Raw genomic sequence first — 72,089 nt, 5'->3', positions numbered from 1 at the left:
ATCGCTGCTCATGTTCTCACTTTGGTACTGCCAAAATTACTTTCCCCCTATTCTCTCTTAATGTCTTCCAATTTACCATGTAACTTGAAGTATAATTATCGAGAAAATGACAAGATGGTTTCAAAGTTTGGGAGTAGGTTCAAAATAATCCCTAAAGTATGCTTTAAACAGTTTTTGTCCTTTAAGTTTGACAAAAGTTAACACTATTGGTCTCCATCAAATATTTACCAAACTCTGTCTTCCAGATTTGATAGCAACTATGAAAACAAACTATTTAATAAAAATATAAGGAAAGTGTTATAAACACGAAAAATTACTAAAAATAGCAAAACTTACACATAAAAAACTACACTAAACTCTAAAAAGAGACAATAAATAGCACAAACAACGAGAAATGTACCTCCAAAAGTGAGTTCATATTAAATCTTTTCTTCCTTCATAGTTTTCGACAAATCTAACAGATGACTAAAACTGTTCGGAGTGTACTTTGGGGACTACTTTAAACCTATTCCCAAACATAAGAGACCATTTTAGTCATTTTCTCTATAATTAGCAAATCAGTTTAACTTCTTAAATATCATCTTAAAAATAAAAAAACATAGAAGTAGAATAAAACCTTGTGATCCTCTTCTCAAAAAATACAAAATCTTGAAAATGGCGAATTAACAACAAGAATCAAGTAGGCCATGGATTCTCGAAGCGTTACCTCTTCTAGTTACTACTATATATAAACATGAGTTAGTCAAATTATAATTGTAATTGACATTTTCTTAAAAGATCATGCAAAAGACAACATGACAAGTAAAATGAGCTAAACTGAGAATATTTACCAAAAATTAAAAAATAGTAGTTCTTCGTTTAAATAGAAAATCAAATTTCTACTTTGTTTCGTCTTAAACATGTAAAATTAATTTAACAATTTGAATTAGAATTATCCAAATAAAAATTTGATAAAAAATAATAAGTATTTTACACCTTTAAATTAATCGAGTTAAAATTGAAAGTATCAACTGATGCTTAAATATTGCTATTATTTTATCTTAAAGAGAGGAAAAAAATTCCTTTTAAACAAGTCTTCTTTTTTAAAAAGTATTAATAAATTTTTGCAGACTTTGTATTCGTAGCAAATACTAATGTAATCAAGTTTTGGATACGGAGTACAAAGTACAATGTTATATTAATCGTGTTTATCAAATTTCTACTTTGTTTCGTTTTAAACATGTAAAATTAATTTAACAATTTGAATTAGAATTATCCAAATCAAAATTTGATAAAAAATAATAAGTATTTTACACCTTTAAATTAATCGAATTAAAATTGAAAGTATCAACTGATGCTTAAATATTGCTATTGTTTTATCTCAAAGAGAGGAAAATAATTTCCTTTTAAACAAGTCTTCTCTTTTAAAAAGTATTAATAAATTTTTGCAGACTTTGTATTCGTAGCAAACACTAATATAATAAATTTTTGGATACGGAGCACAAACTACAATATTATATTAATCGTGTTTTGAATATAGTATATATATACATAATATACATATACATACATATATATATATATATATGCATAAAAACAATGCAAACTAATAATGTAAAAAAAAAAGTGCACCCCATATTAAAAAATCAAAAAATATTTGTGTAATTTCTAAAGTATCCCATTAAGTCAATAATGATGGATTCATTGTCACATGCGTATCAACCCATTAGTGAGAACACATGAAATTATTGTACAACAAAAAACATGGACCCCATATTATTGCTTTTCTTCAAAAGGTTAAGTAGCCAAACCATACAATTTTTTTTTATATTAACCTGAGATCTAATATAGATATTAAATTATTGTATTTGCTATTCCTCCATGTCATTTATTTGCTACGTTTATTAAAATAAATATACTTAAAATATTTATATTTTAAAATAAGGTAGAATTTAATTACTTTTTCATTTTTATTCTTACTCTAATAAATGTGAAAAGAGATTAATGTCGTAAAAGAAAAAATAATACCAAATGAAGATCAAATAATGAATAAGGTAAATTAGTCAAATTATAATTTTAATTGACGTTTCCTTAAAAACCATGCAAAAGACAACATGAAAAGTAAAATGAGCTAAACCGAGAATATTTACCAAAAATTAAAAAATAGTATTTCTTCGGTTAAATAGAAAATCAAATTTTTACGTTGTTTCGTTTTAAACATGTAAAATTAATTTAACAATTTGAATTAGAATTATCCAAATCAAAATTTGATAAAAAATAATAAGTATTTTACACCTTTAAATTAATCAAATTAAAATTTAAAGTATCAACTGATGCTTAAATATTGTTATTGTTTTATCTCAAAGAGAGGAAAATAGTTTCCTTTTAAACAAGTCTTCTTTTTTAAAAAGTATTAATAAATTTTTGCTAACTTTGTATTTATAGCAAACACTAATATAATAAAGTTTTAGATACGGAGCACAAACTAAAATGTTATATTAATCGTATTTTAAGCATAGTATATATATATCCAAACACAACTATATACACATAGATACAGCATAATGCAAAGTGTCGCACGGACATAAGCCATCTAGTTATCATACTAATCGTTGCTCATATCCTCGCTTTGGTATTCTCAAAATTACTTTCTCCCTGCTCTCTTTTTGTGTCTTTGAATTTACCATATAACTTGAAGTATAATTATAGACAAAATGTCAAAAATGGTCCCTTAAGTTTGTAAGTAGGTTCAAAATAATCCCTAAAGTATGCTCTAAACAGCTTTAATCATTTAATTTTGACAAAAGTTAAAATAGTCGGTTCGGTCAAATATTTAACAAATCCTTCTAGATTTGACAGCAATTGTTGAAACAAAAGATTTAATTAAAAAATTAGGAAAGTTCTATCAACAATTGTACTAGACACACACACACACAAAAAAAAAAAGATCAAAATTAGCTGAAATTACACGTAAAAAAAACTACACCAAACTCTATAAAGAGGCAAAAAATAACAGAAACTACGAGAAAATGTACTCCAAATATGAGTTCCTGCTGAATCTTTTTCCTTCCACATTTTCCGTCAAATCTAGCTGATGGAATTTGTTAAAATTTTTACAAAAAACAAAACTGTTCAGCGCATACTTTAGGGACCATTTTAAACCTACTCCTAAACATAAGCGGCCTCTATAATTAGCAAATCAGTTTAACTTCTTAAATATCATCTTATAAACATAAAAAAAAAAAAGTATAGAAGTGGAGAATAAAACCTTGTGCATAAACCTTGTGATCTATCATTTAAAAAAAATACAAAAAACTTGAAAATGGCAAATCAACAACAAGAATCAAATAGGCCATGGATTCTCGAAGCATTGCCTCTTCTAGTAGTCATACTAATCGCTGCTCATGTCCTTGCTTTGGTATTTCCAAAATTACTTTTCCCTACTCTGTGTGTGTGTGTTTTTTTGTGTAGTGATGTTGAGTTATTTTACTGAACTTGTTGTGTAGGTGTATTGGATTTACAGGCTAGCTACTGAGAAACAGTCACAGAGAAGTAAAAAGCACTAACAATGTAGATAGATTGGATTTAATTTTGGTTCAGTTTGTAGGAAAAATGCAAGGTACAAACCCTAGTATTTCTTTTGTCTTTTTATCTTGTATTTTAAGTTTATGCAACTTACAATTTGTTCTATGAAATTCTTGAAATTATAAAAGGGTAATTTCTTGTTGAATCTGTGTTCTATCAGTTGGAATTTTGTGCATGAGAGACCACAGAGTGAGCTGTTAATTTGTTGGGATAAATGGTGCTTGTATTTTTTTGGGCTGATCATATGATTCTTGATGGCCCAATTTTATTAGGGGTTTCTTTTTCCTTTTTCTTTTCACTTTTGTTTTTTCCATTTCGCTTCAGCTTGTAGGAAAATGCAAGGTGCAAAACCCTAGTATTTCTTGTTTTTTTTTTTGTTCTTTTTTATTTTTTTTCGTCGTTAAGTTTATGAAAGTTGCAATTTGTTTATTTGGAATTGGAATTTCTCAAGAATTTGAGTTCTTGAGAGTATGAGAGGGTAATTCTTGTTCAGTGTGTGTCGTATCAGTCGGAAGTTGTACATGAGAGATCACACAGTGAACTGTGAATTTTGCTGTTAATTTGTTGGGATAAGTGGTGCTTGTTTTTTATTTTCAGTGTTCTTTTTTCTTTTTTATATGTTTCGTTATGGCCCAATATTAGGGGTTTTGTGGGTGTTGCTTTCTTTGAGTTGGAGTTGCCATATTGATTGTGCTTCAGCTTGTAGGAAAAATGCAAGGTATAAACCTTAGTATTTCTTGTTTTTGTTCTCTTTTCTTTTTCGCTGTTAACTTTATGAAACTTATGATTTGTTCTTTAGAATTTGAATTACTCAAGAATTTGACTTCTTGAGAGTATAAGAGGGTAATTTCTTGTTGAATCTGTGTCCTGTTCACACCATTATTAGTCGAAACTTTGGGTGTGTTCGGTACAAAGGTGTTTTCTAGGAAAATATGGGGTTCTTATTTTCTTGTGTTTGGAACGTAAGCAAAAAATATTATCTTAAAAGCATTTGTATACAATTTAGACAAATTATATGGGAGGTGGGGGTGGAGGTGTGGGTGAAGATGAGGTGAGTTGGAGGGTGGGGTGGACACAATCATGTGGAATGCCATTTGTGCAACTTGTTTTCCCTACTAACACTAAGGAAGTCATTTTTCTTGTTGTTTTCCATTTTTTTTTTTTTTTTTTTTTTTTTTTTTGTGCGTGTGTTTTTGTTTGGCTGATCATATGATTCTTGATGGCTCAACTTTATTGACCCCTCACCCATATTAGGGGTTTTTCTTTCTTTGAATTGGAGTGCCCATATTGCTTAATGTCTAAGATGGCTGCAAATGTGAATGGATTTTTATAGCAGTCATGGGTAGATTCAATTCATCTTTTCTTTTGCCATTGAGCTTCTTCAAGAGGCACATTTGTTCAAAGTAAAAAATAGACTAAGCATTGCGGAAATTTTAAGAATAGGTAGTATGCACAAAGTTGCCATTCACTTTTGTTCTAGTTTTTTTGTTTTGTTTTGGTTTTTTTTTTTTTTTTTGTGTTTTTTGTGTTTTTTGGTAAGGTTCAGTTTTGTTCTAGTAAATTCACTATCATTATGGTTGATACATACAAATAACAAGTGAGCCGACTTTACAGTAGGAAATACAATTTTAGTAAAGAAGCTTGAATCTATTCCACCGCAAACAACCGAATATACCACTCCAGGATCTTCCGTTGTTTTTGTTGTTATTGCTCTCACCTCTCACTACGCCACCTCAGTAGCTGGAACTCCCTAACGTTTCCTATCTATCTTTAGAAGCAGGGCGAATGTGTGACGAATGAATAAAGAGTTATCACAGGCACTGGCACAGAATCCCTTTAGAGCACAATATATAGATGATTGGGTGAACTTAAATCAAAATACTTTCGCTTCTCCTGTCAGTTATATCCTATAAAGAAATAGAAGGATTTTATTCATTAAAGGAATAGCAATACTGAACTGGGCTACAAGGTAGCAACTTCCTATTAAAAAAACAAAGAAGCAGTTGAAGGGAACCAACTCTAGGGGGGAGCTTATTTTGGTGAACTTACATATCAAAATCTTTTGAAGTGATAATTTAGTTAAATAAGGTAATTGGATTCAATTTTTCTTAAGGAAATGAGGTTGGGGGACAGTCCGTTACATCTTCTTAGGAGCTAAGGGCGAAAAGCTTCTCTAAGAGTGAAAGCCTTTTTCTCTTTTGATGCGGCTTCATACTGAGCTAGGAAGCCACGGAATTGTATGAAGACTGTTGTTGAACTTACTGGAAAGTGAATGCTTCATTGCTTAAAGCTCTGGCGTGATGGACAGCATGAGCTTATCACTTATCATGAGTGGAGTGATGTGACTTAGAGTGGCGCAAAACAATTTTTGAGCAAGAATTACTCGCTTTATGTTTTTCTTTTCTTTGGGAATTTGATTTGTAAAATGGAAATAATTGATGGTTCTTTAGAGGTGGTAGATATTCTTATAATTGATGGTGTTAAGAAGTGCAACCATCTGTGTAAGAATCTTGAACTCTAAATACCAGTATTGATGTAGCATCAAAAGGAAGGAGGTAGAACGAGGAGAAGGAATCAACTCATAAAATCAATTTATCAAATAATGCGTATTCATCAAAGTGCAAGGAGGGTCCTCTTTATATGCAGGGAACCTTGCACAAGGTAAAATTCTAAAACAATAGGAACTTTATCTCTAAATAAAAGATGAAAATAAAATCAAAGATAAGATAAAGATAGATAGTATCAATCTTATATTTATTTTGCTAATGATAAATAGAAGATCTACTCTAAAAAGATAATAACCTCAACTAATAAGATAAATACTAAAATCCTACAAATCATTTGTGATGTACATCAGTTGATTTCAACTGTTCTTTTGTAAGGGGTTCTGGTGATTAGTGGTACATATATGGTATCATGTGTCCGAAGTTATGATCTTCTGCCAAACTCAATGATTCATTTCCTTTCTTTGTAATAATTTCTCAGAGACTTACCCGCAAATGATAAAAGAATCTTAAAAGCTTTGCACTGGTGGATTTCTGGTGCATTTGGTAGGGACAAAACAACATACCCAGTGTAATCCCATGGGTGCATTTGGTAGGGAATGTAGAGCAAAAATTTCTTTAGAGCATTTCATTCCTCCAGTAGTGTTTAAGATGGGGTAGTTCTAAAAGTTAGGTGTTCTGGTGATTTAGTGTTGAACAATCTCCAGTGAGATTGCTGAGCACTCTATACTTGAGAACATCATGTCTTAGTGTCTGTTTTTTCCCTTTACTAAGTACGTCTCTCAGAAATCCTTCTGACTGTTAGCAGAACTAGTAGCGGGCTTAGATGGTTTGATAGAATTATCCGGGATTAAGTGAAGAAGACAATACATTTATATATTGTGGTTTGAAATTTCATGCTTATATAATAGAAAGATGGACAGTTTTGTATTTATCTAGGAATTATTGGTGAATTCCTCTGAAGGTGGTTTTGCTTAAGAAAAGTCGTGATCTAGGATTTGCTGGGATGTCATTTGAATTCCCAGCTAAAGAGCCAAAAGCTAGTGGTCATATTTTTCCTTCTTATTTTTGTGGGGTGGGGGTTGAAATTTGTATGATTGTTATAGCGATGATTGTTAGAAAAACTTGACGTAAGGACTGAACCGTCCAAGAGTATCAACTATCAGCATGTTAGTGAAACTTCTGAACATGAGATAATGAAGAATGGAGATTAAAAGATATATAACATCGTACTCCCTCTGTTCCAGTTTATGCAATCCTATTTCCTTTTTAATAATAGTCTGTTCCAAAAATATAACGGCCCTTCTAAAGTAGAAACCAATTTAATGTAAACTTCGCATTTTTCCCTCAATGACAAGCTTTTATATCCACACAATGTGATAAGACATGTTTAAGACACACGTTTCAAAAGTCTTACAGCCACAAAAATATTATGGATTTCTTAAACCTCAAGTTTCAAAAGTCTTCCCTTCTTTCTTAATTTCGTGCCCAATCAAACATGTTTACATAAAATGAAATGGAGGGAGCAATAAACAAAGACTAACTTAATCCAACATCAAATAAATACTACTACTTCTGATTGTGGAACTATTTGTATCCCATATTGGGTACATAAGCAACCAAGGAGTTTTATCAAGGTGTTTGGATTCCACCTATTCCCTAAATATTGGGGATTGGATGCTCAAATTCTTTCACCTGATGTCAACACTAACTCCACTCGTAAATCCACATACATGTGCGAACCCCATGTAGATAAGGGTGTTGAACTACATAATGTCTCACATCAGGAATAAGAGCATTCAGAAGAGGTTACAAAGGTTTTGAGCTACTCAACTCATTGTCTTAAGGTTTTGAGTTAAATGTTCAAATTCTTCCCTTTTTGTAGGGAAAAAAACAAAGAAATAAATGAATCCCCTCTCCAGTTGTTTTAGCGGAAGTGTCCTGAATTCAATCCTTGTTGTCACCTAGTGAAAAAATATTTACATGCGCTTGGCCCAAGAGAAAAGAATTAGACTCATGTGAGGGAGGGTGTTGCAGACATAAAGTAAATCCCTCCTCCGTCAATTTAAGCTTTTAAATAATACAGTTCACACATTTCAACAACTCTCAGATGGAATAATCACATTTCTGGATAATCTCCACTAATCCAAAAAGTAAAGCGAGTTTGTTACGACATGTGCAAGTTTTTATGGCATACCCTACTATTATTTATCTGTGTCATTGATACTCTACTCTTATTTATCGTTGTCATTGATAATAAATAACAAATCAAATTTGTTATTTTTAGGGGGGTGGGGGCATGCAACAGTATTGCTTTGTTAGAAAATTTAAATTGAAAAAATAGAAAAGATTGGGAGAAGAGAAACAAGAAAGAAAGCTGTTTTACTTTCTCTTGTTATGAGAAGAAACCAACAACACCTCACCCACCCCGAGCAGCATGAGCGTCCATCACCATTATGTCGTATGAAAGTTGTTGAGTAGCATAGAAAGGAATGACGGTGTGGATTTGGTTGAGGATGAGAGGCTGAAGCCTGAAGGTAGGACGAAGGTTGGCTGATTACTTTTTCTTTTGATCAAGTAAACGTATTTCATTCATAAACATGGCCAAAAATCTGGCCTTATACAAGGGGTGTGCCAAAAACTGGAGAATCTACGAAAGGAAATAATTCTCGACGAACTCCACCCAATCTTCCATACAACTGGGAACTCCAAGGGTGCACCAAAAGAAAATAAGTGATTGGAGGATACTCAATTAAGAAAAACTCGACTCTACCCCCTCAAAAACTTTGGCTGATTACTGAACATTGATTCTTTAGAATTTTATGCAAAAGGCAACTAAAGGTGATAGGGTGTATTGATAACCAAAACTAGGGGCTTGTGCCCACCAATAGAAAGTACTAGTTATAAGTAGGGCTTGAAAGTTATAACTCTAATTTACCCTATTGTGGGTCTATCATTTTCCATTTTCACAGAAAGTTTTAATCTTTTAATTGTAACCAGTTCTTTCTGACATGCTTTGCATCTACACCATCTATTGTTTGATGATAACTGATTATGTTCTTTTATTCAGTGATGTTATCAAATAATGAATGGTCATATTTATGGTTGTTCAGGTTGATTTTTTATTTCTTTGAGGAGCTATATCTTTATTCTTGACTTAGATGCATTTCTATTCTATATCATGTTCCCTATCTGTCAAGATCAAAGTTATCAGCTGACCGCATATCTATTACCAATTCTATCGTGTATTGCATCATTGCGGTAGAATATTTATCTGAATGTTCGGGTATTCAGTGTCAAATACATGTCATTCATGCATTATGCATATATTCCTCTTTTACTTCTCAGCTTTTTGTTTTTTCATTTTCACCTTCTGATGACTGAGAATTTCTTTTTCTTTGTTAGGGATTCATACTAAACATTTCAGACGCAAGCTTTACACTCAAGGCTTTGGTGATTAGTCAGCCCTCTTTGCCTAAGCATACTTGTGTCCCTTTTTCTCCGTGAACTTGTGTGCGATTATGCTGGAAAAGTCTGGCATTTGTTACATGTTAATGGATTTTAATTGCTTGCCATTGTTGATAAACTTCTTCATTCTTCTGTTACGCCAGTGCTGTGAATTTCTACCCCAAGTTTGTAATTCTTCTGCAGGATCTGCATCAATTATCCCCTTTCGATGTGTTCTGTTTGTCACAAGTTTAGCTAGAGCCTCTAATACAGTTGTAGTTTCTTATGCATAGTAAACTCTGAGTCATACTTATAAATATGGTCTAGTATGAAAATTGCTACAGATATTTTGGGGTGTAATTGGCTGTTTGATTAGTTAAAGTGGCTGATGTGGCAGAAATGGTTTTCTTCAAAGACGGTCAATCAAAACTTACAAAATGTAGGTCATATTTTAGTCCATTTTAATCTGTGAAATGTATGTTTTTTCCTTTCCCCCCTTCATATAAATACTAATAAGGTAATACGAGAGACTTGTGCTACTAATAACGAAGATACTACAGTTCATACTTGTGATGCTGTTGTTTGTATTTTGAGTCTTGGTTATTGAGAGGTCCTATTGGGACCAAAATACATTTTTATGTGTTCCGGAATAGCATTTTAGGCTTTTTTTTTTTTCCACAAAGGAGAGAGGCAGACTACAAGAATACCAAAGTTTTTTGAAAAAATGATTTTCTCTTGACAGACAATTTTTTTGTTAATGACTTGCTTTTTGTAACATGGAAAGACTTATTTCATTGATGGGTTCAGTAGTCCATCTTTTTGAATCCTTTGATAAGAAAATGGATTTGGGGCTTAACTCAATTTCAAATTATTTCTCAAGAATATGTGACGACCATTCTAATGCTCATGTGGGATCCCCTCCCCCGCAACCCCCATATGCCTAGGCTTACCATAATAAGAACATGGATAGTTTTGACCAAAAGGTAGCACCATGAAACCCAAACTACCCTTGATGAAACTTGACTTCTATAACCCTCCCTTAATAATTGGATTGAAACCACATCATGCTTAGCATCTTATCAGTCGTCAAAATAAACAATATCGCATCAAGAGATAGACTACTCAAATAAAGACACAAGGAGCAGAGATATAAACAAATAAAACCAATAATATAATTGGTAAAAGTTTTTGACATAATACATTAACAGCCCCTTAAACTTGCTAGCAAATTTTATTTAGAAACTTAAATTACAACTCGTTCTAATTGAGCACCTAAACACATGATAAAATATTTCTATTAGACACTTTCATTTCAAATTATGGAAAAACTTTTGCGCGTGTTCTCAAGTGGCTATTACATAGATAAATTAATCACTTAAAATATGTCAAATCCTTAATTATATGCGCTAGCCTCAATAAATCGTAAAACCTCACATCTGTCGCACAATTTCTTTTTCCAGAATTTGAACCGAAAGCGTCTAACAAGAACACCTTATTATGTGTTTAAGTGCTCAATTAATTAGAACAAATCGTAGTTCGAGTGTCTAAATGTCACACCCCTATTAGGAGTATGACGGGCTCCGACCCGTAGGCCGGGAACCACCTGACTTATCCGTTACTTTGAACATTATAAACCATAACTCAAAGAACACCTGCACGCAGAAAAGGCCCAACATAGAAATATCCGATCATTCAGCACATATGTTCATATATGGACCGACAAGGTCGCCACAACATAACGTATATCATAAAGCCGACAAGGCTAACAGTAAAGTATCACGAGCTCAAAATAAGGCCGACAAGGCCACCAAAATATTATACAACAATATGAACCGATGGAGCTATGAAACATCTAACTGTACACACACGTCTACGTGCCTCTACATAGAATACAATGATCATAAGGACAATACCAAATAGACTGCAACTTCGAAGTAAGTGGAGTGCTCGTGAGAATCCGCTGATAGAACATCTACGGGTCTGATCCATCTCCCTGCCTACCTGCGGGCATGAGCGCAGCGTCCACAAGAAGGGACGTCAGTACGAATAATATACTGAGTATGTCAGGCATGAATAACAACATAATATAAATATGGTAGGTAACATTGAATAAGAGAGATAACATGTACATCTGGATGCCTCATAAGGCGGATGTCATGCATGCTTAGCCTTAAAAAAAAACATTTCTATACATATACATAGTACCATGCCCGGCCATTAAGGCTCGGTGTCATATATATAGTATCATGCCCGGCCATTAAGGCTCGGTGTTATCATCATTAGCCCGCGTCCGGGCCTCCCTCGTCCGGGCCGATATCATAACATGCCCACTGCAGTGGTGTGCACATCTACGTGCCATGCCCGACCGACTATAGTGCGACGCGGTGTGAGAAAGTACATACATATATATATATATATAGCGCGACGCGGTGTGAGAAAGTACATATATATATATATATATATATATATATATATATATCCCGTATTTTATATATTCGGATATTTCAAGGTGGTCGTGGTAGGTTAAGGGCAAGACTATGTTCCAAAGTATTTTAATGTATAAGTTGTTATTAGCATGGAAATATTGAGAAAGGCTAAGGGTAAAAAGGAAAATTCACAAGGTGGCTCCTGGAAATATTAAGGAAAGTTTAGGGTTGAAAGTGAATTATGGAAACTTATGATTCTTAAAATAAAATGGGCCAAGTGGCCGTGTGGTATATGCTCATTTGGTATTTGGAGGGACCATGTATATATATAGAAAGTGATGACAAATAAGGATATATTCATCTTTAATTTAAGGAAATTGGAGAAGCTTGGAGAAGGGGACATGTGTCCACCCTTCTATTTGTTGGAACTAATTATAAATATGGACAAGGCTTACATAGCAAGACATATAACTTGGAGAAGAGAAAAAAAAAAAAAAAAAAAGGAAAGAGGGAGCATTCAGCCATGGCTTGGCCGAATATGAGCAATGGAAAATTGATCCAAAAAATTATTTCTTCTAGCTTTTCTACTAAATGGAAGGCCCTTATTAACATGGAGTAGTTATTGGAACAAGCCAAAGCATTCATTTGGGCAATTCATAAGCCTAGCCGAATGAAGGAGTCAAGTGAAGAAGGTATGTATTCAATCTTCTTTCCCATGTGTTATGGATGATTGGTGAGTGTTGTAGCATGTAGAAACGGATGAAATTCATGAAATAGATGTATATAGGTGGTGGCCGAATGGGATTGTATAATGGTAGGGTGTGATGAATTGATTTTACTTAGAATTTTAATTGTTGTTGTGGTAGATTCTACGATGAGAAATGAGGATTTAATGGTTAGAAATGAAATTGTGATTGTTTGTGGATTATGGAAGAAGTTAGTGTGACATTAGTATGGTTTCTTATATTTGTAAGAATGATATTGCTAATGTGTAGGTTGTAAATATAATTCATGAACTTGGAAGTGAGACATTTGTTTGGAAGATTGTAAGTTGGGTTGTGGTGATTGAATTTGAAAGAAGGAAATAGGTTGTTATTGCTCTTGTTGAATTTGGAAGGTGTCGGGTGAAGTAGTATGCTGATTGAGTCGTTTTGAATGTTATGTGAATTGAATTGAATATAAATGAAATGTCGTTGAATTATATGACAAAGGTTGTTAATGTTAGAATGCGTCTTGAATTGATTGTTGATGTTGTTGGTATGATTGATGGTATTGTTGTTGATAGTTTGGCCGAGTTGAATTCTCGGATTGTTGATTGATGATTTGGGCCGAGTTAGATTCTCGGGATGGTGTATTTACAGGGGAGATGCTGCCGAAATTTCGGCAGATCATAAGTGAATTTATTTGAAAGACTAAGACAAGTGTGTGTGACGATGAATCTAATGATTATGTAAATCTTCTTGGATGTAGACTAGCGATAACGAGCTTGGACAATTAAGCGTAGCTAATAGGACGTGGAGCAGGTATGTAAGGCTTACCCTTTCTTTCTTCTGGCATGATCTTTGTGAAACCGACATGACAAAGTATATGTGTGATTTCAAAGAAATTCCTATTCTTAGAGCCACTAGGATGACTAACGTTCTTGATTTTCAAAAGTTGTTTCATGTGGTTTTGACGCTTATCTATGATGTCTAAAGTTCGGTTGATATGTTTCCGAATGGTGTTTGAGAGATAATTGATATGACTAATGTCTTGATTTTCAAATGAAAGCACGTTTGATTATTCCTTTGAGTCTTTGATATATTTCTGATACGTACGTATGGTTCCAAAGTCTCTATTTGATTTGATCCATAACGATATTCATAAGGTACCTAAGATGATTGTTGCTTTGATTTTCCAAAAATGGCTTCTGAAACGCTCGTAGAAGGTTCTGTACTTCAAACGCTCATAACTTTCTTATACTAAGTCGGATTGACCCGAAACTTGTTTCTGAGCCTTCAGGTGTCGATCTACATACGTACCCATCGAGTCTTGAAATTTTTTTCTATATGCATACGTATGTGATTTGGTGCCTTACGAGATTTGTGATCTTATTCTACGTTCTCTTAATGTTATCCTTCGTTGATAGTCTCCCCTCATAATAATTGTTCCTTCAAGGTGAGACAAAGTCTGAATGATTATTCCATAATATAATCGGAGGTTACCGACCTTACGTCACTCCGATAGATACATGACTTTCTTTGGGCTCTCATGCATGCTCCTTATATGATATATGTATATGATATATGTATATGCATATGGGGAATATGGGGAAAAAGGGACATATGTTGCGCTATAGACGCATTGCCACCTGGTCAGTTGGCGTAACTTATCATCCCGGACGCGGGATGCCCGGACGCGGGACATATGTGGGGGAGCCGACGTTGTTCGGCGCTATGATAAGTTCTATTTTCTATATATATAAAGAAGAAATGTTTTTCCAAAGAAAGCCAAGCATGCATGGCATCCGCCCTAAGAGGCACTCAGATGTACAGGTTACTCTTTTATCTCATGATATGCTCTATGTTCCCATTCTGTATGGTTTATAATTACATCCCTTACTATGCTACTATTCATGCCTTACATACTCAGTACATTGCTCGTACTGACCCCCTTTCTTCGGGGGCTGCGTTTCATGCCGCGCAGGTACACCCAGATGAGTAGAAGCCATCATAGAAGAGGTTCCAGCGGAGTTGGCAAGCTCCATTTGCTCTGGAGTGTTGCCGGGTCAGATTACTATGCTATGATGTCTTGTTCGAAGTTAGAGACTTTGCAGATAGGGTCGTGGGTGTAGTATGTCAGTCTTGAAAGCGGCTTCGCCAGCCGATGTGTCTTTATATATTATGTTACAGATTCCACATGACCACAAATTTTGTTTGATTTTAGAACAACGAAAGAAAGATTTTGAAGGCTTAACTATGTTTTTCATTTCTTATTGATGTAAGAATCTAAAGAGATTAAGTATGTAATAAGAGTCAGCGGGTTCGCTCGGCTCCGAATATGGGGTCGGGTGCCTATCACACCCTAGTAAGGTTGGGGTGTGACAATATATATATATATATATATATATATATATATATATATATATATATATATATATATATATATATATATATATATATATATTATATAACATGCATGGGAGCTAAATAAAAGCTACGACTCTATCGGAGTGATGTAAGGTCGGTAACCTCCGATTTATATTATGGAGCAATCATCATCGCTATATCTCACCTTGAAGGAACAATTATTATAAGGCGAGATCAACAACAATGAATAAAATCGAGAAAGTCATGAAATAAGCTCAATAATCTCATAATAGCATTAAATCATAAACTTTGGAATTTCTAGAATTAAGATCTTCATTATCATGTTCATCATAGAAAACATCTCATCTTAAGTATCATAAGAAGTTTTTAAGAATCATAAACTTCTAACTTTTAGAAGTAAGAGAGTTATGGAAACATATATGAAATCGTAAAATAGGAATCATGCCTTTTGAGCAAAATCATAAGATGAGATCAATATCAACAAATATAATCAAAATCTTGAAACCAGCTCAGTAATCTCATAATGACATTAAAACCATAATTTTGGAATCTCCAGAAATGGGATCATCATAATCCTCATCATGGTCCTTATAGAAAACATTCGTCTTTAGCATCATAAGGATTTTGAGAATCACGAACTGCTAGTGTTTTCAGAAATAAGGCATTATGAAAGGCGTGTATGCGTTCATAGGAAATGAATCATGCCTTTAAAAGAAAGAGGAATAGCATTAACATACCTTTTTGTCTCATTAACTACTCAACGTTTATCCTTTCAAGCTCGTAAATCTACATGTAAACCATTCATATTATTGTTAGGCACATCGTTATACGCTCATCTTAAACCCTTAATTTAAATCCATTTAGAATCTACCGAAATTCGGGCAGCATCTCCCCTGTTTATATGCCTAGCCCGAAATCATAATATCAACAACCAATTAACAATAGCAATACCAACATCATCAAGACCATTATCCATACCAATATATTTCCTAAAACATCCCACACGATGTTTTCCAAATTTCTCAACTAACCAACTTGTGATACTACTATTTAATAACTTTATTTCCGTAAAGAAGCCGAAATTAATACCAATAAGGAGAGATTCATACCTTGTCCTTTGTTAGAACAATAATATCTCCAATATCTACCTTGAATCCAAGCCGAAATCCACCGCAAAACGATACTATAACCGTAACTATGTGTTACTCGAGCCTTGATTAGCCAAAAATCACTTCAAACCTTCACTTTTTATGATATATGTGCCCCTATATGTGTGCTGGGCTTTAGGATCTGTTTTTGGAGCTGAAAAATAGGGTCTTGACCCTTTTATAGGTGGCTAAAGTCGGGCCACTGTAGTAGTGCTGTAGCACGTGTTTCTGCTTTGTCAGCTGAACTTATAACGTCCATAATTCTCTACTTCGATGTCCTATCGACGAGCAGTTTATTGCGTTGGAAACTAGACTCGACGAACTTCATTTTAGGCTTTGAAAACACCTTAAAAATCCTCATATACCTAGAGATATACCCCTCCAAAGTTGACCCAAAATTTTGTCCTTAATTCTGCCAACTTTTTTCCAAATTTTCGACAAACTTATTTTCTTTGATTTGCTTGGTCCCGGAATCTTCCAAAACTCCCCCTACATACTATTTATCATTTATTATACTTGATAATGACATTTTCTCATGTTTCAAGGTTGTCCTTCCCGGTTATGACTTACGAGATCGCAATTCATCCTTTACTCCATTGTTACGTACTTCCCATGGTTTGTACCTTTCAAAACTTTATGAGACGTCTCTGATACTCCATTACAACGGTGAAGTACGTGGTATGCTCATGCTCTGAAAGTGCGGGGTGTAACACTAAATGAATTTTGCTGGCAAGTTTGACGGGCTGTCAATGTATTAAGCCAATTTTTTAGTACCATTTTGTCATGCAAGGAACACAGTATCCCTTTGATTTACAGCTGTTGCACCTAACAACCCTTCCTTTGTCATTCCTATGGCACTGATGACAGTGCATATTGGATGCAATCTCATTCCTCTTCCTCTTTCTGTTTTCGGGCTGTGATGCATTATATATATATATATATATATATCTCTTGCAGAGATCTTTTTTCCTCCTGCCTTCCACTCTCCTCTTCAACGGCGTCTTTCGACATCTCTCTTCTGTGGCTTTTACTTACAGTTTTCTCTTGATCTTCTTTCTCACTTTCAACATTTTCTCTTGTGTACTTGCCATGCTTCCGACCTTTACCCCTCCATTCTTCTTCATCACAGGCAGCCATTATCTGCGCATATTCACTTGACCTCTCAATACTTCTCTTTGACATTGATGCACTCTATATCTGCTATCTTGCCTAGCTTTCAACTTTCAACTTTCTTTCCCGTCTCGTCATCTACTCTTTCTGCAAACAATAGACTAATGGGTGTTTTGTGTTGGGCTCAAAAGTAGCAGAAGACAATCACAAGGTAGGGTTTTTGCAAGATTTTATGGTATGTAGAAAGGGAGGCTTGTGTCGGACTCAAAAGTAGCAAGGTAGGTTTTTGCTGGATTTTATGGGAGGGAAATAAGCTTGTACGTAGACAAGTCCCGCCTATTCTTAGGATTAGGAAAGAAGTAGGATCGATGCTGTCTATAAGGAGATAATTTAACTCTTAAGTCAACAAACATTAAGTGAAAATGAATCTGATTATAAATATTAAAAACTTGGGAGTGAATATTTTTTTTTTTTTTTTAAAGATCCCCTTCCCCTCCCACTTTTGAATTTCAAAATTTGAATTTCTTTCTCTCTTCTTCCCCTTTTCATCTTACTAGTCTTTACGTAATCTATGTATGCCCATATTTGATATTCCACGAATCTGAGTTATGAACCACCAAATGTCTATAAACAGTTAATACTCTAAATTCAATAAACAATTTATGATTTCATGTCTCATGATAGTAATGCTTAGTATCCATGATAGACTACAGTATAATGTTCATGTTCAGAATATGAAATATGTAAATGATGAACATATGTAATTGAGTCTTAGGCCACAGTTTATGTATTTATATCTGGGTACTCACGCAATGCACCGTCAATATTAAATTTTTGATATCTTGTTGGAGAAATATTTTAAGCGAAATCCCAATTGTCAACTTATTTTTTAATATAATGTAGCAACTTATAAAAAGCCTCTATAAAATTAGAGATTAATCGTATGATTAAGTAATTTGACCAGAGATACATTATAAGCATAAATTATCTTCAAGATACCTGGTTCTTTTATATTACCTCCTTTCCAATGTAAATAAATTTTTAGTACTTTTTTATGGTCCAAAATGAATGAATTTTCAAACTCCAAAGATGTATTTTTTTTTTTTTTTTAAATTACTCCTCTTTAATGACTTTTCAACGATAATCAAATCTCAAGATTGACTATCTCTAGTTTTAAGAAAAGTTTGGGAAGAAGCAAAAAGGGTGATCTTGACAAATTATCATTTAATTAATGTCTTTAATTAACTTAATTTAAATTCAACGCAACAGCTTCATCATTCATCAACCAATACTCAAGGAACGTATTTATAATTAAGCATTTCAACTAACAGATCTAAAACCATCACTTAGCTACAACTATTATTCCATCCGTTCCATATTACTTGTCCATATTACTAAAAATATATGTCCCAAATTACTTGTCCATTTACAAAACCAAGATAAAATTAATTAAATATTTCCCATCTTACCTTTAATATTAAATGTTCTTGAAAATAGTCAACATTGATTAAAATGTATTTATTGGAGAGAGATAGCAGTAAAATAGTAAAATACATCTTCTATTTATGATTTCTTAGGGTGCGTTCAAAAGGTAAAGTGATCAAATAATATGATATGGAGGGAGTATAAACAAACGTTCAAACATCTTTGTTTATTCTTTATTTAAGGTCAACTGCTTTTCATGCTTTTTTTAACAGTCAGCTCCTTCCCCTGTTTTATTAAAATCACATAACGATGAATCCAAACTTAATTAAGATATTTCTCCTATTCTCATGCATTGCTCTGACTGCATGCCTCGCCCCAAATCTAACTCCAAAAATTTGATGATATATACCATAAAAAGATTAGTATAACTAATGTATCCTGAAATTCATTTTATCCACCTCAATGCAAGAATAACTCCTCCCCCTCCATTTTAATATGAATGAATTTCTGGTGCTTTTTTATGGTCCAAAATAAATGCACTTTTTAAAGTCCAAAGATGTATTAATTAATTTTTTTAAAATTTTTTCATATCTTCAATAAATATCGCTAGTTTTAAGAAAAGTTTAGGAAGAACCAGAAGAATAAATTGTTAGAACCCGTATTTTTGTACAGTGGAATAATCTGGATTAATTACGATAAGTTAGGGACAAAATTATTTCGGGATACAAAGTCGGGATTCTTGACCTTCGATTTTATTTTTAGATATAAGTTGTGCATGAATTTATTGGTATGGATCAATTAGGAAAAATTTGGGACCAAAAGTGATAAAATTAGAAGTGGAAAGTCATCCACAAATTCCATGTGGTGCCCACACAATTTGGTGTCATCTTTTAAGTGGTCCAACTCATTTAATGTGGGCCAAGGGACAACAATGCACTTCATATTAGTTAAAAGATGACCATGTATTCATCTTTCTCACTTCCCACAAAAAAAAAAATATCTAAAAGTTGAAGGAGAAAACCCCCAACCTCACGGCCAAGTTGAAAAAAAAAATCAAGATCAATTCTAGCCTTCCAAAAATTATTTCTTTGGCACAAATCAACTATATTGAGGTCCCTAAGTAGCGTGGAAGCATTGTGGGAGCGATCAATCCACTATTTCTCATCTTGTGGAAACCCTAGGCTTGTGGAAGTTGAAGATAAAAAGGTAAGATTTGATCTTGTTCTTGTGTTATGATGGTTATATTCATGTTGTAGTATCTTATTATGGTTAAAAATCATGAAATAAAGAATGGTGAAGTGGATGCCATATGTATGAGGGTTGGGCGTGTGATGGGTGTTGTTGTGTTGTGATTGAAATTATGAATTAATGTTTAGTTAGTTGATTATGATCATTGTAAGGTGAAGAACAATTGGGAATCATCCATATATGTGTATGTGTAGTGTTGATTGAAATGGTTCACATTATATGACAATGAGCGAATGAATATCGCTTAATGTTTTAATCGTCGTCGCTTTGAATTTTATGCTGGAAATGAATGTTCATTGGTTCAAATTGAGGTTGTAGATGTTGCGGACTGATTTGGGGGCTTTTGTATATTTAATGTAATTGGTATATGGACGAGATAGTATTGTTAGAAGGTGAATTGTGAATACAAACCATAATTTGTAAATGAAGAAAAAGTTAGAGGGGCTGTTTCGGTTAGGGGGCTGTTTCGGGTAGCTGGAGAAAAATTTGGATTATTGGAGATGTTGTATGAATTGCTTAGAATGTCCTTAAATATTGTTGGTAGGGGCATGGGTTAGTATGTGAATGTATAAGCGTCGATTTTGGCTTGAAGGTAAGTTGTCGAATTGAATTTATGTAAGTTGTTGAATAGTGGAAAAAGAAAGCTATTGTTGTTGTATTGCTTTCCGAATTAGTTGTTGATGTTGTTAGGTTGGTTGTTGCTGTTGTTGTTGATTGATATGGCCGAGTTAAATTCTCGGGGTAGCCTATTTACAGGGGAAATGCCGCCCAAATTTCCGTAGAGTTAAGGGCGAAATTGGAATTTAATGCCCAAAAAGTCTTTAGCTAATGTTTGGCATTTTATGGCTTGTTTGTAGACCTTGGGCAGCCCGAATCATAGTTTGGACTTAGCTGGAGTTGGATCATATTGGAGAGCGTTTGAGGTATGTAAAGCAACCTTCCTTCTTTTGGCGTGCCTTAGTTTCACATAGGCTAGATTGGAGCTTTAAGGGAACTCCAAATTCGAGATCCGAGCATGTTATGATCCATATATATATATTCTTTGGCACTCTTATGTATGTTTTTATGAAATATGAACCATGATGTATTTGAAGTAATCGCTTTCCGAAATTCGCATGGAAAATGTTCGCTTTAAGGAATTTTGTAATCTCTGAATGCCATATTTTTCGCATAGAGGCTCGGATCGCTCCAATAATTTTTATAGGAGTTTGCTTGATGTATAATGGGTATGTTTTTCATAGGCGGACTCAGTTCGGGTCTATACTCGTCCGTGGGTCCCGCGACGCCCTTTATGTAAATTCGACAACTTTGAATCAAAAAGTGATAATTATTACTCCGATTTCAAATATGACTATTTTACTTATCCTTCGGATTTATAATAATGATTTTATGCATATGATTCCTCACTACTCCGCTCGTGCCTACTATGATATCGTTCGCCGGTTCCCGGGCCGGTTCTGTTGTCGTGCGCTTTTTGATATATTCCGGTGTTATGCTGTGTTTATGGTTCACCGTGCTCCTTGCTCGAGGGCCGGGTTCCACTTATGTTTGGCGTTATGCTGTGTTTGGCGTTATGCTGTGTTGTGATGTGTGACGGGGATTCGGAGATTTGAAACTTTCTGGTGTTATGCTGTGTTGTGGCGCCATCGACAGGCGGGCGACCACATTTTCCAGTGCCCTATGCATAATTTATACTTTGGGAATAAACATTTTGATATGTATTATTTTCTATATATCTGATTCGATTATTATTCAGATTTATTTCTGTACCTTCTGCTTTGCATACTCAGTACATATTTCGTACTGACCCCCTTCTCCGGGGGCTGCGTTTCATGCCCGCAGGTACAGACGCACAGCCTGGTGATCCACCTGTTTAGGACACCCTTTCTGCTATTCGGAGTGCTCCTCTCTTTCCGGAGCTTATACTTTTGGTATATATATTTATTAGTGCATTTGTATATATTCGTTCATGGGTACGGCGGGGCCCTGTCCCGTCATATGATTCTGTCGGTCTGTTTAGAGGTCTGTGGACATGTTTGTGGGTTAGGGTCTTTCTGTATGGATGTATGTACATGTCGTTTGGGTGATCCCATACGCCGAGGCGGCCGGTCCGCATATGTTGTTTGGGCGATCCTATACGCCGAGGCGGCCGGTCCGCATATGTTTATATCTTGCTTGGTTAGCCCTGTGTGGCTTTTGTTGGTATTTTCTGCGTGCAGGGTATATTGGATAGTCCGTAAAACAAAGGAAACTCTGCCGAAATTTTTCTGGAAATTACTTAAATTTGAAATAAAGCCTTGTCGGCTTCCGCCATATACTAGAATGAGTTGATGGAATTTGAGATAATACTTAATAGATGGGTTCGGGTGCTCAGATCGGGCACTAGTCACGGCCTACGGGGTTGGGTCGTGACAGAAGTGGTATCAGAGCGGTTTGTCCTCGGAGTGTCCACAGATCGTGTCTAGTAGAGTCTTGTTTATCGGTGTGTTGTGCACCACATCTATAAACAGGAGGCTACAGGACATTTAGGATGTTGTCTTTTCTTCTGATCTTAGATCGTGCGATAGAACTGTGCTATTAGGATGATTCTGTTTTGATCTGTTGTTGTTTTTCTTTCAGTGATGCCTCCGAAAAAGGCGACGGCCGCCCAGAAGAAAAAGGGCGTAGTAGGAGAGACCAGCCGGGCTCAGAAGGGTACTCGGACCCTTGCTCAGATGATGCGTGATATTACATCCCGGCCAGCCGACTCTGCTACGTCTTCATCGTCAGAGGAGTCTGGAGCAGCTTCACCATTAGCTCCAGGGGCTTCAGCTCCCGCGCCTCCAGCTCCTCAGCAAGGGGCGGAGGACAGGACACTGAGAGAGGCTGTGCAGTTATTGACCACTCTGGTAGCGGGACAGGCTCGCAGATGCGGGCGGAGAGATGATGATGATGACGATAGGCGTGACAGCCTGAGGGTTCGAGAGTTTCTATTATGTGGCCCTCCAGAGTTTTACGGGTCTAAGCCCGACGAGGACCCCCATGACTTTATTCGGGGGATGCGGCGCTCACTAGATTTGGTCAGGGCTTCAGAGACTGAGTCTGTTGAGTTGGCTTCGCATAGACTACGGGATGTTGCTGCTCACTGGTATGAGTCCTGGGAGCTATCCAGGGGTGAGGGTGCTACCCCAGCTACTTGGGACGAGTTCGTGACTGCTTTCACTCACCACTTTTTGCCCCCAGAGTTACGGCGAGCGCGGGTTGACCGATTTTTGCATCTGCAGCAGAGGGGTCGGAGCGTCCGTGAGTATAATATGGAGTTTGATTCTTTGGCCCGGTATGCACCTGCCATAGTAGCAGATATGGCCGATCGGATGCACAGATACGTGATGGGGTTAGACCGCTATTTGATTGATGGCTGTATGGCGGTGGCATTGCAGGCAGACATGGATATTGCCCGACTACAGGCTTATGCCCTAGGTATGGAGGACCGACATAGAGCTGATTATTCTAGCAGAGATCGGGACAGGAGGCCGCCCAAGAGGGCCAGATTCGCAGGTTATTCTGGAGACTCTCGAGGCGGACAGCCTCAGCAGCAGCAGTCAGGCAGACATCCTCCTCCGTCAGGCCGGGGTACACCCCCACAGTTTACCGGCAGGAGATCTGAGGGTGTCGGATATTCAGGGGCAGGCCCGAGCTCCAGGGCTTCAGGTTCACAGTTGAACAGAGGTTCCAGCAGTCAGATGAGGCCACCCAGACCTTTGTGTTCCTACTGTGGGAGACAGCACCCGGGAGAGTGTTTCCGAGCTACGGGTGCATGCTTTGTGTGCGGCCGTCAGGGCCATCAGATGAGAGACTGTCCGGCTAGAGGTGGTACAGGCAGTTCAGCTCAGTCTACCGGGTCAGCCGGTGGTTCATCTTCAGCCTCGGTGGCGATGCGCCCTGCGGGGCGAGGTACTCCAGCACCAGCAGGCCGCGGCAGGGGTCGTGGCGGAGCTTCGGGTTCTAGCGGTCCTTCGAACCGCATTTATGCTTTAGCCAGCAGACAGGACCAGGAGGCTTCGCCTAATGTCGTCACAGGTATATTACTGGTTTTCTCTCGTGATGTGTATGCATTGATTGATCCTGGTTCTACATTATCATTTATATCTCCACTCGTTGCTGATAAAATTGGGATAGAATCCGAACCGATAGAGCCTTTTGAGGTAGCTACACCAGTAGGGGATTCTGTTATAGCCAGTCAGATTTATAGAGATTGTTCCGTGATTATCTGTGGCCGCTGCACTAAGGCGGATTTGGTAGAGTTAGATATGATCGAGTTTGACGTGATTATGGGTATGGATTGGCTAGCTTCTTGCTATGCTAATGTTGACTGTCAAAAGAAGATAGTCCGATTCCAATTCCCAGGGGAGCCAGTTATAGAGTGGGCAGGTAATACAGTATCGCCGAGGGGTAAGTTTATTTCATACCTCAAGGCTGAGAAAATGATCAGAAAGGGGTATATTTATCATCTGGTCCGTGTTCATGATTTAGAGGCAGAGGCACCGACTCTTCAGTCAGTCCCAGTGGTTAATGAATTTGTAGATGTATTCCCAGATGAGCTTCCGGGTCTACCTCCCGAACGGGAGATAGAGTTTGCTATTGATCTGTTGCCAGACACTCAGCCTATCTCTATTCCTCCGTACAGAATGGCACCTGCAGAATTGAAAGAATTGAAAGAGCAGCTGAGAGATTTATTGGAGAAGGGTTTCATTCGGCCTAGTGCGTCACCCTGGGGAGCTCCAGTATTATTTGTGAGGAAGAAAGACGGCTCGCTGCGGATGTGCATTGATTATCGGCAGTTGAATAAGGTAACCATCAAGAATAAATATCCCCTCCCCAGGATTGATGATTTGTTTGATCAGCTGCAGGGTGCCAGGTACTTCTCGAAGATAGACCTGCGATCGGGTTACCATCAGGTACGGGTACGAGAGGCTGATATTCCCAAGACAGCATTCAGGACCCGATATGGGCACTATGAGTTCAGAGTTATGTCTTTTGGGCTGACAAATGCCCCAGCAGTATTTATGGACCTGATGAATCGGGTATTCAGACCGTTCTTGGATATGTTTGTGATCGTATTTATCGATGATATTCTGGTTTATTCTCGGTCAGAAGCAGAGCATGCAGACCATTTGAGGACGGTACTTGGCACACTTCGGCACCAGGAATTATATGCTAAATTTTCTAAGTGTGAATTCTGGTTATCTTCAGTGGCATTTCTGGGACATATTATTGGGGCTGATGGCGTCCGGGTGGATACCCAGAAGATCGAGGCCGTAAAGAATTGGCCTAGACCTACGACGCCGACAGAGGTGCGTAGCTTTCTGGGATTGGCTGGTTATTATCGGAGATTCGTGGAGAAGTTTGCTTCCATTTCAGCGCCTTTGACAAGGCTGACTCAGAAGGGAGCTAAGTTTCAGTGGTCAGATGCTTGCGAGCGTAGCTTCCAGTTGCTGAAAGAGAAGTTGACTACGGCTCCAGTCCTGACTCTTCCGGAGGGTCCAGATGGGTATGTGATTTATTGTGATGCCTCTGGTATTGGTTTGGGATGTGTGTTGATGCAGCATGGCAGGGTGATAGCTTATGCTTCCCGGCAGCTCAGAAAACATGAAAAGAATTATCCTACTCACGATTTGGAGCTGGCCGCGGTCATTCATGCCTTGAAGATGTGGAGACATTACTTATATGGGGTTCACGTTGACATTTATACAGATCATAAGAGCCTTCAGTACATCTTTAGGCAAAAGGAGCTGAACTTGCGGCAGCGGAGGTGGTTAGAGTTGCTGAAAGATTATGATGTTGACATTCTCTACCATCCTGGGAAAGCTAATGTTGTGGCGGATGCACTCAGCCGCAAGTCTATGGGCAGCCTAGTAGACGTGCCATCAGAGAGTAAAGAAATGGTTCGCGATATTCATCAGTTGGCTAGTCTTGGAGTTCGCTTGGCTGATTCTGGAAATGTTGGGGTTTCTGTTCGAGGTATTGCTGAGTCCTCTATTACAGAAGATATTAAGCGGCATCAGTATGAGGATCCTATTCTGGCAAAGTACAGAGACGCAGCGCTGGCACAGGAGAAGACTCCGTTTGAGATTTCACCTAATGGAGTGTTATTTCACAGAGGCAGATTGTGTGTACCTGACGTTGCAGGGTTGCGGCGACAGGTTATGGGCGAGGCACATTACGCCCGATATTCTGTTCACCCAGGGTCGACGAAGATGTACCATGATATCAGATGCCTATATTGGTGGGACGGTATGAAAAGAGATATAGCAGAGTTCGTTGCTCAGTGTCCAAATTGCCAGCAGGTTAAGATTGAGCACCAGAAGCCCGGTGGGCTATTGCAGGAGATGGAGATACCGACGTGGAAGTGGGAGATCATTAATATGGACTTTATTACAGGTCTACCTCGCACTCCACGGAGGTATGATTCTATTTGGGTTATTGTTGATCGGCTGACGAAATCAGCCCATTTTCTTCCGGTTCGGACCACCCATTCAGCTGAGGATTATGCCAGGCTTTATGTCAGGGAGATTGTACGACTTCATGGAGTTCCGGTGTCTGTTATTTCCGATAGAGGTGCCCAGTTTACAGCTAGGTTCTGGAGATCGTTTCAGGAAGGATTGGGAACCCAGGTGAGCCTGAGTACAGCCTTCCATCCCCAGTCTGACGGACAGGCCGAGCGCACTATTCAGACATTGGAAGATATGTTGCGTGCCTGCGTTATTGATTTCAGGGGTAGCTGGGACGACCATTTACCGCTTGTTGAGTTTGCATATAACAACAGCTACCACTCCAGTATTCAGATGGCACCCTATGAGGCTTTGTATGGCAGGAAATGCAGATCTCCGATTGGTTGGTTTGACGTGGGTGAGACTCAGTTCATCGGTCCAGATGTGGTCCAGCAGGCCGTGGATAAGGTGAGACTTATTCGAGAGAGATTGCTAGCGGCCCAGAGTCGACAGAAATCTTATGCTGACAAACGACGTCGACCGTTAGAGTTTCAGATTGGCGATTGGGTGTTCCTGAAAGTGTCGCCTATGAAAGGTGTTATGAGATTCGGCAAGAAAGGGAAGCTCAGTCCGAGATATATTGGGCCGTATCAAATTATTCGTACAATAGGCAAGGTGGCCTATGAATTAGATCTGCCAGCTGATTTGGGAGCGGTACACCCGGTATTTCATGTTTCTATGCTTCGTAAGTGTATTGGTGACCCTTCCAGAGTTTTTCCTGTAGATGATATTCAAGTCACAGAGGAGCTATCTTATGAGGAGCAGCCTATAGCCATATTGGATCGTCAGGTAAAAAGGTTGCGGAACAAAGATATGGCTTCTGTTAAAGTGCTGTGGCGGAACAATAACCGAGAGGAAATGACCTGGGAAGCTGAGGAGCATATGAAGAAGAAGTATCCTCATTTATTTTCGGAACCTACAGGTAATCCAATTCTCTATTTGACTTTGTTGTTTGATCAATAAATGTATGGTTGTGATAGTTGAGAAGGAAACTCCCCCAAATTGTTTGTATGACCCGTGAGATAAATCTAACATTCGCGGACGAATGTTCTTAAGGGGGGGAGGATGTTAGAACCCGTATTTTTGTACAGTGGAATAATCTGGATTAATTACGATAAGTTAGGGACAAAATTATTTCGGGATACAAAGTCGGGATTCTTGACCTTCGATTTTATTTTGAGATATAAGTTGTGCATGAATTTATTGGTATGGATCAATTAGGAAAAATTTGGGACCAAAAGTGATAAAATTAGAAGTGGAAAGTCATCCACAAATTCCATGTGGTGCCCACACAATTTGGTGTCATCTTTTAAGTGGTCCAACTCATTTAATGTGGGCCAAGGGACAACAATGCACTTCATATTAGTTAAAAGATGACCATGTATTCATCTTTCTCACTTCCCACAAAAAAAAAAATATCTAAAAGTTGAAGGAGAAAACCCCCAACCTCACGGCCAAGTTGAAAAAAAAATCAAGATCAATTCTAGCCTTCCAAAAATTATTTCTTTGGCACAAATCAACTATATTGAGGTCCCTAAGTAGCGTGGAAGCATTGTGGGAGCGATCAATCCACTATTTCTCATCTTGTGGAAACCCTAGGCTTGTGGAAGTTGAAGATAAAAAGGTAAGATTTGATCTTGTTCTTGTGTTATGATGGTTATATTCATGTTGTAGTATCTTATTATGGTTAAAAATCATGAAATAAAGAATGGTGAAGTGGATGCCATATGTATGAGGGTTGGGCGTGTGATGGGTGTTGTTGTGTTGTGATTGAAATTATGAATTAATGTTTAGTTAGTTGATTATGATCATTGTAAGGTGAAGAACAATTGGGAATCATCCATATATGTGTATGTGTAGTGTTGATTGAAATGGTTCACATTATATGACAATGAGCGAATGAATATCGCTTAATGTTTTAATCGTCGTCGCTTTGAATTTTATGCTGGAAATGAATGTTCATTGGTTCAAATTGAGGTTGTAGATGTTGCGGACTGATTTGGGGGCTTTTGTATATTTAATGTAATTGGTATATGGACGAGATAGTATTGTTAGAAGGTGAATTGTGAATACAAACCATAATTTGTAAATGAAGAAAAAGTTAGAGGGGCTGTTTCGGTTAGGGGGCTGTTTCGGGTAGCTGGAGAAAAATTTGGATTATTGGAGATGTTGTATGAATTGCTTAGAATGTCCTTAAATATTGTTGGTAGGGGCATGGGTTAGTATGTGAATGTATAAGCGTCGATTTTGGCTTGAAGGTAAGTTGTCGAATTGAATTTATGTAAGTTGTTGAATAGTGGAAAAAGAAAGCTATTGTTGTTGTATTGCTTTCCGAATTAGTTGTTGATGTTGTTAGGTTGGTTGTTGCTGTTGTTGTTGATTGATATGGCCGAGTTAAATTCTCGGGGTAGCCTATTTACAGGGGAAATGCCGCCCAAATTTCCGTAGAGTTAAGGGCGAAATTGGAATTTAATGCCCAAAAAGTCTTTAGCTAATGTTTGGCATTTTATGGCTTGTTTGTAGACCTTGGGCAGCCCGAATCATAGTTTGGACTTAGCTGGAGTTGGATCATATTGGAGAGCGTTTGAGGTATGTAAAGCAACCTTCCTTCTTTTGGCGTGCCTTAGTTTCACATAGGCTAGATTGGAGCTTTAAGGGAACTCCAAATTCGAGATCCGAGCATGTTATGATCCATATATATATATTCTTTGGCACTCTTATGTATGTTTTTATGAAATATGAACCATGATGTATTTGAAGTAATCGCTTTCCGAAATTCGCATGGAAAATGTTCGCTTTAAGGAATTTTGTAATCTCTGAATGCCATATTTTTCGCATAGAGGCTCGGATCGCTCCAATAATTTTTATAGGAGTTTGCTTGATGTATAATGGGTATGTTTTTCATAGGCGGACTCAGTTCGGGTCTATACTCGTCCGTGGGTCCCGCGACGCCCTTTATGTAAATTCGACAACTTTGAATCAAAAAGTGATAATTATTACTCCGATTTCAAATATGACTATTTTACTTATCCTTCGGATTTATAATAATGATTTTATGCATATGATTCCTCACTACTCCGCTCGTGCCTACTATGATATCGTTCGCCGGTTCCCGGGCCGGTTCTGTTGTCGTGCGCTTTTTGATATATTCCGGTGTTATGCTGTGTTTATGGTTCACCGTGCTCCTTGCTCGAGGGCCGGGTTCCACTTATGTTTGGCGTTATGCTGTGTTTGGCGTTATGCTGTGTTGTGATGTGTGACGGGGATTCGGAGATTTGAAACTTTCTGGTGTTATGCTGTGTTGTGGCGCCATCGACAGGCGGGCGACCACATTTTCCAGTGCCCTATGCATAATTTATACTTTGGGAATAAACATTTTGATATGTATTATTTTCTATATATCTGATTCGATTATTATTCAGATTTATTTCTGTACCTTCTGCTTTGCATACTCAGTACATATTTCGTACTGACCCCCTTCTCCGGGGGCTGCGTTTCATGCCCGCAGGTACAGACGCACAGCCTGGTGATCCACCTGTTTAGGACACCCTTTCTGCTATTCGGAGTGCTCCTCTCTTTCCGGAGCTTATACTTTTGGTATATATATTTATTAGTGCATTTGTATATATTCGTTCATGGGTACGGCGGGGCCCTGTCCCGTCATATGATTCTGTCGGTCTGTTTAGAGGTCTGTGGACATGTTTGTGGGTTAGGGTCTTTCTGTATGGATGTATGTACATGTCGTTTGGGTGATCCCATACGCCGAGGCGGCCGGTCCGCATATGTTGTTTGGGCGATCCTATACGCCGAGGCGGCCGGTCCGCATATGTTTATATCTTGCTTGGTTAGCCCTGTGTGGCTTTTGTTGGTATTTTCTGCGTGCAGGGTATATTGGATAGTCCGTAAAACAAAGGAAACTCTGCCGAAATTTTTCTGGAAATTACTTAAATTTGAAATAAAGCCTTGTCGGCTTCCGCCATATACTAGAATGAGTTGATGGAATTTGAGATAATACTTAATAGATGGGTTCGGGTGCTCAGATCGGGCACTAGTCACGGCCTACGGGGTTGGGTCGTGACATAAATTAACAAATTATCCATTAATTAATGTCTTTAATTAACTTTCTTAAGAGATGTGCCCACTCCAAAATTCTTATTTTGGAACGGAGGGAGTATAATTCTAGTCGCTCCAAATGCTTACTTGCTTTAATGTCAGATAGGAGTTTAATGGGCTTTACAAAGAGTTGAGATGCAATGTAAGATTAGCAGTATTTAACTATATAATAAGTGGGAGTCGTAGTACGACGAAAGGTATATTGTTGTAAATATCACTGGTTTATGGGTAATTCGTTACTTCTTTTAGTGCGTGTACAATTCTTACAAAACCGCACCACTTTATTTTCATTGCTCATATACTCTCTCTCTCTCTCGGTGTCGTTGCTTTTGATTTTCCAGTATGTTCTTCTTCCTCATTTTTCTTCAATCTTCTGATTTCTTTTTATTTTCATGTTTTTTCGAGTTTGATACTCTTTATGGGTTTTCAACTTACCTGACTTTTCAACTCTCTCTCTACAAAGAAGCAGGGAGATGATCAAATGGATATTCTTTGTGCTTTTTCCAATTAATCTTTCATTATTGCACTTCTTTGTTGGTATTTTTTGCTAGATTTTTATCTGATTTGCACATGCATGTCTAGAAATAGATACTCCAATGCATGATCTTGGATGACTGTTTTTTGATAGGTCTTTTGATTAATTTCTCTTTGTACTTTTTAATTAGTTTCTTGAGATTCTCTTTTCAGGAACAACCAACAAAAAAATAAGATTAAAAAATTATATAGCTGAACTAGAAATGATTAAGAACACAAGTCAAAAAGTTTCTAGGTGACTTTCTTATACTAATGTTACATTGTTTTAGAATTTTTGTTGATCATGAATCCAGCTAATCAGTTTTGTTGATGATCGAAAATGATAAAAATCCTGGGTTTGTTCCTTCTTCATCTAAACTGCCTCTTGGCCAGGTAAAAATTCTAAATACTTTTTTTTTTTTGGAACTTTTTTAGGTTTCTATGTGATTTTCTTGGATGTTCTCGATTCGACTATGTTACTGTTGTACTATAGTAGCAATTCATGTTTGTTAGTCATTTCTCGAGGTGGAATTTGTTGGCCATTCTTCAGTTTATCGGTCATCAATGATTAATCTCGCTATTTTGTGATGGCTAGCTACAATACTGAACCTAACTCTATTTTGATCTGTTTATTATATTAAAACGTTTTACTATTTATATATGTCAGTCAAACAACTTCTTGGGGAGTGAGTCATTCACTGGATCTAATGTCAAAGACAATATCAAAAAATGACATCTTGTTGCTATTGGGAGATGATGAAATCGACAGCAAATCTGGTGGCAATGACAATCAAGAAGGCAAATCTAGTAATGAAAAAATTGTGACTAATGATCAGCTTTCTAATAGGAGAAAGTGCCATCACCGCCACACATAACATCAGATCCAAGAATTGAAAGCGTAAAATATCTTACCCTATAAACTAATAACGAAAGGACAAAAAGACATTTTTTTTTCTTGTAATTTGTTTATGATATTAATCTGTTGTTATTTTTGTTATTAAGTTTTTTAAGGAGTGTCCTCACCCTGATGACAAGAAAAGGAAGGAGCTCGGTCATAGACTAGGGATAGAGCCCATGCAGGTCAAATTTCGGTTCCAAAATAGGCGTACCCAAATGAAGGTATAATAGTAATCCCTCCATCCCAAAATACTTGTCATGTTTTCTTTTTATAGAGTCAATATGACTAAATTTTCGAAGCTAAGTTAGATTAAATTAGTTTAATATTTTAAAATAGAAATTTAGATACCGATAAAAATCTTAACCACGTCCCATATATTACACCAAAATACTATCTCCAACAAACATCAAATTTTTCATAGTTTTCTTGATATCTACGTACTCTTGATAAGTACCTCTTTTCACATGTATCACAAATCTCCCCGTGTCATTCCTCATCCTCTTTATTGTAGCCAAAGCTTCAGAAATAAAACTATAATTCCCAAAACCATCTTGAGCCACCACAACATCAGCCTTTATCGAAGTTCCTTGGTATAAAAACTTCTCGTCAGATACAGAAAGTCATTCTGGAGGGGACTCTTGGTTAAAAGGCCCATTTAAGTCTTCTATCTAATTAAAAGGGTTTCAAGTTTTTTTTCTTAGTGAAATGACCCACTTTTTAGACCCATCCATCTTTTATGAACTGACCGATATCATATCTGGCGGACCAAAGCATCTGCTGTAACAGACAGATCATGTATCTGTCGGACAGATGCTCAATTTATCAGCATTTATACGAGAGAAAATTGAATAAATAATAGAAGGCCATTTTGTTAATTGAGGACTTGAATGGGTCTCTCAGCCAAATTTTCTCATTCTGGAGCCACTGGTGAGTTGGGAACCCTAACGAGGGAAATTCAAATATATGTTAGAATTCTCAACACTTGGAATTGAAACATACATTTCCTTATCATGCAATAATTTTCTTATCTATTTGTGCAGTATAATTTTCTGGCATATCATGAGATTCAGTTGAAGCCCATTCAAACCATGCAACTCCGCCCCTAAACACTTGGCTCGTCGTTGGCTAATTTGCTTATGGCTAGAGAATTGTAAATATTTTTGGAGAAATCATCTAACACGCCAAAGGGAAATTTCTCCAAATATGATGATAATTGAAAATCATGGAATACCTTTAAGCATGTCTGATAATTAGCCATAGTTGCACTTCGCCACGTTTGAACATCATTTGTTTTATGGTCATTATTAGAGTTGACGACGGACCTGTTAAGTTGATACAAGGTATTTTTATATATCTTAAGCAATCAGCTCAAGCCAACTTCCTTAACTCATTGAATGAATTTACATTCATAGCCGAGATGTCCTTATGAGCATTTTCAGCTTGAGCTAGGGTTGCCTTAATAACCATATTGTGAAAACTAACTATATCATAATTTTCTTCTTTGGGAATATTGAGAAAGTTGCATAACTCAGGTTAAGGTGTTTGGATACATAATGAAGCCCCATAGCATGAAACAAACATACAACAACAACAACAACCCAGTGAAATCCCACATCGTAGGGTCTGGGGAGGGTAGAGTGTACACAGACCTGACTCCTACCAAGGTAGGACGGCTGTTTCCGAAAGACCCCCGGCTCAATAAAAGCATAAAAAGAAGTCAGATACGGTTAGATAAGGTTAAGAGATTCGGATAAGAGATTTAAAGCGATATGGAAATGAAATAATGCAAGCGACACAGATAATACAGGATAATCAGAACACAGAAAATAACCGATAAGAGCAGAAATCAGCACAGAAACAAACATAGAGGCCAAAATAAAATAAAAACTTAACAAACTAGCAACTTTATCCATGAGATGAGTGTAAACAAAAGTATATGTGTGAAATATGATTTGAGTAATTATGAAATATTGGATAAAGAGGGATCAATGATTTCGTTATATAGGAAAATTATAATGCCATGGCTTGATTCTGATACCTATCAATGTAATTTTACATGTCATATTAACGGGTATAATTACCATTTATAACATATTAGCAATTAATCTTTATCATATAAATTTACCTATAATTTGGTGAAAGAAAAAAATATTATTAATCACCAACTCAACCATTATTTACATCGCAATCAAGACCGTACTGACTATCTAGCTTTACATATCCCCACCAGGTGGATTTACTTAGTCAAGCTAGTGCATTCTATCTATCCTACCAATATATTGTTCATAAAATCACCTATACAAAGCTTTGATCCATTCTATATCTTTCTTATACTTCTGTGATGTGTAGTAACTTTGTACTCTGCATCGACATTCCTCTTTAATTTGTTGAAATATCATTTCTGGCCTCTTGACTGTATAATTCCATATAGCTTCATTTCTTGCCCTCCAGATTGCATACACCAACGCAGCTAGCACCGCCATTCCAAATTGTCTACATAGTGTTCCTTTCAGTTTCCTGAATATCCTTTTCCATAGTCCTGGGTGGTTTGTAGTCACTGTTGGCATCCCTATCCAGCTCAGTATTTCGTGAACACAACTCTTAGACACATGACAATCAAAGAATAAGTGGGGTAAGGCTTCAGGTGCATTAGCACATAATAAGCAATCCACTTTCTGGCAAAAGCCCATGGTCTGCATTCTCGTCAGTGTTAGTAGTCTCCCATGAGCACTTAGCCAGCAAATAAACCTATGCTTTGGCACATTCATGTTGTTCCATACCCATCTCCAATGCTGCCACTTGTCTGCTTCTCCTTTGCACCATTTGTATCCACTTGCAATGGTATAGGTGCCGAAAGGTTTTAGCCAGCCATTCTGATTATATCCCCTCTTGAATTTGTCCCTTATACTGCATATCTTTCGCCAGTACCAACTACTATTAACAGGCACTTCATATTGCCACCAATCAGCCCTTTTGATATATATATATATGATTCACCCATTTCACCCACATATTATCAGCCTTACTTGCTATGTTCCATACATATTTGGCCAGCACAGCTTCATTCCAGACCATACTGTCGGTCACACCTAGTTCTCCCTCCTTTTTCCTCCACAGATCACCTCCCATGCAACTAGAGGTACTTTGGAGGAATATATATTCCCATCCCATAAGAAGTTCCTGCAAGCACTTGTGATCGCTTTTAGTACTTTCTTAGGCAGTAGGAATATAGATGACCAATACACATACCAGTGGAGCAAAACGGAGTTTGTCAATTGTGTCCTGCCTGCATAGGAGAGATTTTTTGTGCTCCATGTTTTGATTCTGCTTATGATTTTATCCACTAGCATATCACAATAATTTACAGATAAATTTTTAGGGGAGATTGGAACTCCAAGATATTTAAATGGCAGAACACCTCTCTGGTACCTTGTGAGCTCACATATGTCTTTAATATCCTGCATTGGCATATTCACACTAAAGATGTTGGACTTGGAAGCATTAGTGGTCAGCCCTGATGCTAGTGAGAAAGTTTTTAAGCCCCTTCGCATGAGCAGGATAGCTTGAAATTCACCTTTGCAAAACACTAATAAATCATCAGTAAAGCTAAGATAATTCAATTTCATGCCCTTACATTTAGTATGATATTCGAACCCTTGTTGAGCTGCAACCACTTCCAGGATTCTTGACAAGTACTCCAGGCATATTACAAATAGGAGTAGGGAGACTGGGTCCCCTTGCCTTAGACCTCTCTTCCCAACTACGTTCCCATGTGTGCTTTCATTGATTGCTATTGTGTATCTGGTAGTTATGATGCATTCCATTATCCAGTGAATGAACTTTGTTGGGAACTTCAATGCATACATCATTTCCTTCACAAACTCCCATTCTACCCAATCATATGCTTTCCGCAAGTCTATTTTCAATAGGCAACTCTTTGTGGTGGCTTTCCTATTATAGAGTCTCATTAAATCTTGACATATCAATATGTTTTGCACTATAGTTCTCCCTTTTACAAATGCACTCTGGTTTGGAGCAATAATTTCTGGCAATACCTTCTTCAACCTATTACATATGACCTTAGATATCACTTTATAAATTGTATTACAGCATGCTATGGGCCTGTAATCACCTACATTCTCAGCATGAGTTCCTTTTGGTATTAGTGTGATTACTGTGTTATTTAATTTCTTCAGCATCTTCCCATTCCGAAAGAATTCTTGTATTGTCTCCACCACATCAGTACCTACTATACCCCATGCATCCTTGAAGAATTGACTTTCATATCCATCCGGGCCTGGTGACTTGTCTCCTGGAATAGACTAAACCGCTTACTTAATCTCCTGTGTTGTCATTGGTTCAACATGGAAATCCCTCTACTGCTCTGTAAGTACTTTACCTCTCCTTGCTAAATCCCCACATACATGTGTTCTATCATTAGCGGTTGATCCCAATAAGATTGAATAGAATTCAGTGAATGCATCAGCTACTCCTTCAGGTGTATCTTGGATTACCCCATGCATATTTACTACTATGAATATCCTATTGGCATTTCTTATTGCCTTAATGAAGTGGTGGAATATTTTAGTGTTCTGATCCCCATATTGTAGCCATTGTATTTTACTTCTCTGCCTGAGATATAATTCTCTTGCTTGTTGCCATTGTCTTGTTTCTTGAGCCAAGTGTATTTCCTCCTTAACTGATCCTATATTAAGAGGGTCTTTCTGAATCATAGTTTGACACTCTTTCAACTGATTTTCCACCTCCATTGCTTTAGTCTCCACATATGAAAATCTACTTCTGTTTAATGTTTGGAGTACCCTTTTCAGTCTATTCAGTTTCCCCACCATTTGATACATTTTGTACCTTGGATCTGTTTACCCCAACTCTCTTTCACCTTGTCTTTATAATCATTTGCCAGTCTCCACATATTAAAATACCTGAATGGCATTCGGTACTTTTGTTTTAAAATGTCCCATGTGATAATTGCTGGGTAATGATCGAACAATCCTTCATTCATATAATGAACCTGAGACGCTGGCAAATCAAAAATCCATTCAGTATTCACTAGTACTCTATCAATCCTACTCATTACCCTCTCTTCTCCCAACTGCTTGTTATTCCATGTATAAAATGCCCCTGTAGATTTTAGGTCTTGTAATGCACATTCATCCACACACTCTTTAAATTCCTTTATTTCTGAGAATCTTATAGTGCTCCCTATTCTTTCATTATAATTCAAACATTGTTGAAATCCCCCATCATTGCCCAAGGTTCATGTATCTGTTCCTGAGCTTCAGTTAAATTACCCCACAGTTCTCTCCTAATCCCAAGGTCATTGAACCCATATACAATAGTCAACCAGAACCTCCTGTTAGTTCCAACATGCCTTACATAACTATGGACCATTTGTGCTGTGACCTCTTTTACGTCAACCTCAAATGTTCCTGGTTTCCATAACATCCAAATTCTTCCTCCGTTATGTTTTGCCAAATTAGTGGTAAAAGACCAACATGTACACAGATTAAGAGAGGCTTTGACGGCTTTTGCTCTCTTAATCCTAGTTTCTAGGAGTCCAAACAGTCCAACTTGAGCCTTATGTAGGAAAACTTTAAGCTCATTCTGCTTTGTTGGTTTGTTCAGACCCCTTACATTCCAGAATCCCAATCTATCCATTAGGAGAGGGTATAACCCCACCCCTTCCAAGTGCTGGTCCCATCCCACCTGGTGCCTCCTTTGGGTTAGAGGCATTGGTATTGCCTTGTTCTGTCCTCCTTCGTTAACTCCCACATTTAGAGCTTTAAAGGTGTTTTCAGTATGTACCACTTCTTTATATAACTTTAATTCCCCTCTTTAGTTTGTTCCTGCCCGGTGTCTCCCTTGTGGCTTATCCCACTCCTGTTGTTTGCCTTCTTTACTTGGTCCTGCTTCTGTTTCCTTCTTGTCCTGTTGTTGAGGCCCCTGATTTGTGGTTGCTCCTTCATTACATAGTACCAGTTGTGCCTCCTTGTGAACACTTCCTGCATCAAGGTCCTATTGAGTTGTTTTTCGATCCTTTCCTACTCCATGATCTGCTTGTTCTTTAGTCATCTTCCCCTTCTGCTGTTTCAGTTGCTTTCTACAATCAGTCACTTCATGCCCGAAGTTATTGCAACATGTACATAAGATAGGTTTCCATTCATATCCAATCTTTTGCTCAACAACATTGCCCACCTCCTTTTTGAACATGATCATCTCTGGATAGGTCTGATTCGGAGACATTTCCACTAATACTCGAGCATATGCTAGTCTATCCTTATTGTTGTGGCACTATCTGCTTTCAAAGGTTTCCCAATTAAGCTTCCAATTTTGGTTAGTGCTTTCTATCCCCAATATTTAATATCCAAGCCTATCAATCGTACCCAGACTGGTATTTTAGCTACATTTTCCTTTCTGAAACCCATATCAGGACGCCATGGTTGTGTTACTACTTGTTTTTTATCAAACATCTTTACCCCTTCTTCTACAACTTTTGTTCTGTTCTCAGTCGTGTGAAATCTGACTAAGAACATCCCATGATTCAGCTGAGCAATTTTATCGATGCCTAGAGCACCCCAAATTCGTTTAAAAAACCCTTCCATAACTACAAGTGGTGGATTTGACCCTAATACACAGCATATCACAGCAGATTTCCAATAGTCAAGCTCTTCTTGTATATCCTCCATTGTAATCTTAACTTGTTCAACTCTATTCTGTTCCTTTTCCCTCGTCAGATCAAAACCCTCATTCGCCGGTAAATTTCTCACAATTTTACTCCATGAATTAGCTGCTGGGTTTGCGTCTTACCTGAGTTTGTCGATGTACCTTCCTCTGCTTCTACAATATCTGAGAAGAGCTCTCACGTAGAGAGAGAAATGAACATACATAAAAAGAATACTATCTAATTTACCTATAACTAGTATACTTGTCCGCGCTTCGCACGGTCATAATTTTTGAAAAATATGATTCAAATCATAAAATTATGTATAAATTTTTTGACAGAAAAAAATTGTGAAAAATATTATAGGTTAAGTATGAAAAATCAATCTAACTCAATAAAGGTTTGAATGAGAAAATCATAAATAATGATTCGACATTATTTTAGTGGAGTAGAACACGTCATAATAAGAGGAGTTCACATAAAATGAGAAAATATTATGTGATAAAAAAAATTGCATGTAACAATATTAAAATTTTAATGCAATATATATGATAAGAAAAAATAAATAAAGATTCATAAAAATATTAAATAAAGAAATGAATTTTATAGAAAAACAATTTTCGAATTCTCTTCGCTCGTTAAAGTAATCATTTCAAAGCAAACTAAATTTTGCTAATTTATTGCAATACAAATTCGTCTAGGATGAACTAATACTTCTAAAAAGGAATATTCGGTAAGGAAAACTTCACAGAAATTTTTAGTGGATTAATCTTACAAAGCTACAAAATAAACCATTTTCAAAAAGGAATAAGATGCTCGATAGGACATCAATTCTAATATCATAAGTATTTCTCATAGGAATGTCTGCAAATTAATCGAATTATATTAAATCTTCAGAATAGATCAATGTAATTTAGGAGAAATCAATAAAAGGACATCAATTCAAAATCTTAACTTTAGAATTGAGAGACATCGAGAATTGTTGGCTATTTCTTATGCCTGAATGTTTGAGGGAAGACGATTAAAGTTGCTTTAGGGATGATTTTAAAGCGTCTAATCTTTTGGGTATTATTACCCTTTTGAAGAATAAGAAGTAGCTGCAAAAAAGAAAGATATAGAAGTTATTATTTAACATCAAGAGAGTGTGAAAATCAGTAGTTGGAAAGAATGGGAAAAAATGGTGATTTCTTTGAATTCCTACAAGAACCTTGAATTTGTGGGATCATTTCATCATATCTCATTACACAATGCTGCAGAAAATAATTGATAAACATTTGATGAATTGATAAATATTATTTGTATGAACGGAAGAGAAGTAAAAAAATTGTAAGTATTTAAAAGCTTGTATTTTCTTTTAAAGAGCATAATAAAGAACGGAAGAGCAGTAAAAAAAATTGTAAGTATTTAAAAGCTTGTATTTTCTTTTAAAATCATAATAAAGACAGGAAACTCAAGAGACTTAAATGAAGAATTTGTAACTAAAATCTCATGAGATTGGTATTAGACATTTCTAATTAGAGGAATAAGGAAAAAAAGGCCTTTTTAAAAATTAAAAAGAATTACGTTTCTTGGCCAAAGAGAGGTGCCACATCACCTTCCTCATTCTCGGAATTTCATCTCTGCTATCTTGGAATCTTTCCTTAACCCACTCAATGGTGTTGTACCTGCTTCAGAAGGTAAATTATGAATAAAATCATTTAATTGCAATATCCGAGGAAGCTAATTCATCCGACCAAATTGAGAATACCGTTTATATATCCACACCACAAAGTGCAAAGTGTGAGGCATCCCCTCTGGGTCCTACACATACTCAGGTATTGTCTATGCCAGGGTACAGCCCGTCCGCCCAAGGCCTTCGCCCCAACCCTCATCACGCTGCAGCGCTACGGGGGGTCGAACGCGGAACCTCTGGCTCCTTTACATTCCCCAGAGGGAATCGCCTCCAAAACCTCCAGCCCCACGCCCAAATCCAGGCCTTCCACCACCACCCTACAGAAATTAAAATTATAGTTAAGATTTAATACTGTTGTCAGAAACGACAGAGAGTGGAGAGCCTAAAATCATGAGAAGACGAACAAATTAGATGGTTATTACTCTAGCTTAATCAAGACTAAGAAAGCCAAGGATCCAAAAGCAGGATAAATGAGAGCATCCACAAGTAAGATTAGTATTATTAATCAACAGAAACCATAATATTAGAGGACATTAGTGTCCAGTTCTTTTGAACAGGTAACATTTCGACCACATCAATTGTGGTGCGGATCACATATTGCTCAAAGCGGAAAAAAAATCAAGGGGACAGAAAAGTTGTACCAAGAGTACTAAACAATCAACATCCTGAAATACATTTTTTCACTTCTATAAAAGTTCAGTGATGGGGAAACCCAAAATGATATGGGCAAAATTGGAAGTTCAGCATAGGAGAAAACTAACATGGGGACATCTGAATAAAATCCACTACAGTGCTATATCCTAAGCGAATCTTTATAGCGTAATTGTTACCCCATTGGCAACTACTAAATGCATCAAGGCGGGAAAACAAGGTAGAAAGCAAGATAATAACAACACCAGGATTCTACAATTCAGCAAGTAAATCGACACATTGGCACCAGAGAATGGCAGGAACGTTTTACCATGGCACGTTTTCCCCCATTTCAATTCCTCTTGAGATGAAGGAAAGTGACTTTAGTTAAACAGGAAAAAATGACAGAAATGTCGGTAAGCCTCATGCAATACAGAAAATCTACGAAAGGGTGCACGAGCACTCTTATATCATACACTTGATAATCCAGCTAAACGGATTGAAAACATAAGGACGTGAGGGCAACTAAAACAGGTTTTGCTATGTACCAGGGCGGAATTTAAACTCAAACATGCTTCGAAAATCTAACACAATAAATAAAGAAAAATCATTTCTACTTACCCTAAATGCAGGCTGGTAGTCAGCTGGAGCTCCACCTTTCTCGCCTCCAAATTCACCAGGTGGACCTCTTGGACCAGCACGATACCCTTCCCTATCACCAAACCTTGGCCTATCACCCTCGAACCTTGGTGGTCCACTGCAAATACAAAGGAAGATACACCAAAATCAATTCAATCACTCAAATATTTATTTTTTCAACTCAAGCAACACATGAGGTTGTGAAAGTTACCGGGGCCTATCGCCTGGCGGTCCACCCATGGGACGACCAAGAGGCTTGGCGGACTTCTTCAAAGTGGCAGGGACAATTTCAGAAGGAAGATTGAGGTAAGTCCTGAGGAACTCAATGCCATCATTGGTAAGATACCAGTAGTAGTGCATCCAAGCAAAGGTCTCACGCACATACTCCTTCGACTTAAAGCTCTGCATCAGCTTGATCACTTGTAGGTTCGGCACATCAATGTTGGGATGTTTCGCCAAATTGTAGTCCTTCTTAGCGAAGCATACTCCCTCTACAATGCCGTAAATGTAAAATTCACAATAAATATAAACATCATTTAACTATTTCCAAAAGCATCCATATATAAAAGGGAAAAGGGTAAAAAATGCCCCTCTACTTTGGGAAAAGGGCTAAAAATATCCTCCGAACTAATTTTGGGTCAAAAATACCCCTCCCGTCATTAAAGTTTTCAAATATGCCCGTCTTAACGGAAATCTGCAACATAATCCAATTTCATTTTTAAACCCGCTCTATTTAAAATTGACCCAACTACATAAAAACCCCATATGCGACCAACTTGTTCGCGAGTCCTACATCTGGAGCCACTAGGCATAGGAGCGAGCAACCCATATGCGTTTGTTGGAATCAACTTGACTATTATTCTCCCGAAAGTACTGTGCAATGAAGCAATTTCATCATGTTTGATCTTTAATGAACTTCTATAGATTCACATGTTGTGGTTATTGTGTTATGGCACGACGAAGCACTTGCAATCTGTTCTATTTCAAAGTAAAATAGTCTCCCAGCAATGATAGATCTTTCCATTTCTTTAACTTCAGAAGAAAGGGTTAACCTTCTCTGTGATCCTTGGAGAACTCCATTGGTTTCTTCAACAAAATTAAGAAGCAAATGGAACCTGCTAATCTTGAAAAGATTTATGGGAGTCCATTTATAAATTTCCTCCGAAAAGGATTCTGCTGAGTGTGAACTTTGAACAGAAAGTTGATACAAAATTATCTTTTTGCTTTTGGCTATGTGGATCTTCAGCCATTGCAGGTCTTTCTGGGGGAAGTGAACAGAGAGCCCATTTCAGGACCCCCATTTGAGCCATAGCGGAAGTTCCTAAATTTTTGCAAGTATAACCGTTTTAAATCAACTTTAGACCCTCGCGTTTGAATTTCAGACATACACATATGAAGTGTGGCTTGCCATAGCCTAACATAAGAGGAGCAGGTAAACTTAGACAAATGTCTGAAGTTAGACCTTGCAGTCCCAGACTTCCGATATTCTCGTCTAAAGTTTGGCTTGCAACTCCAAACTTCCGGCACATTTGTTTGAAGTTTGACCTGACAGTCCAAAGCTTTCGACATTTTGGTTTGAAGTTTGACGTGACAGTCCAAAGCTTTCGACATTTTGGTTTGAAGTTTGACCTGAAAGTCCAAAACTTCGGACATGTTTTTCTAAAGGTTGGCATGTCAGTTCAAAAAAGTTTGGCATGACACAAGGCTACTGTCGGCAGGGATCTTGAAGTTGTTAACTTCTTATCAGAGACTGTCATTGCACGTTCTCATTGTTTCGAAATTGATATACTCCGTATGTAACTTCTTATACTTAGTGATATATACATTTTATATAAAGTACTATATTGAGATCTTGTGCAGAAACCAAATCAATGCATAGTTTTAATGTACATAACATTAACTTAGTTGAAAAAATATAAGCTTAGTTATAAGACTCTTTGCTATGTTCATCGGGTCCGATGGTCTAGGAAATTCATAGTAACTGCAAGCTTCAGAACCATAATTCATAGTAACTGCAAGCTTCAGAACCATAAAGTTGCGCAAAACAAACTAGTAATCCACTTTAGTGGGGGTGTTAGGATTTTTACTAGGAGAACTAAAAAAATTCAAAATATCAAGAAGTAAACGCAGGAAGAAGTTACAAGACACAACTATATATACATAAATAAATCCTCACATCCCTGCCCGTGCTCCACTTGTCCATTCTCACTACAAAAGAAAATATACGTTGACTGTATTATCTTTCAACATGTTGAGAAGTTTTATATTTTTAAAAGAAACTGTAACACATAATATCTACCATTTCTCTGTAACACAGGATCTATTGGTGGTACTTCTATCGAATTTGGAGTTATATTGCTGGAGAAAAGAAATTCCATTTATATAACATTTTTATATCAAGTTTTGGTTGTTTTATCTTCTCTTGCAGAGTTGTAGCTAATAGAAAATATCGCAATAATTATAAACGATTATCAGTTTTTCATTTATGCTAATTGTTTGTAGCGCAGATACATGATAAATCTATGAAGTTGTATGCTCCATGGTATATAGAGGACATGATTTTTCACTTTTAGTATATTTTTTTAAGGTGATAGTCTCATGTAGGATTTATACAGCATCAAACATCTATGAACAAATTGATTTGTCTTAGGGAGTGGAGAAAGGATTGGACAAATAAATAGTACTTACAGGATGATTGAGGTACGTGTGTTATTTTTCCAGCATTTCGTATTCATGTTATAAAATGATAATATATTTACGACAGTGTTAAAATTCAAATTTCTCATTTTTACTTTTAAAGTTGTTCATTTTGGAATTATTATTTTACTTCTAATTTTACTTTATTTTACTATGCAGCTAATATTTTCCATATTACAAAAGATATTGTTTAGTTAATTTCTCTTTGAATGACATTTCCAAAGTTTATATTAATTTTAATGATTAAAATGGTCAAACTTATACAAAGTTTGATTTAATTTTATTTTCACTAGATTGTGATCAGGTTCATTTTTCTCTTATATTTCTCTCAAAATAATTGCTGAAAATTAAAAATCACTCCATCAATAAGTTTATAATTATCCACATTCATTGCTTAATTAAAAGGGAAAAGATATTTAATTTTATTCCAATACTTAATGTGATTGATTTATATTAAATTTATTACTAAAAACAAAGAGCCTGTTTGGATGGGCTTAATCTGTATTCCTCATAATCATTTTCAGACTAAATTCAAGTGAAGATTCTCCTTACATTTCTCTTCTGATTAAAATTTATGGGTATGTCCTTTTTTAATTGAATTGGTTTTTCTTACCAACTTAGTTGTGATTACAATTTCATACACCCTGATCTGTTTTTTAGAGCAATCTATATTAATTGCAAACATGGCTAAATTCATGCCTTCAAAGATAAGAAAACAAGTTAAAAATGAATGTCGTTCGAGTGCTGCTGCTGCTTCCGGTGTCCTGTGTCAGTGGTGGGCTGGTGGCTGTCGATAGTCACGGTGGTGGTTCCGTGAGTATCTCCGCGCAATGTCCCCCTCTGTTTTGAGAGAGAGTGTGCATGCTAGATGCTAGATGGCTTGGGACTATAAGAATCCTTGGAGAATAAGACTCCAAGTACTCAGTTTGAAGAATTAATCATACAAGCTTTTGCACCCCTTTTTTTTTTTTAATGTTTGTTTGTTGATCTTTATGTTGCCAATCTATAAAGTTTTGTATCATGTAAACTTTTCATTTAGTAGGATGATTGTTTTTGTCTTTTATTTTCAAATTTCCTATTAAATATTTGTTTTGTAAATTAGAATATTTATGGTCTATACAATTGTGCATACCCACGGCTACACACCTACAACACACACCCACTTTGCAAACTTCCATTTTTCCATACAATCAACACATTTCTATATACTACAACACAATCAAAACTTCATAACACAATAAAAAGGTAGAAATTCTTACCTTTTCTTCAAGTCTTCTTCACTTGGAGATGTGATCACTTTGGTGATTCTAATGCTCCCCACTCCAATCCAACTATACCAAGTTACAAAGGAACCTTAACTTAGTAGGAAAACCACAAAAGAAAAATTTTAGGAGCAAGATTTTTGGTGGTGAATTTTCCACACCAAACCCGAAATGCCTTCTTTTTTTTGCTCTTGTTTTGCTCTTCTTTCTCTTCTAAGTCTCTTGAACCTTCTAAGGGATAGTGATCCCTTTATAATTAATTAGCACATGGAAATATTCATTAAAGCCATGGGTTGGGCCTCACTTGGCCGGCCACCCCTTAAACATTGGGCCTAAATTTTTATTTTATTTTTTTGGGCCAACTCGGTTGGTCCCGAGTTGGGCCTAGCCCACTGACCTTTCGACCTTAAAACGTTCATAACTCCTTGTACCGACGTCACCTGGGAACCCACGACCTATGGATTGAAAGCTAATTCAATTATCTACAACTTCTATTTCAAGGTATTTTCGAAATTCCAAACTTACAATACAGTTTTTGCCCCCCAAAGTCAGGTCACCCGAAAATGTTTTCTTAAAAATATTCGTTTGGAGGGTTTCCACTTTGATTTGGTCCAAAGGTACTTCATGAGTTGTGTTTAACTTTACATATGTGATTCATATGACTTTTCAGATGTTCCAAAAAAAATCTCGGTATGTGGGCCCCACCCCAGCAGATGCTCCGAGGTTCAAAAATACGGGATATAACATGATGCCTCTCAGCCATGCTTGAAGCCTCGGACTTGGCAGTGCCTAACTCCTCCCGGAGTTGAGAAATGGCGGTTTCGAGCTCGCCGAGTTTTGAAAGATATTATGAACACCTAATAAATAGGCCAACCCGAGAATTTAACTCGCTCAAAATCAACAGCAACAACCACAATAACCAACCTAGCAACTCCAATAACCAATCCGAAAGACAATATTACATTAATACTCTCTTTTTCATCATTCGACAACTTTTCAAATATTCAATTCAACGGCTTACCTTCAAGCCAACATCAACGCCTATACATTCAAATACTAACCCAAACCCATACTAACAACATTCAAGAACATTCTAAACAATTCACATAATATTTCCAACGATCCAACAATTTCTCCAAATTGGGCCGAAAACAGCCCCTAAACTATAACATAACGATGCCCGAAATTCTAACGAACACTTACAACACACCAAGCAGCCCATATACACTTCTTACGCCTTATTTCATGCCATCTTTTCAGCAAATTTCAGGGAAATACAACAGCAGCCACACGACACCACATCATCTATTCATATGCAAGTAAATCACATTATTATCTCTATACTCCTTACAACAACCCACAACAATTTTAACTCCAACTCTAACCATTAAATTCCTTCATTCTCATCACATAATCTATGATTACAACAACCAAAATATTAATTCAAATCAGTCCATCAAATTTCAATTAAAAACAGCCCCTACGGCATTCAACAACATTTCAACAACATTCCAACATTCGTGCAATTCATGTTACCAAGTTACAACTATGCTTCAACATCAAGATACATAATTTCACACATACAATTTACATTTGCATATTCCCCACACGTCTAACTTCATCATCAAACACATAGAAAAAATGATCAACTCTTACCTTAACAAGTTGGCTTTTTCTACTTAGCTAGAATTTATGAAATGAACTAATACTTGTTCTTGTTGCTCCAAATGAATTCTCCACGTTATTATCACCTTCCTAAGGGCTGAAATACCTAGAAAATCTGATTTTTGGATCAACAAATTTGAGCTCCAATTTTGCTAGCCATGCCCGAATGCCATGGCTTATGCTCTCTATCTCTCTAGCTTGTATATCAACGTTTCCTTCACGTATACACCATATTAAACCTTTAATCCAAATTGATAACATGAGTAGGAGGTTGAAATTACCTTTAGCAATCAGAATCTTCAAGAATCTTGTTTCTCTTTCCAGTTGCTTGCTTAACAACACAAAAAAAAAAACTTAAGCTACAACTTCTCTTTAACTAATATCATGTCAAGGGTCTAGGATTTAGCTTACATGATGGCTCAATTAGAAAGGGGGTTTGGGAGAGAAAATAAGGGTTTTGGACCTGTTTTAGGTCGTGTGAAATGATATAGGGCAAAGTGGTGACTTATCTATTGAGTTTAATGGGCCTCATGGGCCGAAATGTGAGTGTTTGGGTCGGGTCCAAACTTGCTGCCCTGCCAGCCCAACTTGCATCGTCCATATCTCCTTATCCCGATATCATTTTGATGAGCGGTTTGTTGCATTACAAACTAGACTCGATGAACTTCATTTTAGGCTTTTGAAACACCTTAAAACTCCTCATATTCAAGGAGATATGCCTCCTACAATATAGACTAAAATCGGGTCCGAAATTTTACTGAAGTTGTTCCGATTCATTTCGTTTAACTTCTAATCCTCTTCCAACCTTATGTAACCTCTTATGCATACATATACACACTTATATACATCAATAAAAATCCATATACACATCTCGAAGGGTCCAAAGAATCACAATAACCTTAAGCATAACTAGAGAACTCACAAAGCTTTGACGAAACTCCAATCGCAAAAGTATATTCATATCTTTTGTCCATCCTCTATATCATTACTAATAATCTCAAATACTTTAAAAGGTCACTCGCATTACCCCATATACATACTCATAACGCGATTTTAAATCCTTTAGGTTACCATGTCACCTCGGGATACTTAAGGCAACCATATATATAACGATATTCTTACTAACTCGATTAACTTTCCTTGAACCTTCATAACTCATTTTTTTTTCTTGTTTTACTTCAAGTAACACGGATTATTATGGAGTGTAACATTCTCTCCCCCTTAGGAACATTCGTCCTTGAATGTTAAATTGGTCCCGTAAGGTTCTATAAAAAAAATTCGGAAAGGTTTCCTTTATCGTCATAACATCTAGTCTTATCAGACAATCAATTTTTTTTTGAGTCGTAAGCGAATCATTCAATTCCCAACTGCCTGTTATACTGCAAAAGTAGTTCAGTCGGTAGGAGTGCCCCTGAGTGTTCACTGGTCGCCACCCGAGATCGATTCTCGGCTCTTAACACAATTTTTTTGTGAGGCATCCCCTCTGGGTCATACACATACTCAGGTATTGTCTATGCCAGGGTACATCCCGTCCGCCCAAGGACCCAGAGGGGACGGGCTGTACCCTGGCATAGACAATACCTGAGTATGTGTAGGACCCAGAGGGGATGCCTCACAAAAAAATTGTGTTAAGAGCCGAGAATCGATCTCGGGTGGCGACCAGTGAACACTCAGGGGCACTCCTACCGACTGAACTACTTTTGCAGTATAACAGGCAGTTGGGAATTGAATGATTCGCTTACGACTCAAAAAAAAATTGATTGTCTGATAAGACTAGATGTTATGACGATAAAGGAAACCTTTCCGAATTTTTTTTATAGAACCTTACGGGACCAATTTAACATTCGAGGACGAATGTTCCTAAGGGGGAGAGAATGTTACACTCCATAATAATCCGTGTTACTTGAAGTAAAACAAGAAAAAAAAATGAGTTATGAAGGTTCAAGGAAAGTTAATCGAGTTAGTAAGAATATCGTTATATATATGGTTGCCTTAAGTATCCCGATGTGACATGGTAACCTAAAGGATTTAAAATCGCGTTATGAGTATGTATATGGGGTAATGCGAGTGACCTTTTAAAGTATTTGAGATTATTAGTAATGATATAGAGGATGGACAAAAGATATGAATATACTTTTGCGATTGGAGTTTCGTCAAAGCTTTGTGAGTTCTCTAGTTATGCTTAAGGTTATTGTGATTCTTTGGACCCTTCGAGATGTGTATATGGATTTTTATTGATGTATATAAGTGTGTATATGTATGCATAAGAGGTTACATAAGGTTGGAAGAGGATTAGAAGTTAAACGAAATGAATCAGAACAACTTCAGTAAAATTTCGGACCCGATTTTAGTCTATATTGTAGGAGGCATATCTCCTTGAATATGAGGAGTTTTAAGGTGTTTCAAAAGCCTAAAATGAAGTTCATCGAGTCTAGTTTGTAATGCAACAAACCGCTTGTCAAAATGATATCGGGATAAGGAGATATGGACGATGCAAGTTGGGCTGGCAGGGCAGCAAGTTTGGACCCGACCCAAACACTCACATTTCGGCCCATGAGGCCCATTAAACTCAATAGATAAGTCACCACTTTGCCCTATATCATTTCACACGACCTAAAACAGGTCCAAAACCCTTATTTGCTCTCCCAAACCCCCTTTCTAATTGAGCCATCATGTAAGCTAAATCCTAGACCCTTGACATGATATTAGTTAAAGAGAAGTTGTAGCTTAAGTTTTTTTTTTGTGTTGTTAAGCAAGCAACTGGAAAGAGAAACAAGATTCTTGAAGATTCCGATTGCTAAAGGTAATTTCAACCTCCTACGCATGTTATCAATTTGGATTAAAGGTTTAATATGGTGTATACGTGAAGGAAACGTTGATATACAAGCTAGAGAGATAGAGAGCATAAGCCATGGCATTCGGGCATGGCTAGCAAAATTGGAGCTCAAATTTGTTGATCCAAAAATCAGATTTTCTAGGTATTTCAGCCCTTAGGAAGGTGATAATAACGTGGAGAATTCATTTGGAGCAACAAGAACAAGTATTAGTTCATTTCATAAATTCTAGCTAAGTAGAAAAAGCCAACTTGTTAAGGTAAGAGTTGATCATTTTTTCTATGTGTTTGATGATGAAGTTGGACGTGTGGGGAATATGCAAATGTAAATTGTATGTGTGAAATTATGTATCTTGATGTTGAAGCATAGTTGTAACTTGGTAACATGAATTGCACGAATGTTGGAATGTTGTTGAAATGTTGTTGAATGCCGTAGGGGCTGTTTTTAATTGAAATTTGATGGACTGATTTGAATTAATATTTTGGTTGTTGTAATCATAGATTATGTGATGAGAATGAAGGAATTTAATGGTTAGAGTTGGAGTTAAAATTGTTGTGGGTTGTTGTAAGGATTATAGAGATAATAATGTGATTTACTTGCATATGAATAGATGATGTGGTGTCGTGTGGCTGCTGTTGTATTTCCCTGAAATTTGCTGAAAAGATGGCATGAAATAAGGCGTAAGAAGTGTATATGGGCTGCTTGGTGTGTTGTAAGTGTTCGTTAGAATTTCGGGCATCGTTATGTTATAGTTTAGGGGCTGTTTTCGGCCCAATTTGGAGAAATTGTTGGATCGTTGGAAATATTATGTGAATTGTTTAGAATGTTCTTGAATGTTGTTAGTATGGGTTTGGGTTAGTATTTGAATGTATAGGCGTTGATGTTGGCTTGAAGGTAAGCCGTTGAATTGAATATTTGAAAAGTTGTCGAATGATGAAAAAGAGAGTATTAATGTAATATTGTCTTTCGGATTGGTTATTGGAGTTGCTAGGTTGGTTATTGTGGTTGTTGCTGTTGATTTTGAGCGAGTTAAATTCTCGGGTTGGCCTATTTACAGGGGAAATGCTGTCGAATTTTCTGTAGAATTTAATGTTAGTTTGGAATGAATGGCTTAAGTGCCTATGTTTAATATTGGATATTCGTTGGCATATTTGTAGACCTTGGGGAGCCCGAGGCGTAGATTGGGATTTACTTTAGATTGGCTATCTTGGAGTGCGTACGAGGTATGTAAAGCGCAACCCTTCTTTCTTTTGGCATGCCTTAGTTTGTATAGGCTAGATTATAAGCCTTAAGGAAATTCTAAATTCGAAATCCGAGCATGTTATGATCCGTATATGTTCCTTGGCACTCTTATGTATGATTTGATGAAATATGAACCTTTATGTATTTGAAATAATCGCTTTCCGAACTTTGCGCAAAGAGGTTTCACTTTAAAGAACTTCGAAATTTCCGAATGCCATATCTTTCACATAAGTGCTCGGATTGCTCCAATATATTTTTATAAAAGTTTGCATTACGTATAACGAGTATGTTTTCCATAAGCGGGCCCGACTTGGGTAAATTCCCGTCCGTGGGTCCCGCGGCTTCCCTTTATGAAATTCGGGAGCGTTTGAAAGAATTTGTTAAGACTATTATTTCGATTTTCAAATATGATCACTTTGCTTATGTTTGAATTTATGATATTGATTTTATGCATATGACTACTCACGACTCTATTCGTGCGTTCTGTTATATCTTTCGCCGGTTCCCGGGCCGGTTCTGTTATCGTGCGCATTTTGATATACTCCGGAGTTATGCTGTGTTATGGTTCTCCGAGCTACTCGCTAATGAGGGTCGGGTTCCACCTATATTTGGTGTTATGCTGTGTATGGCGTTATGTTGTGATGTGATATGTGACGGGGATACGGAGATTTGAAACTTTCTGGTGTTATGCTGTGTTATGGCGCCATCGACGGGTGGGCGACCATATTCTTCTGTACCCTATGCATTACTTACATATTTTCGAAAGTAAGCAAATTTTGATATGTTGGATTTGCACTTATGTTTGGTACTTCCATTTCGTTTATGACTCAGATTTGCTTTCTGTATATTCTGCTTTGCATACTCAGTACATATTTCGTACTGACCCCCTTTCTTCGGGGGCTGCGTTTCATGCCCGCAGGTACAGACGCACAGTTTGGTGATCTACCCATTTAGGACACCCTCTTCTGCTGTTTGGAGTGCTCTTCTCATTTCAGAGCACACATTTTGGTATATATTCGTTCGCTATGTATATATGTATTTGTTCAGGGGCACGGCGGGGCCCTGTCCCGCCATATGATTCGGTTTGTCTGTTTAGAGGTCTGTAGACGTATTTGTGGGTATGTGTGCCTACTTCTGTTCAGATGCGTTTGTATGACCCTATTCGTTATGGCAGCCTTGTCGGCGTGCATTTTGTATATGTTTTGGGGCTTTTGATACATTTGTTAGCCTTGTCAGCTTTTGATACATTTGATAGCCTTGTCGGCTTTTGTTATATATATGGATATGGTTGTGCTAAAATGTGTCCGATACAGTTTGATGAAGTTTGAGACGGCATATAGTATTTATGGTCGTATATGCTATTTGGATAAATGTGTTACGATTTGATATGTTTGTCTGTCTGGGTGCCTAAGTAGGGCACCAGTCGCGGCCCACGGGGCTGGGTCGTGACACAAAGTCTCATAATCATAATTCTCACACATCAAGACTACAAACTTACAAAAGTTACTTTGAATCATGACTTGTATATTAGTTAATCACCTTTGAAATGAAAGTGAAACATAAAGAAGCAACTCATATCAATATTTAAACTAACCAACAACGAAATCTCTATAAAGATATTTCCTGTCCATCTCTCTATTCTAATATCGTCACCCCCTTCTTTCCTTTCTTTGTTGTCCAGTGGGAAGTTCGCCACAGATTTAACGTCGACTTATTTAGTTTTTGTATTGCCAAAAAATGACTACAACTTGATAAAAAAGTTTTAAAAATATAAAAGAAACTCAAAAGATTGATAGAATATGTTATCCAAAGAGAGGGCATGAAGCTTATTTATGTAGAGGAAAAATATGAGGATGAACTGAATAATTAATCCTCCATTATCATCACATTTAAGGATATATCCTCAATTTAATTCAGGTCTATAAGAACGTGCCCATTTCTTCATTCTAAAATATGGAGTAAAATATGAGTATTATAAGAGCATTAATTTGATTCATGGCTAAAGGACGTGCCATACGTTACTCATTTTATATAAATCAACTATTAGCCAATGTAATTCTTAATTGCTGCAATCAAGAGACGTGACTTTTATTTTTTTTTTAACCCAAAATATAAATTTTTTAATTGAGAAAAAGCTAAAAAAAGGAGAAAAAAGATAAATAGAAATAGAGGCCATAGAGAAGTGTCACATCACCTTGTCTATGCGTAGCTTTATATTATATATAGATTACCTTAAGTTATTGAATCCGACTTTGTATAAAAAAAAATAATCGCACCGCATTAAACTTAACCAATTATATGTGATATAATTTATATATAGTTGCCATTTATAGCATATAACAAATTAATGTTTACTTATAAAATTACTTATAATTATCTTATAAGTAAATTGGTGGTATAATTTATTTTTTCACCAGCTTTATGCCTCTGACGTTTCATTGCGCAGTGTAATATGTCCATGTTTATCCCAATAGACCTTCATTAATGCGTAGTACCTTAGCCCCAACTTTAACAAACCTTACGATAACGAGGATGATTTTAAATAAAAAAGTTTGATTTGCAATTGATTTTTGTGGAAAAATAATAAAAACTTTGCAGAACTGAAGCTACTCCCTTACATCTAAATTATTCCTCAATATTTCATCAAAAAACTCATAACAATACATACTTTGTGTATTACTTGTAGCCTTGCGGGGGTAGTAAATATGCGATTTGGATTGAATGTGGACAAGTTAAATTAGTTGAATTAATAAGTTGGCTATTGCCTAACTTTACCCAAAATTTACTAAACATGCATCGCACGTGTCATACATGCATCTCGTGGGTCGCATGTACATCTCGTAAGTCGTGCACGAGATGCATCTCGTGCGTCACACGTGCATGTTGTGCATCTGGTATGTCAAGCCTCGACCCATGGCCTAGGCGTAATAAGACACTCGGTGCCTAACTGCATGTGACCTAGCGAACCCATAGGCTGGCTGAATCAACATGTGATATCAAAGCATGATAAAATAAGGAAATAAGACTAACACATGCTGATCTACTAAAAAGTCTGGCTGAAATATATTAAATGCGGAAATACTGTTTATGTCTAAAACATCTAAAATAAATGCCAATCAAGGCTAACACATCAAAGTCTGCTAATATCGGACTAACTAGACCATGTCTATGAAGCCTCTAAAGAATAATGGAAAGATAACTATATACAACTTGAAAGACTGAAAGCAGGATAACGCCTTAGAGGAATTGAGGCTCACCAAGCAGCTGATACGAGCAGTCCTAGCTAGCTGGATTGTCAACTTGTATATCATTGCCTGCATTGCGAGATACAGGCCCCCAAGCAATAAAAAAAGACATCAGGTCATTTGAATTGTATTGGTAAATAAAGCAATTGAAAGAAGAAATATAAGTACTGAAACTGAAACTGAGACTGAACTAAACAGGAAGGCAAGGATATGAAGTACTCCCTGTTTTGAATGAAGAATCACTTGTATACCTGTAAATATAAACTATGCCCTAGGGCCCAAATAATATACACAAAAACTGTGGCCTCAGGCCCAAGCAATACGTATGCATAAACTATGGCCTAGGGCCCAAAAATACAGATACATGTGTTCAGCATTAAACAATTTATAACACTGAGTCTGGGCTATAGCTAATAGCATGATAACTATTTTCGATTATGGAGCTTAAGACAATAACTGATTATACACTGACAGAGACTCATGTTATGTCAATACACAAGTCTATAATGATTACGTACTGAGTTCATGATATTCAAAATGATCACTATGAACAAATTATGAAACTATAATCCTAGAAGATAGCAGTTCTACAACTATTCAAGAAACTAGGGCTAAACTGTATTCTGAGTCAAATTACTGATAAGCATGTAGAATGAGGCGTAGGGAGAATGTTCAGTTTTCGATTATGGAGCTTAAGACAATAACTAATTATACACTTACAGAGACTCATGTTATGTCAATACATAAGTCTATAATGATTACGTACTGAGTTCATGATATTCAAAATGATCACCATGAACAAATTATGAAACTATAATACTAGAAGATAGCAGTTCTATAACTATTCAAGAAACTAGGGCTAAATTGTATTCTGAGTCAAATTACTGATAAGCATATAGAATGAGGCGTAGGGAAAATCATGAACATTCCCTATCGTAGATAGTTATCCTCACATACTTGTATATGCTCCAAAACTTGTATCTATAAGTCTGAACTTCGTGAAGAACCCCAAAACCTGTGTCTTAAACCTTAAACGAGGGTTTTCTTGAAAACCCTAGGTTAAGAAGAAGGATTAAATAATTAGGTTGCGTAGCTATATGCTAGAATTGACTTGGAAATGTTTGGAATGCTTACCTTAAAGCCTTACACTGTTTGGGAGAGAGAGAGACTGCATTCTAGGGTTCTTGAAATTATAAAAACTGATTTTCTAGGACAAAATGTTGTACTTATACTGTTTGGTATCGGGGTAAATTGACGATACAGCTCGACGGTGCATATCGACGATTCGTCGATTGGACCATACTATTGCAGTATGAGAGAAGTTCAAAGAGTTCACAATTTGGATGCCATCGACGGTGCACTTTGCCGGGGCGTCGATGCACATCGATGATCCGTCTTCCTAACCGTCAAATTTCAACTGTAACACTGAGTCTGGTTTTTTGACTTAACTCTCCCTTTTGGTTTCCGGGGTCCCTGTGTCATAGACGTGACTTAGTTTAAAGGTACGAGGTGTTACAATATCTCTCCCTTGGGATCATGCGTCCTCGAATGATGGGTCATGGTGAAAAGTGATGGCTGAGGCATGTGCACACTAACTGACATAGACACATGAATGCTGAACTGAAAAAGGGGGCTGAACTGAATTATCTGATGAACTGAATAACTACTGAACTGGCTAACTACTAAACTGGTTGAATACTGGAAACGTGGAAACTATAGAAGGAAGATCTGAAAGGGGAATATATATTACCTTCAACATTTTCTGCTGACTCTTCAAAGAGATAGGGATATTTAGACTTCATGTCCTCTTCGGCTTCCCATGTAGCTTCTTCAACTTTCTGACTTCTTCATAGTACCTTTAGTAAGGCAATTTGTTTCATTCTCAACTTTGCGAACCTCCCGATGTAGAATTGCCACTGGAACTTCTTCATAAGTCAAACTATCATTGACTGTTGTGCTATCAGTCGGGATAACCAACGACGGGTCTCCCACAGACTTTCTCGACATGGACACATGAAACACTAGATGAACAACAATCATGTCTTGTGGCAACTCAAGCTCATAAGCCACTTGACCAAACCTTCGCAGGATTCTGTATGGTCCAATATAGCGAGGACTAAGCTTCCCTTTCTTAACAAACCACATAACTCCCTTCATAGACGAAACTTTAAGAAACACCCGATCATTAACTTGAAACTCTAAGTCCCTTCATCTTACATCTGTGTAAGACTTCTGGCTGCTCTGAGCTGTTTTCAATCGCTTCTAAATCAACTTGACCTTTTCCATAGCATGATAGACCAAGTCTGGTCCCAACAACTCTGCTTCACCATCTTCAAACTAACCGATTGGTGATCTACATCTGTGCCCATACAAAGCTTCGTATGACCCCATTCTAATACTAGCATGGTAACTGTTATTGTAAGCAAACTCAATAAGAGGCAAGTGATCATTCCAATTACCTTTGAAATCAATGACACGTGCCCTCAACATATCCTCAAAGGTCTGAATGGTGCGCCCTGGCTGGTCATCTGTCTGAGGATGAAAAATTGTACTGGGATTAACCTTTGTACCCAATCCTTTCTGAAAGGATCTCCAGAAGTTGGCTGTGAACTGAGCACCACGATCTAAAATAATGGACACTGGGTCCCATGAAGTCGAACAATTTCTCGGACACACAACTTGGCATAGTCCTCCGCTAAATCTGTGGTCTTAACTGGCAACAAGTGCGCTGACTTCGTAAGTCTATCCACAATCACCCAAATTGAATCAGGACTCCTAGCTGAACGAAGTAGACCTGTTATGAAATCCATGTTTATCATCTCCCACTTCCAAAAGGAAGTATCAATATTCTGGGCTAAGCCACTAGGCCTCTGATGTTCGGCTTTCATTTGTTGACAATTCAGAAACTTAGCTACAAAATCTACTATGTTCGTTTTCATGTCATTCTACCAATAAATCTACTTAAGATCATGATACATTTTCGTGGAGCCTGGCTGAATGGAATACTTGGAATTGTGAGCTTCTGACATGATTCACTCTCTGATCCCATCTACATTTGGAACGTATAATCTGCCTCGGTATCTCAAGGTACCATCACCTCTGCCTTGTTCAAAAGCTGTCGTCTTATGCTTGTGAATCCCTTCTTTCAGCTGCAACAAATAGGGGTCCTTATACTGTTTCTCCTTAACTTCAATGACTAAGGAGGAAAGAGCTCTATTATGAACAACCACACCGCCATCCTCGGAGTCCAAAAGTCAAACTCCAAGACTGGCCAAACGGTGAACTTCCATAGTCATAACTCTCTTATTTGTGTCAATGTGAGCTAAACTTCCCATGGAACGCCGACTAAGAGCATCGGCCACTACATTCTCCTTCCCTAGATAAGAGAGAATATCCACATCATAGTCCTTAAGCAATTCGAGCCATTTTATCTACCCAAGATTCAAATATCTTTGCTTGAATTACTGCGGGATTTTAAGATCGGTGAAAATATCCACATGCACTCCATACAAATAATGACACTAAATCTTAAGTGCAGAAACCACAGCTGCTAATTCTAGATCATGAGTCGGATAATTCTTTTCATGATCCTTAAGCTGTCTAGATGCATAAGCCACAACTTTACCATGATGTATTAAAACACATCCGAGACCAATTCCCGAAGCATCACAATATACTACGGACCCTTCGATTCCTTCTAGTAGTGTCAAAACTGGAGCAAAAGTCAATCTCCTATTCAACTCTGCTCGCATGCATCAGACCACTGAAACTTAACATTTTTCTGAGTCAACTTCGTTGACGGAACTGACGTCGAGAAAAAACCCTCCACGAACCGCCTATAATAACCTGCCAGACCTAGGAAACTTCTGATATCTGATACTGAGGTGGGTCTTGGCCAATTCCTAACAGCGTTAATTTTCTAAAAGTCCATTTTAACACCTTCGCGTGAAATCACATGGCCTAAGAATGCCATTGACTTTAGCCAAAACTCGCACTTTGAGAATTTTGCATAAAGCTCCCGATCCTTGAGTGTATACAATACTCTTCTGAGATGTTCTGCATGATCAGCCTTACTATGGGAATACACCAATATGTCATCAATAAACACAATGACAAATAAATCGAGATAAGGCTTGAAGACCATGTTCATAAGATCCATGAAAGCTGCTAGGCTAACACATCAAAGTCTGCTAATATCTGACTGACTGGACCATCTCTATGAAGCCTCTAAAGAATACCGGAAAGATAAAACTGTCTACAACGGGAAAGACTGAAAGCAGGATAATGCCCTGGAGGAACTGGGGCTCACCAAGTAGCTGATATGAGCAGTCCTGGCTAGCTGGATTGTCACCTGTATATCGCTGCCTGCATCTCACCAAGCAATAAAAAGGGACATCAGAACATTTTAATTGTACTGGTATGTAAAGCAACTGAAAGAAGAAATATAAGTACTGAAATTGAAACTGAACTAAACAGGAAGGCAAGAATCTAAAGTACTCCCTGTTATGAATGAAGAATCACATGTAAATATAAACTGTGGCTTAGGGCCTAAATAATGTGCACAAAAACTGTGGCCCCAAGCCTAAGCAATACGTATGCATAAACTGTGGCCTAGAGCCAAAAAATACAGATATAGATGTTCAACATTAAACAATTTACAAGACTGAGACTGAGCTATAGCCGATAGCATGATAACTGTTTTCGATTATGGAGCTTAAGACAATAACTGATTATACACTAGCTGCGACTCATGTGATGTCAATACACAAGTATATAATGATTACGTACTAAGTTCATGATATTCAAAATGATCACCATGAATGAATTATGAAACTATAACCCTAGAAGATAGCAGTTCTAAACTATTCAAGAAACTAGGGCTAAACTATATTCTGAGTCAAATTACTGATATGCATGTAGAATGCGGCGTAGGGAAAATCATGAACATTCCCTATTGTAGATAGTTAGCCTCACATACCTGTATATGATCCAAAACTTGTATCTATAGAACTTCATGACGAACCCCAAAACCTGTGTCTTAAACCTTAAACGGGGGTTTTCTTGAAACCCTAGGTTATGAACAATGATTAGCTAATTAGGTTACGCAGCTATATGCTAGAATCGACTTGGAAGTGTTTGGAATGCTTATCTTGAAGCCTTGCACTGTTTGGGAGAGAGAGACTGCGTTCTAGGGTTCTTGAAATTATAAAAACTGATTTCTAGGACAAAGTGTTGTATTTATACTGTTTAGTGTCGGGGTAAATCGATGGTGTAGCTTGACAGTTTGTCGACAGTTCCGTTGAGCTGCTTGACGGTCTAAACAGTGCATGATGCAGGTGCATATCGACGGTCCGTCGATTAGACCGTACTGTTGCAGTCTGAGAGAAGTTCAGAGAGTTCACAATTTGGGTGACCATAGACGGTGCACTTTGACGGGCCGTCGATGCACATCAATGGTCTGTCTTTCTAACCGTCAAATTTCAACTGTAGCACTGAGTCTGGTTTTTTGACTTGACTCTCCTTTTTGGTTTCCGGGGTTCCTCAATCATAGACGCGGCTTAGTTTAAAGGTACGAGGTGTTATATCGTGCATCTCGTGCATCACACGTGCGTCATACTTGCATCCACGTCAATTAATAAAAACCTTTTAAAAATCACATATTTTGTTGTTCTTAGATGTAACGACCCATTCGGTCATTATAGTGCTTTTGACCCATTTACCCCCATTGATCCTTCCTTGAGCCCTATTGGCACAATTTTAACTCGCGGTGATGGCTGGCACAGTTCTCGAGGTGACCGGGCGAGATTTGTGGTGACTTATGAGAAATAGAGCTTTAAAGTGAAAACGATTGACCGATAGGTGACTTTTGGGTAAACAGACCTTTTAAGGAAATCCGTCGATTCCAAGAGGTCCGGATGGTCAATTATGACTTGGTGAGCTAGGTTTAACAATATAAAAAAACTCTCTTTCATGCTTGGTTGGTAGCTCAAATATCCTTGTATTGGGTACACATAGCTCCTTCTTGATTTGTTATACTAACAAAGTTCACTTTTTTTTTTTGTGGTTATTTTGCTGCTCGTTTTGTCAAATTTGATTTATAAATAATATATATACCTTTAAATATTTGGCTTAAATTTACTTTCTATTTCCTGATTTTGGTAATGTAATAGGAAGTTCTTAAAACTATTTATAACAAAAATATAAGTTCAGTCAAATTGAAGTAATCTTTACAAAAATATATATATAAAGATAAAACGGAAAAACAAGGTGATTTTTTTTTTTTTGGTTGTTGAAAGTTCATATATATGTTTGCTTGGTTTCGTTCCAAGAGATTATGAATGTTTGCGAGCTTAGGTGCTATCTACTCTATTAATTGATAGCAAAATCTAGTAGTTACTATACTTTCCACTAGGAGCTTAAAAGGATCTGTTGCCTTCTAGAAATTGAAACGCACATGGTCTTCCATTTCATAGTTTTATTGATAAAGTTTCTAACGCTTTCTATACAAATGATGTAAATTTTATCAGTATTATTTATGTGATAACCATAACCATTGAAACTCAAGATACATTGTACTCCGTAGTATGATATTTAGATGCATAAGATACAAGATCCTTCTTTAGAATATCTTTCCCTTTAGGATGCTCTTTGAAGTTTGCTCTTTACAGAAATTGTCTCTGAAGCATTAATAAATATTACTCCTACTCTGAAATTCATATGGGATGGTACAGCTTCGTTATAACTTGAGCAAAAACTACACCAAATCAAGTGCTGGAATTCTTTCTGATTTGCTTTCCTTCAGTAGATATTTTACAAGCTTAGTGTCGAGACTCCACAATATTAATGCTTTTATGGGGTTTATATTAGAATTATATTCTGATGTTAAAATGTACTACTGTTAATTGTAAAATGATATATATGGACCAGTTAATCCTAAAGAGGGAACCTGTACATGTATCTATTATATTACTCACATATCTACTCTGTTTGCTACGGCATATCTCCTGATAAAAACAAAAATTGGGTACAACCATAGTGTTCCTCTGGGAAATTAGTTCTTTTAGAACTTATGTGTGTACTCTATATATTAGCAAGACTTTGGTTGGTATTTCGGATATACATCACTTGGATTAGTTTCTATGTAGAAATAGCAGCTTAGAAAGTTCAAGCAAAATGATTAACAGGCACCTGCTATTAATATGGTAACTTTAGCTATCCACTTGCCTTAAAATTCATGAAAGAAGAAACTCCAATCTTAATGATAATTTACCTATTAATTCAAAGATTAGAAATTATAAGAAGCAACCAAAGTTATGGAGGTTTAGTCTCATTTTTGAAGGCTAATCTTTTCATTTTTATGCTTTTTCTTTGATTATAGAACTCCAAACTCAAACAATGAGTTATCTTTGTTTATTTTATGTATTAAGACATCTCTTTGCGCCATTTCTGTTTGATTTATTTAGTGCGGATTGTAGTTTTTCATGTCCAATCTATGGGCATAGTGCTTTTTGTTTTTGGTCTAGAAAGAATAATTGCGAGAAAGTGTTTCTTTACATCCTAGCATGTTTTACTCAGTGCTAATTGTAGTACTCTCCGACACAGAATGATATCTTTTATATCTACATTTTTACACTTACTGAGATAACTTTGAAAATAGATTTGTTATGATAATAGTTACTTACAATGATGGAAATATTGAAATAACGATAAGCTAACTTTTTCGGGAATTGACATAAAAATGGAAAACATTATTAGTAGTTCCGATTTGAAAAATGATTAATGCACCGCGCGTAGAGCGGGAATATTTACTACTATAAAATAAAATATGTTCAGTTGACGTCACTACTCTCTCATGATTTGAGATGAAGTCAAATATAATACAATACACTACTAAAAATTTATATTTTCCCACTAAAAAATGTTTAGTGGCTATTTTTAACTAAATGTCGGTGGAAACTTAAATAGTAGTATTTTTCACATGAAAAAGTAGAAAGTTCCCAACGTTTCAATGGGAACTTATTTCCATCATGTGTTTTCCTAGTAAGTTGGTGGAAATGATGTGGGAAAGTCATGTTTTTTAGCACAAATTTCCCATTGAATATCGGTGGAAAAACTCTCTTTTTTTAGCGGTGGTATGTACTTACATTTTAAAATCTTATTGATTTGTATTTCGAACTTCAAAGTATAGTACAATCTTGACAGAAATGTGATCCGAAAAATCATCTACTCTTCATTCTCTATATAAAAATTTATAAACGGTTTTTTTGTATTTTTTTATATAATACTCGTTTTCTCACTACAATGAAAATAGACGACTTAGATGATAAACTGAAAATATTAACTGTTGTAGTCGACGTGAACAAAGAGCAAATGAACAGCCCATAATTTATGTTTCTTATGGAATTACAAAAACTGACGAAAGTCAAATTAAAAACTCAAAATAGGCGTTAAAGTAGCCACCATAATCGTACTTCATGGAGAAGAACTTAGCTTTTGCAAAATTTTATAACCAAATTTTGCAAAAGAAAATTGTACGTGCTTGATTTAGTGTGTAATATGTACTTTTTTTTTTCTTCTTCATAGTTCTGGCTAATTCCTACGACCAAATCACATATATTTTCATTAATGGTTGGTGAATTTTGCAAGTGTTATCAAACTTTGTTCAGAACCGTAGGAAACAAAAACCAGAAACTGGAAAAACCAGAAAGTAAAAGAAAACAGAAACTGTGTAAAGTTGAAAAAAAATTCAGAAACAAAGAAATATCCGAGACCACAGAATTCACTGTGTGTCCTTAAGGAATTTAATCCCCTCACTGTACCCAAGGTTATGGATTATTTTCTCCCAGGATAAAACGGATATACCTATCGCAAGAGTAGCGGTACCTCAAACACCTACGACTTCAACGAACTCAAATCGGGCAACGAATCACACACTAAGACTCGATAGTTTTATTTCAAAAAAAAAAAAAAAAAAAAAGAATGCAGAATATGCAATGCAGTAAAATTTCAGTCCCTGAAAAATAATCCAAATCTAAATCCAAATGCCGAAGCCGAGGCCGAGACGAGCGACGACGACGGCGCGAGGGGAGTCCCTCTTCTCAACCCTTTAAGAGCTAGAAGAAGTGCTTTCTAATATAAGCACATAACTTTCCCTTTCTACCACCAATGTGGTACAAAGCTCCTTTCTAAAGGAACTTTGCTTTAAACTTCATTTTCCTTCCATTGTCTTTTTTTCCCCCTCCATTTCTCATTCACACCAACTTAGCTAGCTTCAATCATTAACTAGCTTTAACAATCCCCCACATGAATGGGGAATGGCTATATGATGAAAAACATGCATGACAAAAAAACTGTGTGATTCGTAAGCAAGGATTAATCGCATCTGGATAAGTAGATTTCTCTTTGAACTTTCCGTAGTGAACATATGTCGGATATACTCGGTCAATCGGTAGATCTGATATCTTTGAACCGTCGAGTTTTGGTGTATACCTAGACAACCACATGTCACACAATTAACCCTTTAACCATCTTTGGTTCTCATTGTTTTGTTCGTTTCAGCCATGAACACTGCCTGGTTCATAAGTGCGTAGAGAATTGACCTTACAAAATTCTCCTTGAAGCGGCTTACACTTCATACTTACATAGGTGATTCCTAAATGTGTCATCCCGTAGATACATTATTTGATAATCAAGAAATAGTAAACGGTCTTATCAATACACAAATGTAAAGCACCTATACCTAATAAGATTAAGTGAATACCTAAAATTGTGGTTAACGCGTTAGCTACAACACTGCACGGGTCGATACGCACAGCGCCTAGTACCCCTGTTCCCGCCTACATATATAGGATATTTTAAGAAGTAAGCATCCTTCTTAGTAGCAGGGTCCGGGGAAAGACAAAAAAAATTCAGGAAAAAATAAGTTTTTCTATTTTTTATGATACTTCTTATTAATTGAATGAAATTATACCCCGTATCAAACTTAGAAACCATTAAAAAGCCTTAATGCTTTATCCTGGTACTGAACATTGTCTCATCACGAGAATGGACCAAAAAGTTATTGTGACAATGTTGAACCGTCATCAATGACTTTGTTTGATCTCTTTAAACCTATATCTTGGGATCTCCAGCCTTCTAGGTAGAGTTACCTCCACAATGACTTTTCCTCGGCCATAGTCCCATTCCCCTCGATGATCTTTCAACCACCTCTCTAGTTAGGCCTTTAGTTAGTGGACCCGACACATTATCTCTTGACTTAACGTAGTCAATTGTGATAATTCCACTAGAGAGTAGTTGTCTAACGGTATTATGTCTTCGTCGTATGTGACGAGACTTTACGTTGTACATAACGCTCCCGGCCCTTCCTATTACTGCTTGGCTATCGCAATGTATGCATATAGGAGCCAACGGTTTGGGCCAAAATGGCAACATCACAGTACTGCTATAGTGATGCCGACTTTGGCACCCTATATAAAGGGCAAAACCCCATTTTTTATTCACAAAAATTTCTCAAATGCTCTAGAAAATTCAGCCACATATGAGAGCATATATATAACATAAAAGCAAGGATTTTGAGAGATTTCAAGTTACGGAGTATTAATCGAAGTCCGGACAACATGTAGTCACGATTATAGTTTTGTATTGCATTGGAATTGGCTTGGATTCAAAGTAAATATTGAAGATATTGCTTCTCTAGAAATAATAAGGTATGAATCTCTCCTTATTAATATTAATTCAGTTTATTTACGGAGATAAAGTTATTAAATAGTCGTATAATAAGTTGGATAGTTGAGAAACTTGGAAAACATCGTGTGGGATGTTTTATGGAGCCTATTGGTGTTGATAATGTTATTGTGATGTTGGTATTATTGTTGTTGTTGGTTATTGGATTGTGATTTCGAGCTAGGCATATAAACAGGGAAGATGCTGCCCGAATTTCGGCAGATTCTAAATGGATTTAAATTAAGGGTTTAAGACGAGTGTATGATGATGAGCCTAACAATAGTATGAATGGTCGTATATATAGATTATGAGGCTACGAATGATCTTAAGTGAATTGCAAGACAGGAAGTAAGTTGGAAGTCGAGAAATTATCTTCTAGGTATGTTAAGGCTATTCCTCTTTCTTTTAAAGGCATGATTCTTTTCCTATGAACGCATACACGCCTTCCATAACACCTTATTTCCGAAAATACTAGCAGTTCATGATTCTCAAAATCCTTATGATGCTAAAGACGAATGTTCTCTATAAGGACCATGATGAGGATTATGATGATCCCATTTTTGGAGATTTCAAAGTTATTGCTTTAATGTCCTTATGAGATTACTGAGCTAGTTTCAAGATTTTTGATTAAAATTGTTGATGTTGATCTCATCTTATGATTTTGTTCAAAAGGCATGATTCCTATGTTGTGATTCCATATATGTTTTCATAACCTTCTTACTTCCAAAAATTAGAAGCTCATGATTCTTAAAAGCTTCTTATGATACTAAAGATGAGATGTTTTCTATGATGAACATGATGATGATGAATTTAATTCTAGAAATTTCAAAGCTTATGATTTTAATGCTATTATGAGATTATTGAGCTTACTTCATGATTATCTTGATTTTATTCATTGTTGTTGATCTCACCTTATAATAATTGTGCCTTCAAGGTGAGATATAGCGATGATACTTGCTCCATGATATAAATCGGAGGTTACCGACCTTACGTCACTCCGACAGAGTCGTAGCTTTTATTTGGCTCTCATGCATGCTTTATATATATATATATATATATATATATATATATTCTCACATCGCGCCGCGCTATAGTCGGCCGGGCATGGCACGTAGATGTGCATACCACTGCAGTGGGCATGTTATGATATTGCCCCGGACGCGGGCTAATGATGATAACACTGAACCTTAATGGCCGGGCATGATACTATATATATGACACCGAGCCTTAATGGCCGGGCATGGTACAATGTATATGTATAGAAATGTTTTTTTTAAAGGCTAAGCATGTATGACATCCCTCTTATGAGGCATCCAGATGTACAAGTTATCTCTCTTATTCTATGTTACCTTTCATATCTATATTATGTTGTTATTCATGCCTTACATACTCAGTACATTATTAGTACTGACGTCCCTTCTTGTGGACGCTGCACTCATGCCCGCAGGTAGGCAGGGAGATGGATCACACTAGTACGTGTTCTATTAGCGGATTCTCAAGAGCACTCCACTTACTTTGGAGCTGCAGTCTATTTGGTATTGTCCTTATGATCATTGTATTCTATGTAGAGGCTCGTAGACGTGTGTGTACAGTTAGATGTTTTATAGCTCCACCGGTTCATATTGTTGTATAATATTTTGGTGGCCTTGTCGGCCTTATTTTGAGCTCTTGATACTTTACTGTTAGCCTTGTCGGCTTTATGATATACGTTATGTTGTGGCGACCTTGTCGGTCCGCATATGAACATATGTGCTGAATGATCGGATATTCCTATGTTGGGCCTTTTCTGCGTGCAGGTATTCTTTGAGTTATGGTTTATAATGTTCAAAGTAACGGATAAGTCAGGTGGTTCCCGGCCTACGGGTCGGAACCCGTCATACTCGTGATAGGGGTGTGACACCTCCAAAGTTCCTTCCCTTGGAGGAAAACGCTACATGTTGACTTTCATTGATGATTTTTCTCGTAAGGTCCGGGTATATTTCCTAAGACAGAAAGATGAAGCGTTTCCCTATTTCAAGAAATTCAAAGCCCTTGTTAAGAACCAAACTGGCCAAAAAATTAAGAAGCTCAGGACAGATAATGGTTTGGAGTTCTGTAGTAATGAGTTTAATGAGGTCTGCGCTATTTATGGTATTACTAGACATAAAACTCTCATTCATAAGCCCCAGCAGAACGGAGTTGCAGAACGTATAAACAACACATTACTTGAAAGAGCTCATTGTAAGCTATACGACACCGCCGTGATTTCGGGGCCGAACCCGTTTCTCCGGCTTGTTACCTCGTCAATTTATCTCCACATTCATCTATTGACTTTAAAATTCTCGAAGAAGTTTGGTTTGGTAATCCCGTTGACTACTCTATTCTTAGAGTTTTTGGATGAACTGTTTTTGCTCATGTTAATGATGGGAAGCTAACCCCCAGGGCTGTTAAGTGCATGTTTCTTGGCTATGCTTCTGAGTCTAACAGATATCGTTTGTGGTGTCCTAGCTCAAAGAAAATTATTCAGAGTCGGGATATAACTTTTAATGAAGTCGTTATGTTATCTTCTGGGAAAGAGTCTGTTGTTTCCTCTACGAGTAATGATGATATGAAAGATGCCCGTGAGAAGGTGGAGGTAGAAGTGAGCCATGAAGCTCACGAAGTTGGCCCTGTTTCTTCTACAGTTCCTCAGGCTAGCGATGAGGCTCCTGTTGATGAGCCAAGTACTAGTACCACACATCCCGTCGAGCCACGGGTGAAAGATGATCATGTTATTGATCATGATAGACCGAGACGAGTTATAAAGAAGCCCGCTAGATATGCTGACACTGATGATGATGGGCTTATTGGTTATGCTCTTGTAGTTTGATGAGTCGTGAAATTACGCGATATTCGATGCTAATTCCTTAAGTTTTTGTGTCTCTTTAAGCACTTTTATGTATTTTTGTTGTTTTGTAGGAAAAGATGCCCGGAGAGCATAAAAGAGCAAAATGAATCAAAATGGACCAAAATGGAACAAAATAGAGCAAAACAAGCCAAGATAGCTGAAATGAACCAGAGCACCACCTGCGAATCGCAGGTACTGCATGCGAGTCGCAGGTGGTGCAGCATCTGTTGACAGAGAATGACCAAATAAAATAAGACAATGATGCAACACATGCGACACCACATGCGACTCGCATGTGGAACCCGCGAGTCGCATCCTGTGTCGCAGATGCTGCACCTCGGCTGATTTATGAGATATTGGTACTCTATCCAGTTTTATGTGATTTAGAAGTGATCGGAAGAGACTAAGTGAAAAGAAAGTCAAAAAGAGGCCAAACTGGACAGATTTGCAAAACTGTCAAAACTGGACAGTTTTGCAAAAACGGGACAGATTTGCAAAAAAACGGGCAGAATTGCAAATCTGAAATCTGGGCATAAAAGAGAGGCTTAGGGCAACAAAACATTTTCATCTTTGGCAGTTTTTTACAAGTTTTGGAGATTAGGTTTCTATACCACACTTTGGGGTTGAAGATTTGAAGATTTGGTTGAGTATTTCTTAAACCTTTAATTCATTTCTTCAATTCCTTGCTTTGTATTGTATATCTAAGTGTGTAGTATTTATTTCCATTACTTGAATCTTATTTATGAAAATATTCTTGATTAAAGTTTAGTTTAAAACTCTTGTTATGCTTATGTATTGAATGATTCTTATTGCTATTGAAGTGGGTCTTTGTTAATTTAATTAATCTCATTCTTGAATGTTTCCAAAGGGATTAGCTAACCCTAGGACTCACTCATTTACTTAGATTGAGCTCGGAAGAGGAAATCTAGGTTGGGAAAGATTAATTAACAAGAATTTGGGTCATTAAACTCATCTAAGAACTTGAGCTCGGAAGAGGATAGTTACTTGAGGTTAAATTGATTGTGCCTAATATCACACTCTAAGGCTTGGAAAAGCTTAGAGTGAAATTCATTGATTTGGTTGGAAGACTTTCAATGAGATTTTAGATATCATTATCTATCAACACAAACCCGCTCTTAGTTGTAAAATCGTAAAATACGTTGGATCGTTACTTGAGTGTAATCTCCTATTATCCATGCTTGTGGCCATTGATCATTTTACTTGCTTTCTAGGTTAGTTTACATTTCCGCATTAGTTATAATTCTCTCAAAAACCCAAAATATTATTCATCGTTTGGCTTTAGCGTAGTTGGTGAAAGTTCCTTACTTTCTTAATCGCCTAGCATATTGTTCCCTGTGGGATCGACCCCGACTCATAGTTGGGTAAATATATTGCATACGACCGTGTACACTTTCTCTTTGAGGAGTGTATTTGGACGTTATCAAAAATGGCGCCGTTGCCGGGGAACAATTTGGCGTATTTGGGTTAGTTTGGGATTTAAGCTAATTTGTTTTGGTCCAAACTTTCTTTGCTTTATAAAAAAAAAATTTTAAAAAAATAATAAAAAAAAAACTGATCAGTTTTTGCAAAACTGCAAAACTGTCCAGTTTTTGCTTTTGCTAAATAAATTTTAAAAAAAAAAATGGCATCATATAATGAAAATTGGTCGGATGGTAGTTATGCATACTTTGATGACCCTTGTCTTTGTTGTGGAGGACCACACTCATGGCAAAATTGTTTGAATTCTCCCGGGGGCGGATTGTGCGCACAATCCCAAACCTATGAGTGGAGTATTTGTGATAGGTGTGGTGGTCAAAATGGTCATTGGGATAATTGTGCTTATTTGTCCTTCCCTTCCCCGAACCCCCACTATGACTATTCTAGTTTTGATTTTGATGATAGTAGGGATATGGAAATGGAAGAAGCCTCAAATGCTCAAAATGAGAGGATAATGCTCATGTTGGAGACCATCCTTGAAAAAGTTGAAAAACAGGACTTAGCGGTTAAGGACTTGAGGCAACCACTTGATGACTTGAGGCAAGCAATTAATTGCAATGACAAAGCTATTCACATCTTGGAGGATCAAATGAAATCATTGGTTCATACTCATAATGCTCAACAACTTGAGGGTGTTGAAAGTAAACAAGAAAGTGGCCAAAACATGAATTTCTCCAAGGGTGGATTTTTGCAAGCTTTAAATGACTCTCAACTTGAAGAAGGCCTTGGCAAAGTGGAAATTGTGAGCCAAGATTGGCTTACGACTCAAGCTCAACAACTTGAAGCCTATGGGGATCATCGTGAAGGCATTTCGAGGATGATGGAAGAATTTTTAAAAATCCATGTTGAGCAAGTCAAGAGTTGAAGAAACTTGAAATTGCTATCCGTGACTTGAAAGTCGAATTGAATGCAAAAGTTGAGGTATGCAATGCTCAACATCAAATAGTCATGGATAGTAGTTTTAAGTTGGTTCCCAATGAAAAAGTGGTCAAAATTGATTTTCAAGAGCTAATGATGAATTGCCAACCGACCAATCCAAAAATAATGCAAGATGCCAAGATTGAAGAAATGATACTAGAGTTGCATAAAAAAGTTCATGAAATGGTTTTTGAAGACTCTAGTACATTTTTGGGTGAGGATGTCAAAATTCATGCAAATTTAGAATTTGAGCGCGTTGGACCTCATTCTAGCCATTTTTCAACACTGTGCTTGGTTGATGATATGGAAGTTGAACAAACCGAGCCTATGGAGAATTTTGGAGATGAAGAAGAAAGCGTTTTCATTTTGAAGTTTGCTATGCCAAGAAGACAAAATGGCATGCCTCACTTACGGGCCAAGAAGTGCAAAATGCGACACCCGAGAATTGGCCTCCTTGTTTTTCTACCACCGCCCCATGAGCGTCATCATAATCTTGATTCAAAGTTGGAGCGCAAATTCATATCTTCCAAATGGAAGGAAAAGTAGTAAAGGTAACCGTCGTGCCGCGACGTTAAATCAAGCACTTGGTGGGAGGTAACCCATCGTTTTAAAATTTTTAAATCGTTTTTGAAATTTTATTTTTTAGAATAGTTTAGTTTATGGTTTTTGACTAATCTGCAAAGTTTCAGAATTTTTGGAGTTATTTTGAGCATATCGGATATCCGGACAACCCCCAAAACCAGTAAAAGCTGCAAAAAAATATTTTCTGGTGTCATAACATGCGATTCGCATGTCGCGTCGCATGTGGTGACAGAGAGTAAAAAAAAAAAAAAAAAAAAAAATCGGGTGACATCACATGCGACTCGCAGGTTATACCTGCGAATCGCATGTCGCGTCGCATGTGGTGACCGAGAATTAAAAAAAAATCTTTTTTCTTTCTATTTTTATGTTTTGTTTTGATTATGTGCAGCGAGGACACTGCAATGTTTATAGTTGGGGGTGACACGTGTGTTACACCCCGGAAAATTTTCGTTCGCGCACAGTGGATCGACTGGCGAAGGACAATTTCGAGTATCGAACTGGCGATGTCTTAAAGATATTTAGGAGAAGAATTATAATGCACCTTATGTTGGTAATTAGGATCCAAGTGAGTTTCAAGAAGTACCCACAAGCCAAATATGGGCACAAGCCATCCAAAAAGGGCGAGTTAAGGAAACACTTTCGGAGGATCTGGTTTGTAGGGACCAAAACTCCATTTTTAAGTCGGAATTTGGGAAAAACACCACAGTATAAAAGTTGTAGATAATTGAAATATCTTTCCAACCATAGGTGGTGGACCCTTACAGCACATCGGGATCAAAAGTTATGGCCACTTTACGGCAGATAGTTCATCACGTTCTGGCATGACCTGCGACACAACATGCGACTCGCACATAGTTTCGCATGTTGTGCCAGTGAGAGTTGATCAACTGGCATGACCTGAGACACAACATGCGACTCGCATGT

At 37.1% G+C, this 72,089-nt stretch overlaps 2 protein-coding genes and 3 long non-coding RNA genes across 5 annotated transcripts; 3 read left to right on the top strand and 2 right to left on the bottom strand.

The window, feature by feature from the left end:
- The first annotated feature begins 3,210 nt into the window (after positions 1 to 3,210).
- Positions 3,211 to 10,008, top strand: LOC132609460 (uncharacterized). Its single transcript, XR_009570848.1, has 3 exons — positions 3,211 to 3,397; positions 3,486 to 3,598; positions 9,474 to 10,008. It is a non-coding gene; the product is annotated as an uncharacterized LOC132609460 (long non-coding RNA).
- Positions 10,009 to 20,472: 10,464 nt separating this feature from the next.
- On the top strand, positions 20,473 to 22,862 carry LOC132609459 (uncharacterized). Its single transcript, XR_009570847.1, has 3 exons — positions 20,473 to 20,884; positions 21,804 to 21,892; positions 22,581 to 22,862. It is a non-coding gene; the product is annotated as an uncharacterized LOC132609459 (long non-coding RNA).
- A 17,713-nt stretch (positions 22,863 to 40,575) lies between these two features.
- LOC132611468 (small ribosomal subunit protein eS10z-like) lies at positions 40,576 to 42,154 on the bottom strand. The gene is made up of 3 exons (XM_060325894.1): positions 41,847 to 42,154; positions 41,618 to 41,753; positions 40,576 to 40,683 (listed from the first exon to the last, which is right to left on the bottom strand). The coding sequence occupies exons 1-3, from the start codon at positions 42,041 to 42,043 to the stop codon at positions 40,612 to 40,614; spliced, it is 405 nt and encodes a 134-aa protein (XP_060181877.1). The 5' UTR covers positions 42,044 to 42,154; the 3' UTR covers positions 40,576 to 40,611.
- A 7,943-nt stretch (positions 42,155 to 50,097) lies between these two features.
- Positions 50,098 to 52,531, top strand: LOC132609458 (uncharacterized). Its single transcript, XR_009570846.1, has 2 exons — positions 50,098 to 51,316; positions 52,255 to 52,531. It is a non-coding gene; the product is annotated as an uncharacterized LOC132609458 (long non-coding RNA).
- A 3,879-nt stretch (positions 52,532 to 56,410) lies between these two features.
- On the bottom strand, positions 56,411 to 57,468 carry LOC132612186 (uncharacterized). The gene is made up of 4 exons (XM_060326509.1): positions 57,337 to 57,468; positions 57,040 to 57,160; positions 56,923 to 56,990; positions 56,411 to 56,731 (listed from the first exon to the last, which is right to left on the bottom strand). Exons 1-4 carry the CDS (start codon positions 57,466 to 57,468, stop codon positions 56,411 to 56,413), a joined length of 642 nt encoding a protein of 213 aa, XP_060182492.1.
- Between the last annotated feature and the right edge of the window lie 14,621 nt (positions 57,469 to 72,089).

Source organism: Lycium barbarum, chromosome 9 (genome assembly GCF_019175385.1).
Source record: "Lycium barbarum isolate Lr01 chromosome 9, ASM1917538v2, whole genome shotgun sequence".
Taxonomy (NCBI): Eukaryota; Viridiplantae; Streptophyta; class Magnoliopsida; order Solanales; family Solanaceae; genus Lycium; species Lycium barbarum.
The sequence above is the reverse complement of the archived record's forward strand: the minus strand, read 5'-3'. Positions and strand labels throughout refer to the sequence as shown.

Coding starts and splice junctions, on each gene's coding strand:
- LOC132612186 (XM_060326509.1), bottom strand. CDS start 57,468: ATGAAAGCCGAACATCAGAGGCCTAGTGGCTTAGCCCAGAATATTGAT. Junction 56,991..57,039: donor ACGTGTCATTGATTTCAAAG/GTAATTGGAATG, acceptor TTACAATAACAG/TTACCATGCTAGTATTAGAA. Junction 56,732..56,922: donor CAGATGTAGATCACCAATCG/GTTAGTTTGAAG, acceptor TCGTCTATGAAG/GGAGTTATGTGGTTTGTTAA.
- LOC132611468 (XM_060325894.1), bottom strand. CDS start 42,043: ATGCAGAGCTTTAAGTCGAAGGAGTATGTGCGTGAGACCTTTGCTTGG. Junction 41,754..41,846: donor CCGCCAGGCGATAGGCCCCG/GTAACTTTCACA, acceptor TTGTATTTGCAG/TGGACCACCAAGGTTCGAGG. Junction 40,684..41,617: donor ACTACCAGCCTGCATTTAGG/GTAAGTAGAAAT, acceptor TAATTTCTGTAG/GGTGGTGGTGGAAGGCCTGG.